We start from the raw sequence: 70,794 nt of genomic DNA, 5'->3' as shown, positions 1-70,794 counted from the left end.
TGAAAAAAGAAATTATGTATTGTGTCGTAAAGTTATGATTATTGTCGATGATGAAGAATAAACATCCAAGCTCGTTTGTTATTGTACAATCCAAAGATCCGATATCATAGTGAATATAATTGTTTGAATGCGTAATTATGAACATTGTACAAGTAGGAAACGTCTCCACCTCCGGTACTGTATTGTTCTTTTTTTTTTTTTTTTTTTTTTTTTAATAATATGTTAAACACGATGTGCAACCACTACCGTCGCCTGTTCTCTCGTGTATACTTTAGCATCGTTTATCTGTGTCGAACTGAGACAGCACTCGACCGAATGCAATTCATGTACACCACACCCCTTGCAATAAATGTTGCAACAAAGTATACCTATAGCTGCCCAACCAAGACGCAAAGAACAAAAACAACAATTCTTTGTATTTTCACATCGCAAAAAAAAAAAAAATTAAAAAAAAAAAAAAGAACCAGGACGACGCCAGCAACTCGACCCTTACGGAGCACCACCACCTACCCAAAAGCAGCTCGGCAACTTTGACTCCGCAAGCGAGCCAAGACGAGGAGGATTGCGACTCGAGCGAGGAATTAATGGCCCAACAACAACAGGCCGAGTCTAGCGTTTTTCGGCTGCAGTTCCTCGGGTCTGTCGAGGTCGAGGAGGAGACCGGCCGCAAACGGCGCAAACGGCTCAAAAAGCACATGGTCGAGGAAGCTGTCACCAAGATCAAGGTGCCTATACCCCCCCAATAACCGTCTGATCCACCAGAGAAGATTTTATCTCACGCGTGTGGGGGGGAAACTACGTCACGTTTCGTTGTTGTGGGGACGTTTACCTAAACTAAAAGCCCAAAAAAAGTTTATGTATATGCGTGCGATCGTACTTACGTGGAATTTTCTTTTTTTTTTTTTTTTTTTTTTTCTTCAATTTTTAAAAAGTACATACAATCATATTGTTTCTTTTCCTCCCCCATTGCTATCCTCCGAATCCTCTACCCGAAATGCGATACAAAGCTCAGCCGCATATATATAGTGTATGTACATTGTACTACCCAATCGCTACACACGTAACGCCTAAGCCTCTGTATTATTATTATTATTAACATTTAATTTAATTACAATTATGATAACCAAAGGACAGAGAAAGAAAAATATAGATGATAATTTTTGCATTGCTAATGTTAACCAATTGCATTTTTCATCTTTTCCATGCTGCTTTCGCGAGTAGGCTCTGGTAAGTTGTTGTTTCATCTTGGTTTTTTTTTTTTTTTTTTTTTTTTTTTTTTGTTTCGTTTGTTTGTTGTTTTGTTTTATTTTATTTATTTTTGTTTGTATGCTTCACTAAATGCGTGTGCTTCAAGGGGACGATGTAGCTCATTTTGTCGATATAACACTAGGCTAATCATGACAACAATAATAATAATAATAATGTTGATTCCCTTGACCAAGCGCTTGACTGTATACTTAACTGTTGCAGTAAAATTTGCTATAGTGTTTTTTTTTTTTTTTTTTTTTTTTTTTTCCATCAACTAATCAAAGTAGGACGATAAATCCGACAAATCGAAATTCCACAGGCACCGGAAGGCGAGTCCCAGCCAAGTACGGAGGTGGACCTGTTCATCTCGACGGAAAAGATAATGGTCCTGAACACGGATCTCAAGGAAATCATGATGGACCACGCGCTGCGTACGATATCGTACATCGCGGACATTGGCGAGCTGGTGGTGCTGATGGCCCGAAGGCGCTTCGTGCCCCACGAGATGGACGAGGCGCCCAAGAACCGCACGCCCAAGATGATCTGCCACGTGTTTGAAAGCGAGGAGGCCCAGTTCATAGCCCAGAGCATCGGCCAGGCCTTCCAGGTCGCCTACATGGAGTTCCTCAAGGCGAACGGCATCGAGGACCACAGCTTCGTCAAGGAGATGGATTACCAGGAGGTGCTCAACTCCCAGGAGATATTTGGCGACGAGTTGCAGATGTTCGCGAAAAAGGAGATGCAGAAGGAGGTGGTCGTGCCCAAGGCCAAGGGGGAGATACTCGGGGTAGTGATAGTCGAGTCGGGCTGGGGTTCGATGCTGCCGACAGTCGTCATAGCCAATTTGGCGCCGGCCGGCGCGGCGGCCCGGTGCGGACAGCTCAACATTGGCGATCAGATAATCGCCATAAACGGCGTCTCGCTGGTCGGGCTGCCGCTGTCGACCTGCCAGACCTACATAAAAAACTCCAAGAACCAAACTGTCGTCAAGCTCACGGTCGTGCCCTGCGCCCCTGTCGTCGAGGTAAAGATCAAACGGCCCGACACCAAGTACCAGCTTGGCTTTAGCGTGCAGAACGGGGTCATTTGTAGCCTGTTGCGCGGTGGTATTGCCGAGCGAGGTGGTGTGCGCGTTGGTCACCGCATCATCGAGATCAATAACCAGAGCGTCGTTGCCGTGCCCCACGAGAAGATCGTCAACCTGTTGGCTACCTCCGTCGGGGAGGTTCGTTATATCATCGTTGTAGCCATACGTACAACGGAACTGTATGGTTCATTTCTGGATTGTTGTTTTTTTTTTTGCAGATCCTTATGAAGACGATGCCCACGTCGATGTTTAGGCTGCTGACGGGCCAGGAGTCACCGGTGTACATATAAGCCTGCGTTGAACAGACAATGCACACGTCGTCCTCGCTATACCTTGAGCCCCAAATTCTCCAGCTTTTCGGAGCCCTCCGCTGCTAATACGTGCAATTTCTTCTATATATACCATTACTGCTACTCCTACTTCTAACTCCCAGAGCCGATAAGTCAGCCGACAAACAGCTGTACTCTTCAGCTACACTATATATGCATATATATATATATATTATCATTGTCATTAATAATATTCTTTCATCGCGCGCGTGTGTGTGAAGCTCCGAGGTGCTGGGATATAACGTATATACTTGTATGATGTTTTTACGTCGTTGTCGTCGTACTCGGATTTTTGGTCAATTTTTTTTTTTTCTACTTTTCTTTCCTACTCTCTAAACAGATTAGCACCATACCTACTGAGAAATTCTTTTGTAAGTTTAGAAGTGGGTTATTTTCGATTGGCTCGGGGGAATGGGTAATTTTTCCTTTTGAGCACAACAAATATTGAATATTTATATAATACTACACGGACTGGTGAGATGGCGGATGTATGAATGAATGAAAAAAAAAAAAAAAAAAAAAAAAAAAAAAAAGCCGAAAGATTATATCACACTGCGAAAGTATCCCATCGCAGGTAACGCACGCACATTGAAGAATGTTCGTCGATGAGGTGCACGGGACGTGGAGTCGTACAGGAGAAAATGACAAAAGTTGCACACAGGATTATAAATAGCACAAAAGCTTTTCAAGTATATTGTCTAAGGCGAGGCTGAAAAACTGTACATTACTATTATATGATCTTATAATTAAAATATAGGAAAAATGACGTGCAGGTTGAGGGGGGGGGGGAGATACAGCAATCAGCAATGCGTTGTGACTGTCAAGGAAATGAGCAAAAAAATGTTGCTTTAGAATTTTTCGCACCATAGGTAATACGTATAAATTTATATTTAATATATTAATCTCTCGACGTTGTTCTTCATCGTTTTGAATATGCTTTTCATTCAAGAAAAAGTGTGTTTTCCAAAACGAATGTCGAGAAGTCATAGTAATAAAAATAAAAATAATAATTATTATTATAATAAAACGATACATCAATACGAGGAAGAAAAAAAAAGAAAAATTTGTACCGATTGAATTTTGCTTGGCTCACGCTACCGCGTTCCTTTTATTCATTTGTATTATTGACTTTACAATATACATATACATACTTGTGAATTGCGTACACATATGTACACATATGATATATAAATATACTAACACGTTTGAGCATTTGATGCAATTAATATACGTTGAAATCCGAGTGTACAGTATTTGAAAGTCTACAGTGAAAATTGACAAGATGTTCATTAACATAATCGTTTTTTTATCTCCTTTTTTTATAGCAGTTAAAGTTTGCAAATTCGCTTAGTACAGTATTTATTATCGAATACAGGATTTGTACTGGTGATAAATTTTACACTCGTTTAAAACAAAATCGTAACGTGAGTTATAAAAATGAAATATTTTTACACATCAATTATACAAGGAATGTACATGTCGTCTGTTTTCATTGCATACCCGGCTTTCGAAGTGTAAATTGTTAAAAGGGCTTATTAAAGTTTTGTAGAGAGAGGGAAAATTTTTTTCTTAACTTGACAGCATTTAGGAGAATTACAGTACCTACGGTGAGCCATTGATACTCAGTGGTTTCTCCAAACTTTTTCGTATGCATTATTGTAATGATGTTTCAACGCGTTTTATTTATTAATTATCCAAATTTTTATTTAACCCTCGCTTTGATTAAAAAAATAAAAAAAAATTCAAAAGACACTATTAAATAAGGTAAAAAGGAAAACAAGTATTAATAAACAAAAAAAGATAAAACGAGTGAGAGAGTAACAATAAGTGAGAAAAAAAAAAAAAAGTCAAGCATGAGAGTGTGAATGACGGCAGGAGCTCGTAGGTCACGAAACATAATACATCGATGCCAAGGTTCATTCTCACCGATGACAGTCACTAATAATTTATTAAAAGCATAATAACTCGTAATAGCGAATAGATATTTAGTTTAAAAGACAGCGGATGGTCCATGAACTTTGGCATGGACAGGATTGTCATTCGTGATTCACGCATTTAGTTGTAAATGTAAAACAGTGTGTGTTTAGTGGGATCAATCGAGATCTGGACATATAGTTAGGGAAAAACATGATTTGACGTTAAAGATGAAGAAACGGGAAAAAAAGTCTTATCTAGTCATTAATCGCTAAGATTTAAACAAATAGGGGTTATTATTATTAATAATATGAATGAATGAAAGCTTGAAATTCAAAAGACGTGCAATGCAGAATTCTCGTGATGGCCATATTATATTAGCAAAAGTTATATTATACCTCCACGCGACTGATTTTTATCTCATAAAAAACAAAACGTATTGTTTTTTTACAAAGAAAATTCCTACACCGGGTATTTTACTTGATTTGGTAAAGTATATTTTTAATTAATTTTATCATGTTACACAGTCGACGCATCAATAAATTTTATTTAACTCACTAGTCATGGACACTGATTGAATTAATGCAAATTTTGATACGTTATACAATAAAAATATATATATATATCTACACGAATACATTAAGTTATTATACGATTTGCATTTTTACGAGTATAAACAATGATAATTCATAGTTGTTATATAGGAAGTTGATACGAAAGTTCCCCAAATGTTTTGTTCATTGATAGTGTCTTACGAAAAATTAGCTTGTATAATATCTCTCAGTCGCCTTAATCGAAAGCAAAGATTAAAAGACTATCTTGAACGCGAAGGAGGTGCATTTTTAATCGGAGCATAATAAATTTCGGTATGGCTCTCCCTTGTGTTGTATAAATATATAATATCTGCATGAAAAAATGTCGTACTAACTGGAGCAAAAAAGAAAAAAGAAAAAAAAAAAAAAAAAAAAAAAAAAGAATGAGGTACCAAGAGCCAATGAATAAAACTGTGTTAAATCTTGCATAATGTGAAAAAAATAAATAAATAAAATGAAATCGTCTCACAAGAGTTACAGCTTGCATTTAAGCGTATATTTTATTCTGACTCGGCTGTAATTGACAATGGTTTTAATTGAGAGAAAAAAAATACAATTTTACGAATGCTCGGTAATCGAAAAAATTATAATTTCCCGTAATTTTCAGTATCAAGCGTGTTGAGCATCTAAAAAATTGAATAGTTTTTCACTCTGCATTTTTACCAAAAAAATATTGTACTATAAATATATCATTATGCGTTTAGTTACTTGTGTAGGTAATAATTCTTCGATGAATTATCCAAAGAGCTATTTTGGTCTCTCGCTGCGGAACAACCTATCAAATGACAAATTGTATGCTTACAAATTCAGGATAATTTGTGTAATTAATACAGTGTTGGTCGAGTAATTGATTTTTTCGATATACAAATAAATAAATAAATAATGTATGATTAATGCTACATGAAGAATTATATTTATTTCCTGGGATATTGTTAAACGCATTAAAGTGACGTATGCATGATAAAAACAATAATAACAGTTATGACAGGAAATACATAGCTACAACAGAGCCTAGATATAAAAGTTGCTTTTTGTTTATGAAGGCTGTGGCACTTGTTAATTTTTTACTACAAGTCCGCTTGAAAAGTGGTATTTTTAAAACGTAATTTTGAACATTAGATCTGGAAAAAAAAGGAACTTGTCTTTATTATTTATTATCATTATTTAGTTGTTGAAATAAAGGAAAAACAAATGAAACTATTAAAAAACACTAACGGGAATAAAAAGCTACGTTTGAAGCTTTTTGACTGCAAAGAAACACAGTTATTGCGAACAAATAAAATTTTAAAAAATTGAGACTGCGTAAAGTGAATCGTTTAATATAGCGCTTTTTTGAGTCATTTTAAATGAATAGAAAAAAAAAAAAAAAAAAAAAAAAGAAGAAGAAAAAGAAAAAGAGAAAAAAAAACAATTAAAGATAAGACGTAAACATATTGAGACACAAAAATAGAGTTAAAAAATTGCCGAACAAAAAAAAAAGATGCCAGTACGTAATGTTGAATACGTTTAGTATAAGCTTTTCGAGCTTTTTTCATCGATTTCATTAAATTTTAAAACGAGCTCAAGTACACGCGGCACGTTATACTTTTATTTTAAATAAGAATGTTCATACGCATAACAGCGTACAAAAAATAATTTCTTTCGACAGACTATGTATAATTACTGTGTAGTATGATTTAAAACAATTATTAAAAAGAAAAAAAAACCAAAAAGCAAATGATGCAAAAGTTTTCCATCAATTCGGACGCCCACTCTTATGAAATAACATTGGGCATATACATATTAAATGTGTTGTATGTGTGTACACATGTACACTTGTATGCAAAAAAGTATCGATGGTATTGATATACTTGATACACACATGCAGATAAAAAAAAAAAATAGAGCTTGTGTTGGTAGCTTTGAACTGTCATGACATATATACATAAACAGAAGCCCCAGCAGGCTGCGAGAACGAAATATCATGACTATCCTTATCAATGTTTGTGAATGTATTATAAGTTATGGTTAAATAAGTAAGCGAGCTATTGAATGTGTATATGGTAATACTAGTCCACACAAAGACAACAATAAACTGTAATTTTGAACTTAAGTATAATTTTTTTTTTTTTTCAACAACCTGTTCTTTTTAAAATACTGGTGTTTCTCATTAACACGAGTGACTTTCAAAGGACCTTTATTGATTTTTACCGTAAGTATTATTTGTTATACTATCCTCTTTTTCATTAAAACAAAAAAGGAATAAGGATATTGAAAAGTAAAAATGATATATTTGTAATGTTTCATGAGATTTTTTTATTTTACTTTATAAAAGTACTCACTCCTCAAACAATCATCTTCCTCACTTAATTAATTCGTTATATAATAAACGAGCAATCTTAGTCTTATCTACAAAAAAAGAAATACCTTACTGCTTTACTCAAAATTAAAACTAGGATATCAGTTCATCCTCTTTTCAACTTATTTCTATATTTAAGATATTGGTTTTTTTTAATGGACGACTGGCAGAAAAATTCCTACTGAGATAGTATTAATATCGTTTGCCGAGAAAACAATCATAAATCAAATTATCATAAATACAAGGAATCGATTAAAATTTAATCTGAAAATATTTTATTGCAGATTTAGAAGTTTTACCACCAAGTAATAATGCAAAAAATAATCTGCCAGTTATACGCAGCATAAGAACATTTCAAGTTCTTATGTTTTTCGTTTACGTTATTTTGCGTCTTTCTTCAGCAAGTTTTTGGAAAAGCATTCTTTATATTTATTTTTATCATAGTTCAATCATCACTAGAACATATTATTTAGGGATAACTTGAATGCAATAGTGACAAATTTTTTAATAGTTTATATTTCAAAGTTGGATATGTGTTGAACAATAAAGTGAGAATTATCATAGCAATAATTCTAATATAGACGTAAAAAAAGGCGACAATAATACTCAACAAATGCTGGGTGAGAATGCATAACTTTATGTACTTGTATCAAAGTTGTTTGCAAAAAATTAATATTTCATACGTTTACTTTCTTCAGAGTAAAAAACAACATGCAAAGGGAAACGGAAAATTATCCAGCATACACGTGAATGTTTCTATCTATACTTTTCGATTTCCCATTGTAGCAACCAAACGAAATACCGAGAAAAAAAAATATGTCGATAAGTAAGAAGGCTTTTCAATGAAAGATGCCGAGTCTGAGAGGAGAAAGACGCTTTTTTCCCCCAATCTGCCGTACTCATCATAGTCGTTCCTCAATATCGGCATGCTCGCCGCCAATATAACAATGCTTGCGTTGAGATCAATTTTCCATGGCATATCTACGCGTCCATTCTTTGGCATTACGAATCGCCTCGCTTTCGTTAATTTTCCAAAGCTCCGCAACGTCATTTGCTAAAGGATCATCTGGATTTGGAGCACTTAGTAGTGCCTGTATCGACAATAAAACGGTTCTTATCTGCAATGCTGGACTCCATTTATCTTTTAGAATATCTAAACAAATTCTACCCAGTCTAAAGAACCAATGATATTTTAGTTTGCCTTTCTTCTCTAACACTTACTATGATTAATTGTTACAAAGTTTCACATTACCTGTCAATATTTGGATGATAAATTTTTGTAATAAATCTAACTTTTGGTGCGGACATTGGATAATCCTCGGGTAAAAACAGTTCAAGTTTGAAGAGACCTCCTTCAAAAGGGGAATCTTCAGGACCTGTTACAATCACGTGAAAGTACCTGGCATTGGTATCATCGGGCACAGCACTGATTCCTGGAACTGGTTCTTGCATGAGCCTTTGTGTTTCTTTAATAATCCTACGTGGTAATGCAGCCATATCTTTGTTTTTTATTCCCTGTAATCCAATACAAAAAATGTGAAAGTTAATATCTGGCAGAAAAAGTTACACAAACAAGATTATAATCAACAATTGATTTGAACTTTTATTTAGCACTATGATCTTACTTGTGAGGTAATAAAAATAACATAGATAAATTAGTTTTGGATGTATAAAAATTACAAATACAAAAAAGAACCTGACAAATGAACGAGTGGTGAATTAAGGTTATGTGAGTCAGCTAAAGAAGTACTGTGCCACAATAAGACTTTTAATTGAGTTAATAAGCCAGAATAGATAATAAAAAAAAAAGCCGTACACAACAGTGAAAAGTTATATTTGTCAACAACAGCTCGATAATGGAGAGAGATATCGTCTTCTCCAAAATTATTAAATCGTAGCAACGATTTTCAATGGTAATGGTAACAAGAAAGAAAGACGTGCTTTTTTAAAATACAATAATTGGATTAATGGTGAGGCTAATAACTGAAGGAACGAGCTTAAAGAAGAAAGAAAAAAAAGTTATAATAATAAAATTGAATGGTAATATATACGTGAAGAATTACAATGTGTCAGGCTAGCAGCAGTAGGTAGCAGAAGCAATGACGAATTTTAGAGAGACGCGAAGAGTTAGAGGAAAGCAGAAGATTGAGGTACAATTTACTAGAAACTATATTAAGAAAAAGAAAGGTAAGCAAAAAACAAAATATTAATGGACCAAGAAGATCAAAGATGGTACAGTGTATAAAATTTCAGGTACTGTATGGACCCAAACCGGGTCAAATAAAATTGGTAATTAAAATTTGGAGGCTACCATGAGTTGCTATAAAAAAAGTTGAAAAGTGAGGGTGTCGAATAGGAGGTAAACTAAAAAACAAGTTTAAACGTATGACAATTAACATATTGGTATATGCCTATACTGTACCTGATACAAATAAGATGGAAGAAATTGTAGGCTGTGCGACGAGCCTGGCTACTGCAAATTACTTATTTAACTTTTTTCCCTTCTCTGTAATAAATCTATTTTTGCAACAATGCAAAGGATGTACCTATAGTACTCTCTCAAAAGGACGTCGTACTGTCGGTGTCTCTCCCAGAGAGTGGTTTTCTGATATTCTAGTCTATGGTTTTCTCTCTTTCTCGTTTCGTTACCCTACTCACACACACACAATACCACAATTACACACACACAGCAGCAGCGGCAGAGCAGGCTCTTTTATTATTTTTTTTTTTTTTTTAAGTAAGTATTTAGGCTTCTCTGTCAGTTGGAGTCGTCGAAGAACTCCAACTCCTTATCTGCCCCGCCTCCTCTTTTCTCTTTCCTTTTTTTTTTTTTTTTTTATGAATGCTGTCCTTTTCTATGCTAATCCGTGTAGGTACTATGCATTTGTAATGTTCGTAAAAGCAGCATCAACAATGATAAAAAATAAAAGTTGAGCCGCCCAAACTGAAACTACAGAGGCAGTAGTTTTCCTCCCAAAGCTTCTACAGTTAAGGTAGGTACCGACTGTGACTCGGTGGGACCGTTTACGCAAATTTGAACTTTCTGTACGTCCGACCGACCGTTAGTTAAATTAAAAAAATGTTTAATTCTATAATTAATGTTGACTCTTCGTAAATAACGAATATTATCAACCACATCGGATGATAATTTACTAAAATTCCATTAAAAAACTAATAATGTAGTAAAGAAAATACAAAATAATAATAATAATAATAATAATAATAATAATAATGATAGAGAATACAATTATTTATTGCCAAAGTAAGTTTTTGCTAAAATTGTAATGCATTATTTATTCTAAGAAAATTATTTATGAGTACTACTTGTAAAGTAGTTTTTAATAAAAATTTTTCCAGCGAAAGCAATGAATTATAATTGATATGAAAAATCAATTTAGAAAAAAAATTAAAAGTATTCGAAAAAGTGTTTAATTTTAAATACTTTGCAATAAAATTAAATATTATCTTATCTGCTACAAAAAGAAAATTTCTTAGTATTATACCGTGAATAATAATGGTAAAAAAATTGTTCGGCTAAAAAAAAGTTATTTTATTCGGGAAAAATAATTATTTTTTGAGCGTTGAAAAACCCTTAAAATATAATTGTGCGTCATTCTTAAGTACACGACGAATTACATTTCATTTATTGGGAAGGATAATTTTATTGGTAATGGAAGTAATATTATTTTTATGTTTTCTGTCACAATTGAATGTTTTAATATTAAAATTTTAATAGTAGTATAAATTTTATTAAATAATTTGTTTTAAAAATAAATGATATAAATATTATTATCCTAAACAGTAAATGTCCTTGATTTTACGTATATCACACTTTTGATACGATATTAAATATAACGCGTATACATTAATATTGCCATACTACTTATCTTAAGAGCACAATGCAACATATAACTGAGAGAAAAAAATTTTTTAGAATCAAGAAAATATTTACTAAAATAGTATTAAGTCCTTTGAAACAAAATAATAATTTTTCTACATTAAAAATATATTTCTTTATTTTAAACATCTTCTCAAAGTGAGAATATGTAATGTAATCTTATTGTAACTTGGAGCTATTTAAATATTAAAATCTTTTTTTGATTCTAAGAAATTTTCTTTCAGTGTAAATTATAAGGCTGTTGCCTGTTCAAACTATATTTTACATTGAATAATGGTTGTTTAGTTCAAAACTAAAGCAACACAGGTTTATACGTATATAGTTACTAAATACTCGTTGAACATTTATGCATACAATATTTACATGTTTAATTCATAGAAAAATTAATAAATTATAAATAGGCCTCGTAAACTGTATTTTGTTGACAATTAAATAATTTTTGATCATCTTTCAGTGCATGCGATGGTACTTTATTTTATTTTTATTGAGACAATATTTTTACTTTTTTCTTTGATAAACGATAAGCGTAGTACATACCAGTACCACCTACACAACATAGAGTGCAAAAGGTGTATCCCGAAGCCCTTGGTTTGTTACTCGTACTTTGATTACATAATGAGCAGTTGTAACGTTCCTTGAGTTTTGCACTCGCGTTGATATCGTTTTTTTTGCTGTTGCACTTTTGGTCACCGTAACTGACTTTCATGTTGTTGCTTTTTTTTTTTTTTTTTTTTTTTTTCCCAAGCGTCAAGTACGAGCTTATTTCAAATGTGCTTGTTTAGCTGTTGGCAGAAAAATAAATTTTCGTCTTGTAATATGTATATTAATAATTAAATTAATATTAATATTACTATTCTAGTTACGTTTTATTGGAACATTCAAAAATAAATGCTTAGCCTTGAAAGCTATTAAAAATTAAAGTTTTTAAACCAATTATTTACTACCTGCTATTCTATTAAAAAAAAAAAAAAAAAATCAGTCAAACCAAGATAAAACAATTTCGATTAGTTAGTTCGGTATATAGTCACGACGAGCTGGAGCAATTACTATTAATTGTATTTTGTGCAATTATATTCCGATGTTTATGAACTTTGCTTAACATTTACATGCATTGCAATAAAAAAAAAAAGTTACATTTGTTGTTTGATGTGAATTAAAATGTATAGAAATTACCGAAATAAAAAGTGAGTTCCACATAACTATATGTACGAAAGTATGATTAAAGTATAAATATCATTATACTTTGTACTATATTTTACAAAGGGACTAGTTTCCCGTAAATGTAATAAAATAAAGAAATAAATGAAAATATAGGTATTCATGTAGATATTCAAGTATTGGTAACAATTAAAAAACAAAAGAGTGGGTGAATTACCTTGTTGCTGCTGCATAAACTGTTTGCTTCTTCAACTGAACCTCCTCTGGCCGCAAACGGGACGGGCTTTGAAGTAAACGGTCTCACGATCTTTCAAAGTGTATAAGATCAAAACAGCAGCGTCATGTGTTTAGCGGCGATAAAGCGGTCGACTCCTTGCGAGTAGAAAAAAAAGCTCATATATACACGTATTATCTGTACGCATCTCTAAAGTTATTTTTTTTTTTTTTTTTTTTTTTTTCTTTCGTGGGGATAATTGCGTTATTTGGAATCGATCCGTCCTCGAGTGTATGCGCTCAACGATATCAACACGAAACGACGAAACGATTAAGGATTGACTTGTTGGAAAAATTTATTATTTTTTCCTCCACTCATTTGTGGAACATATACCATTTTTTCGAACTAAAAATCATGTAAAATGTTGTACTAGCAAGTGTTTAATTATTGCCAAACTTTTTTTTTTACAGAAATACATTAATGATTAGAGTGAATCTTCGGGTATGTTTTTTTCCTTTGTATTTTCTTACTACAAAAATACACTAGTTTATTAAAAACATTTTATTTCATATACTCCATAACACCTGTTTCTTTATGCTCACTGTGTTAAAATGTTGACATTGGAAGGCATAACTTTTTTTTCACTTGCAAATACTACGAACAGTAACTTTATCACAATTAAAAAAATTTGGGAAAAGGAATTTGTTAAACAAGAAGGTTTTAAACGAAATTGGATTTTTTTTTCCACTGGAACGGTCCTACTTTTTTTCATCACAGAATTTTTATATATTATGTAACTTTAAAAAAAAAATAACTTGAGAATTTCAAGGTGATTATTGTTCTCGCAATTAAATAGTGTCTCTAAAAACGCAGATAAAGAAGTTGCACGATAAAAGTGGCACGTGCAGTAAACGGCGTGTGTTTCTTTACACTTGATAATTGACATCTTTTAGATCTTTCTTTCTTTTTTTTTTCTAGGCTTGCTTATTGCACACGTGAATTATAACGGCTTTTTGGCAAAAAATTTGTATACACATTGTTTCTTGCCTAATTTTGTACTTGAAGGGACTCGTAGAAACAAATTATAATATTCTCGTGTCAAACGAGAAAATTGGACTTTTTTTTATCTTTGGAGGTTGGCGCCTAACGTTGTTGTTGCCAAGGAAACAAAATAATTTATTTTACCCTATCTCAAATGGTTAAAAAAAAAAAGTTGGTCTCATTATGAAAATTGTAATCTACTTATGCGTAATTTCTTTGAATCACAGACAAGTTAAATAGGTCATTAGTTACAGCATATTTATTTTCAAGTATTAGAAATATTACTTACAGTACTTTTTTGTGTAATGAAGTCAATTTTTTATTTTTTATTTTTTATTATTATATTTTCTCAGTACCATATTTTTAAGGCTATCAATTCTCACCTTATTTACCTGACTTTCATAGATACTTTGCAGAAGATGATATGCAGAGATATTTAATTACCCAGTAAACCGACGTTTGTGAAAAAACGTCCCAAAAGACGTAATAAGACAATTTATCACTGAGAGAAAAGAAATAATAAAAATTATTGAGCAATTCCAGCAAAAATTACGACTCTCCATAGTAAATCGAATGCAAGCTGTCAGAAAAAAGGAAAAAAATTATTCTTTTTAACAGTAAAGATTATTGTTTTAACAGTTAAAATTATGGTTCGAAAAGTAAAAAAAAAAAAATTTCGATGCAGGAAAGTAAAATTTATTGACCGATCCTTTTAAGGTTTACTTAAGGTTTTATCAGCTTGCATCCGATTTACTGTGCGTAACGAGTAACTATTGCTGGAATTTCTCTATAATGTTCATTATTTTTTTTTTTCTCTCGGTGTGGAAAAACAACTTTTTTTTTTTTTTTTTCTTCCCAACAGAATCAATGAATCAATTCAACATAATTGCAACGGGGCGTGTTTATTATGTTCACCACACGGTATGTACACTAGACGCGTTTGTCACCCGCGCGACTCTCGACAATAGACGTGTAAAGTGCAAGAATCTTGTTCATCTCGGTGGATATGCACTTGGAGCAGTAGCCCGTGGTGGACGTGGACCGGCTGTCGAGTCGTTGCCGTTCATCGTCTCCGAGCTGCGAATGATTACGGAACATTGCGACAATTGTTTCGATTGGGGGTTGGACGGGAAATTTTTTTTTTTTTTTTTTTATTGGTCGACCGAGAAATTTTCGGCGGGTGCAACGTTAATCATCACCCAAACATATGAGAAAATGAGACTTTCCACGTGACGCGCGAAGCAAACTTCAATGATCATGTGTTCCACAATATGTTGTAGTTTTTTTTTTTTTTTTTTTTTTGTTTGTTAAAATCGTATATGTGTACCATTGCTTGTAATCCACAAGTGCTCTTTGAGAATAATTTATTGAGCTTCTAGGTTTCAATGTTTTTTCAAACAAGAACAATAAAAAATATTTATTTGAGCAAAGACTTTTACTCATAGGTATTTATGATAGAGTGTGGACTAAAAAAAAAAAAAAAAAAAAAAAAAAGTACACGTAAATATTCTCTGTTTCCTTTTCCTGTTGTTACAAAATCTTTTCTTTTTTTTTTTTTTTTTTTTTTTTTTTTTTTTTTGTTATACTATGATACCGAAGATAAATTGTATTGAGTCATAAATATCTCCACAGTCGCTTTATTTTTCACGTATTCCCAAAAACGTATCGAACGAAGATTAATACAATCGCGATTGTCAATGAAGCTCGTTAATTCTTAGAAATAGGTATCCACTTGCTGCGACAATAGTTCCGATAGGCGGCCATCGAAAAAAAATCTCTTTTGGATGTCAGTTGCAACTGAGACGAGAAAAAAAAAAAAAAAATGAAAAATCATCGCCATGCGCCTAACAAAGGTAAAAAAAGCCAAAACCCTAAACCAACTATCTCTGCGTCAAGCGCGTGTATCTGACGGGGCAGAGTTGAGATAACCGCGCCAAGTGCGTGTAGGATATATCTTAATAGTTATTGGCTCAATGTTTTGCGATAAACGTGACAATTAGAATAGAATCAACGCAAAGTTCAACCACCCGTGTGAAAATCCTTCAACGAGACGATACGGCTAATGGCGCTTGCTTTTTCTTTGTCAACGGCAAAACAACCGCCGAACGGAATTTTACTTTGTCCTCCAACGACATTTTGTACCGATAACAATATGAATGGCAATTATAAGGACAATGTTACAGCAACAGCGAAAACGACCGTTAAACTGTTGGTTATTACATAATGTGTTTTATGAATCCCATGATGAATAATGCCCGTGTCAAAATAAACTATTGATGTGCCATCAACAGCAGCAGAAAAGTTAGCCATTGGGACATAAAAAAATAGAACATATAATAGTTAAGGGATTTAGAAAAATTGAAACAAAAAACAAAATAAAGGAGTCATGCAATGCGTCGCTATAAAAATCTGAGAAAACAAATATGACAAGCACATATTATCAACAGCATTTTTTAATTTAGTACTAATATATTTAACGAATCTTTAAAAAAAAGTGCAACCATATATTCCTCAAAATCGAAAGCTAAAAGTACCATTATAAAATTGTGTACACTTTTTTTCTTTGAAAACCAATGTAATTTCTTACGAGAGATAACGCAAAATTTAGACTCCCAGTGCGACGTGCGTATATATATATATATATATATATATATATATATATATTCACGCAGGAATACCCGCCCGATGTTGTTTCAACTTGTTAATTCTAGACTTTCCTCGACTATTTCTGTCGAATAGTAATAAGCGCTTGTAATGAGTTTCTTGCAATTCACCGAAAAAAAATGTTAATGAGCCGAGGCGTCAGTATAGACCCACACTATACACGTATATCGTTATAAGTTTCGAGGTCGTAAAACATTAAGTGTTTTTGTATCTATAACGTCATCGAGTTCAAAGAAAAAATACAAATTAATCTGAGGAATTTTAACATTTTTTAGCTGACGAAATTAGAAGATTTTACAGCGTAAAAGCTAAAATTTGTTTTGGGTATAAGCTACTACGTTTCTTCCAAAGTATTCATCTACGGGTCGTTTGTGTCTCTGTGATGAGGCCTCGAAAATACCTCAATTTGTGGTTTACCTTTTTTTTTTTTCTACTGTCATTTTCAACGTGACTATTGAAGCAATACAATGGTTTTGTTGGTGTACCGTATAAAATATACGTCGAGGACTTGCACAGGTAAATCAACAATACGTTCTAAACTATACTGACATTTTTGCTGTTGCACTTATTTGAAAAAGATTTCGGTTACTATTTTCGAAGTTATAATCTCTTGTAACCGCGTAAGCAATAGTGTGATTTGAACAGTTGCTAGATATTACCGTAGAGTGATTTTTGCCATGTTTAAACCTACGCGTCAATTTCATTGGCAAATCTTTGAATGAAAAAAAAAAAAGTTGCTCATAAAAACTTTTTTTTTCTTAACGTAAAGGAAATTGGTGTTTGCTAACAACATTTAACCAATCAAAGCAGTGAAGATCAAAAACATTGGATTACAGTTTTATCAAAGCATCATTTGTTGTACGAAACAGCTGAGGCTTTCTCATTTTCCAAGGCAAAAAACTTTTTTCACGTTCAATTAAATAAATTGTATAGCAAAATGCAGAAAAAAAAAAATTACATCTTTAAATTTGTAAAAAATCGTTACATAAGCGTTAAATTATATTAGTTGATCGAAACACTTTTTAGTGACAATAGCCAATTTGAATGGTCAAATAAGTATACCTAAAAAGCATATAAATTTTCACAGCATTGTGACTTTCACTGAGCGTTAGAACCAGCTCACATTAATATATTCTTGTCACAAGATTTTTTTATCTTAATGAGTACGAATTCCAAGACACATCGATACGTTTTTTCAATACATCGAAACATATATATATATATATATATATATATATAACGTGTCAGTTAGAGTGTTAACGAGCACTTGTTGGTACATTATTTTGATGTGATTCTAAGAACCACAAAGACAAATTACCTTCAATTTTTTTTTTTTTTAACGTAAATGCATAATTGATTGTCAAACAGCTAAAAGTTCCTTATTTGATGATACAATAGGGAGGAAACTTTCAAAGTCAGATCGAAACAAAATCAAGCTACGACCAATAAGTTGATGGCAAAAAAAGCTGGCGAATGAATTTGAGTTTCTACAGAACATGGGACACATAAAAAAATATTTTAATCAAGTTTCAACTCTCACCTCTTACTCTGTATAGACAACGTATTACTTCAGCCTAAACTGATCCCAAGTGAGTGCAACGCGTGATTTAAGTACTGGGGGGGCTGCGCAGACTCACTGCGTTCTTTGGATCACCTGAAAAGTTTTCTCCAAATTTTTGTTCCAACGCTGCCGTCGGTGCTTAATTGCCTCAAAAAAATAAAGACTTTTTTTTCTGGGCGCATCAAAGATGTATTTATTTTGAAAAAATAAAAAAAAATTTCTTCGTCATTTCTTCGATTTATGGTCAAGTGGAACGTTGCATCAGTTTAGTTCTAGCGTACGTGCTTATCACCGAGAAAACTATTTTCAGATTAGGAATACGTATTGGGAGACGTTAACATATTCCGGAGTCGTCATTGCAACCGTAGCCACTCAGCTGACATCACCACGTACGAAAGACCGAAAATCGTCCAAAACTCCAGACAACAAGGTCGGTATTTTACCTTTTTTTTCTCCTATTTCATATTTTTACGTATAAAAAATCTTTAACTTCGATGATGCTCTATCAGTTTTTACGATCAAAAATACTAATAAATCTTAACTTACTGTGTGAGATTTTTCTTTATGACAAAAAAATAAAAAACTAGGCACTTTTGGCTTAAATTTGGATATTTTTCCTTTTTTAAATGAGATAATAGATCATTCATTTATTCGATCGAAAATTCATCGGCAAATAAAAACACGTGAAATACAAAAAAAAAAATTACTTCCGATGTACTTTTGATTGCTTCTTGGACATACAGAACGACGGATTTTTATTTATTTTTTTTTTTTCATAATGTAATATGCGTGAGTACCATGTGATATGGCCAGTAGGTGTGTGTACAAGGGATCAAGTTTTTAGATAAAACGATAAACTTATATTTGATGGTTTCGATCACAGAAAATTCAACCTTTTTTTATTATCATTAGATAAAAAAATTATTCTATTGGAACACAACTTTTTTTTTTTTCCTTTTCTAATCACAGGATAAATGAAAAGACATTTTTCTTCCCAACTATAACATTACGGTACGTCTGGAATAGTACAAATTATAATAACAAAAAAACGAACGAATAATACATCTTACGTGATAATCCTCGATTAAATATTATTTAATAAAAAGTAATGATAAGAATTATTATACTCATTTCACCTTGACCCTCGACGTTTTTCGTGTACAGTTCTTGACTTTTGCAATCATTGTAAAATCAATACTCTGAATAAAATTTGTGAAACTTATTGGTTTCTTTAGCCAACAGCCACACGACTTGTTCGACAAAATGAAAAACACCAACAAAAGCAGAAAAACCAGTGGAAGTAGCCAGGTGGAAAGCAAAAAAGGCGATGGTGAAATCGGTGCGAAGAGGAAACCGAAAGACAACTGTACCTGTTCACTTTGTGAAAACAATTCGACCGGCAAGCTCTGCGTTATATGCTGCAGAAACACAAGCAACCCACCGACCATCAGGGGAAACATCGTTTGCACTTCGTGCAGAGTGTCCGGCAGCCACGGTATCGCGTTAGCTTACCACAGTTCGATCAAAAAAAAGATAACGTAACACCACAGTTGGAATCATTTTTTTTTTTTTTTTTTTCAAACCCAGCATCTACGAATCCGTATACACGATAGTTTAGATTAATGGCAACTCTCGACTATGGCACGTGTACAGTTTCACCTCCAGACAACTTCTAATGAATCGCCAGTAATGCACCCTGCCATTGGGTATTAATTTTTTTGTTGGTATGCCCTTGATTATCGAGTGCAGCTGATGACAGAGTTGTAGTTCGTAAATATAGTGCGCAAAAGTCATGATATATAATAATAATAATAATTTGTCTTATACACTTAGAGAAAGACACTGTGTTTAGAATTAAATCGTGTATACATTTCTTCAAATTAAGATATAAGTTGCAATTACATGGAATGAGGTACTTATTATCCTCGTAAATTTTTATAAACAATCGGAGGACACTTGGATTGTTCAGTAGCTCTTTTTGCATGTTTAAACAGTTTATTCTTATATTTGTAATTTTATGATGTATATTTGTAGTTGGATAATACGTTTTCATACTTGTGAATAAATTGTAATTTATCACAAAGAAGAATCCATGTAAATGGTTGCAAAATCACGATTTTTCATGGATAAAATTTTAATGTGCCTCTACAATGGAAAATTCAATACTTTAAATGTACATTGCACATAAAAAATATTATAATTTCACAAATAAATTTTTCCTTATGGCTGGATTATCCCTCGCCATTTAATGAATCACTAAAATTATGGAAAAATTATGTAATATGCATATGCGTTTATGAAACAACTTTTAGTATTAAATGTCAACTAGTTAAAATGAAAACTGATATTTTTGAAGAATTTACGTGTAAAATACTATTAATTAACTTGTGAATGTAATGAAGTATATTTTAGTTTGCATAGTTGACTTGTAACAAACTACTAATATCTACTGTAATGCTTGTTTGATTCCTCATTGTAATTATAATGTAATTTTATATTTTTACAATAAAATTATGATCACAGCAACATGTGTCTTAAACATAATTTAAAAAAAAAACAATACTATTATTTTAACTTAGTTATCGACAATAGATAGACAACACTGCTATTGTAATTGCACCTTCAACCGCGTGGCTCCGGTGCCTTTCCCGCAAGTGGCGAAAAAAGTAGTTGGTTAGTATATATAGCCGAATTAGCTTTTCAGTCGTCAGAGTTGTGTGCACACTGGCTCTGACCTACCCATGTGTTAGGCTTGGCTTGAGCTGCTACTAATGTCGAAAAAAAAAAACGTAGTGGCTCGCTGAGATAAGTGGTAATTGGGAGTCAGACCCCTGGCGTGTTCATACTTTTTTTTTTTTTTTATAATTTTTAAAAAATCCAAAATACTGTTTCAGTATGGCATTTTTGCAAATTCTTCTATTTTATTTATATAATTAAGTCCTTCAATTTTTAAAAAATGTTTAATATGTTCTTAAAAAAATATAGTACATGTATTCTTCAAATTTTTTTCAAATATTTTCAATGTATTTTTTCATTATTTACACTTTATTCTTTTCAAATACCTCGCTCTTTTTCATCACGGAAGAACGGAAGTCCAGAATATTATTACTTCGTAATTGATTCGTAATAATATATTATGTATACACATTTATTCATAAAATTTCCAAGAAAATTTTCCATTATTTTTCCGTGACTACCCACGTCCCCTCACTATCCTTAAGGACCCTTCGCTACTCCCCACTCCAGATTCGGAACCTCTGCAGCAGCTTTAGCCCCTCCCCCGCAAAATTAGGAAAAATCCCATAGATTCGTCTTTGCTTAATTGGATCAAATTTTCTGTTATTTCTTATACGCAACTTGAGCGAGATAAAACACCTCTATTCCTGATTCTGATAAAAAAACAACATTGATAAACTGTTGTAATACTTTGTTAACTTACTATAAAATTTTTTTTTTAACGAAGCCCCCCTACTAGTAAAAATACTCTAAATCACGGAGTTACGATGATACCGTGAAAGCAGTAATTTTCACACTTTTTTTTCTCTCGATACATGATAGTTGTTCGTAATGTGAGAGGGCAGGGACTATTTCTTTTCAATTTTATTATTTCACGTGACATTCTAATTTAACTCCCGAAGTTACGGTATAACTTACACAAGGGCACCAACTAACAAAAACTAATAAAATTAATGATGATCTCATTTCGATTAACCCTCGCAAAACAATATATCCCTCGTAAAAAAACAAAAAAAAAAAAAAAACAAAAAAAAAAACTATTCCCGCAAATAACTCACTCGATTGAGAAGCAAAGTCGCTTGAATTACCGCCTCGTTCACCCACTCCACGAAACAACGCACACCAGCGACAATGGCGGGTTTTCAATGCCATATTTTCCGAGCTGTATACACATGTACGTGTATATACGCTCCTAAAAAAGTGATGCGTCACTACTTTGAAACGTGACTTGATTGGCCGTCGATGTTTGGCCTCGTTGGTAAGTTGATACATATGTCGTGCTTTTTGCCACGTATAGGTATACTACAGCGTTCTATTAGCGGTTACCGGTCACCTACAATACTATTATTAATTAGTTATCGACAATGGATAGACAACACTGCTATTGTGATTCCGTCTCCAACCGCGTGGCTCCGGTGCCTTTCCCGCAAGTGGCGAAAAAAGTAGTTGGTTAGTATATATAGCCGAATTAGCTTTTCAGTAGTCAGAGTTGTGTGCACACTGGCTCTGACCTACCCATGTGTAAAGCTTGGCTTGAGCTGCTACTGATGTCGAAAAAAAAAAACGTAGTGGCTCGCTGAGATAAGTGGTAATTGGGAGTCAGACCCCTGGCGTGTTCATACTTTTTTTTTTTTTTTTTTTTTAATGTCATCAAATGTTTATATGTTATTCCAAGGTGGTGTGTCATATTTTTAATATAAATAATGTTGAATGCGCGAATTAATAATTTTACATTAACCATTAACGGTTATTATTGATTTAAAGTGATATTATTGCTATTTTATTCAAGTATTTTAAGCAACCATAGTTGTAAGTTGAATAAAAAAAAATCTTAGGTATTTAATTAACATTGATGACATAAATGGAAAAATAATATGAAACAAATTGTAGATGATTTATACAGTATTTTAAACCGCAACAACTTGTTTTTTGTCCCATGACCTTTTATATTCAACGTATTAAATGTATTATCATTTTTTATGAAACAACATGTCGAGGTCTTCTTATGAACACAATACGAAAAGAAATTTGGAAATGTATATCACCTCAATTTTTTTTTAGTACAAGAGAATACCAGGCAATGATGAAAAAAGTCAAAAATTATCGAGCTATATATTTTACAAGACTTAACTAAGAGCCCTAAAGTTTATACGTCACGTTTATAACATATCCACAAATTTCTCCCCCTGTACAAGGGCCTGATATTGTAGTTTTTCTATTTATCTAGAAAACATAAAAATTTATTTTCTATATTATACTTAAATTTATACTCTTTGGGGCTTTTATATTATTTTCTGTTAAAAAATTTCAAAAAAAAATTATTTATTATTATTATTCATCAATCTTGAAGATTATTCCGTCATTGAAATAGATACTTACCTCGCAACGTACAATACTTATTTTTTTAGGATATTGATTGTAAAAATTATCATTTTTTTTACTCATAACTACTGCTTATCCAATTTTCAGAAAAATCATTTTTAGAAATATCAATAACATATATATGCTTAAAACCAATTACATAAAATCAATGAAATTTCCGTCAATGTAGTTGTAAAGGTAATTTTCGTTACATACACGTATATAGCATCTTCATGTGTGTCATTTTATATAATGCGTATTTTATGAGTTCTGGTACAATTTTTTAAATAGTTTTTCAATGAAAAATGAAAAAAATTTTTCAAAAATAATAGAAATCATAAATCTTATGTGGAGGTGACAAGTCTACAGTTTTACGAATCTATTTTTTACCAAGATTTAAAAATCTAAAATATTTCAGAAATTTTTAGTTTTGTCAACGCATCCTGAGTAAAAAATTACCGTTTTTTTTTTTTTTTTTTTTCACAATCAATTGCTTACTTAATTCTAGATATTGACTTTACTTTCAATTCGTAAAACATGTTCGAAAAAAGTGTCGACCATCAAGTTCTTTGAGGATTAAATTAAAAGCAGTTTGTTGAAATATATAGTAGGTACTTGAAATATCTTTATGGTGTACCCTATAAAATTCTTATCTTCTAATCTAGATGAACCTATACATGGAACTTAACTGTTTCAGCTAATTAGAGTTGTGTATCATGACCAGTAGGTAATTTAAAGCTTCATGACCTTTATTTTGTTTGGCACTCTTTTTTCACTCATGGTGTACATCTTAAAAACTCCTAAGTATAGTAGTTAATTATTACCAAAATTATCATATAGGGACTAGAAGAAGGCCGTGTCAAAAGCAAATGTTGGTGTAACACAGTTACACGAAAATTTATTTAAAAATGGGACATGGTGTGAAAAAAAAAATGTGAAAATTAATGTAAGGATGATGATTTGCCTAACATACGTATATATACTATATATATGATACTTATATGCCTTACACGCCTATATATTATATTGTGGTCTGATGTATAATATGGCAACAAAACTTTTAGCGAGGCTGTGATAAAAAAAATATTTCACTAGGTACTACTAAGTACAGTGTGAATAATTGCACCAAGTGTCGTATTTTTTATTAGGTGCGAAATAAGTTTATGAGAAAAAGATACAATCATCACCTCATCTTTGATGCAAATAAAAAGATACGTGCCGGGGGAAGGTTGTACGCATTTTACGTACTCGGCCGGAGGAGGGAGGAAATTGTAAATGCACATAAGTGCAAGGCGCAAGTCGGAAGTCGGAAGCCGTCAAGCCGACGAATCCGTGTGTGCTCTCTCTTGTGGGGAAAAATAACCATCACCGCCATATACCTATAAGCATACATTTTCCTATATAGGTATAGGTACTCTGCGTGTGTGACTCCGAAATTACTTTACTGTGATAGTGATGCTGTGATCTGTGTTGTGTATACTGTTGCGTTTTGTGTTGTGGCTTTTCTGGCTTGTCATGCAGGCTTGTGTTGTGTGTGTTATACTTTCACTGCGCACACACCAAGGATAGATAACAAGTAAAAAAGTAAACGCAGGGCTGAAGAAGGAAGATGATACTCAAACCATGATGAGTTCCATTATTTGCATCTAATCGGGCTGCAAGGCTGTATAAGATCCATAAGAGCAAGAAAATGGGCAGCGGCACGTCTTAAACAAATCTAATATCTTACTTGAGTAGTAAAAGTGCGAATGGTGTTTTTTTTTTATGTGTTTTACTTGCACAGCAATGTTTGTCATTGCGTCGTGGTCGTTTGAACTATGCTCGTGACGACGGCGGTCCAGCTACTGTTGACTGCAAGTTAGCGTTCACTGAAAAAAAAAAAAAAAAAAAAAAAAAAAAGCATAAGTAATATCACACAAAAGGAGCGGAGAATGTTGATTGCGCTCCGCTACCGCGGCTTTACACAGTCCGAGAAGGCTGCCTTCGGGGGAGGCACAGCCCGACCGCATCATCATCATCATCATCCCCAGGAGGCTGGTCCGTCATTGAACAAACACGTACTGTCCCTATACCCTCCGTGCGTAAACATATATGAATGAACGATCAGTACAGTCAACAAATAACAACAGCATACCCTGCACATATCAAAGAGGTCCAGCGTATAATGTCCAGTAGTCATCAGGGCAGTGCTACTGCTAATAATACTACTGCTGGCACCATTACAGCCAACGGACCATCCGGAGTCGCAGCTATGGCTGCTACCGCCTCCAAGATGCCGCTCTCGGTCGTCAATGCTGCTGTTGCTGGTGCATCGTCGTCGCCGGCTACCCAGCAGACCAACAATTTTGACCCGTTGAACAAGAGCACCTCCAACACTCTCAAGGTTGGCTTTGTCCTGTTCTCTTTTTGTTATTGTTCTTTGTATCTGCTGCTCTTTTTGTGTTTACCATCCGGCTTTAGTGCTCTAATTTTATCTTTCAATTGTACTCGTCTTAACATTGCTGGATTTGTTTATGATTGTCACTTGAAACGGAACTCTATCTAGGCGATAGTGCCAATTTCATTAGCTGCATCGGTTATCAAGCACTTGGAGTTTATTTATAAACCTTTTTTTTTTCAGAATATAAACCACTGGAATTGTTTTTTTTTTTTTCCTTTACTTTGACAAATAATATTTCCTCGTCTTATTTTAACGATAATTGTTGGATTTTTCAGAGAAATCCGAAAATGGAGTTGTGCAAAACAGATTTGTTGAAGTTACTTGGTTACTTGGAAGGTGAATTGCAAGCTCGTGACGTGGTTATAGCAGCATTAAAGGTCAGTAAAATCTGCCATTCAATAACAATCGATCGAAATAAATGTGTTCTCAATGCTGATTTTTACTGGTAGTCGGAAAAAATGAAGCACCTTCTCAATTCAAAATATCGTCACGGGACCACAGATCCCCATTCAGCTCTTGCTAGAGATGTAGCCATTTTGGGTGGTGCTAATGGATCACCAGGAAGTCAAACTGATCAACTGACGTCAGCCCTGGAAACTTTGATAGCACGCCAGAGACAAATGAAAAATCATATGGCTAGAGTGCTAAAAAATGCTGAAGTTAGACATCACATGGTCTGTATGAAATTTTGCAATTGGAATTGATGAATTAAATTGTAATTTTTAATTTTTTATGATTTTTTAATCAGGTTATCAAAGAGCTGGAAGAAGAAAAGCAAAAAAACGAAAACACCCCAACTCAGGGTGATGATACAACGTATGATCATGAGAAGGAAAAAATGCGATTGAAAAAAGTTTTGGAGATGGAAAAGCAAGAAAAAAAGCGCCTTGAAGCCGAAGCTAAAAAAATAAGTGACACCTTAGAGGAAGAAAAAACCCGTCACAGACAAATCGTTCTTATACTCCTAGCAGAGCGGAAGAAAATAATTTTAAAATACATAGAGGAACGCAAACGGTCTGAGGATCTTGCTCAGATTCTGAGCGAAGAAAAGGTTCGTTTGTCGTTGATTTGTAGGGAATACTCAAATAATGAAATACATAACTGCTCACTATATTTTTCCTGCAGGTGCGCGCAGATACAATGGCGGAAGGACTTGAGGAGGAGAGTAAAAAGGCCTTGCACATGGAAGCTGAAATGGAAAAGCAGCAGGCTCATTTTGATATAGAAAGATCGCAGTTCCGCCAAAGTACAGCAAACAAGGACAAAAAACTCATGGAGCAACAAGCAGAGATTGAAAAACTTCGGTCAGAGCTCGAGGTACTCAAAGAACAGCAGGCTAGAGGAGGCATGAGGACTATTGGAGTGACTCCTCCTCCACCACCGGCTAAGCCCGCCAATCTCGCAGCTATGCCTACACTCAGAGGCGCTTCTCCGCAAGGTAATGATCATAAACTGGTTAAAATACAGAAATTTGGCTGGCAATAACAATTTTCATTTGTATATTATAGTTAAAGGAGCAGTTTTGGGAGCTGGAACTCCAATGGTTAGCAGCAAAGTAGTGCAACCAACTGCTACCGTGTCTAGTGTACCAGTTAGTGGACCAAGTAAGTTTCAGTACAAGGAAAAGAAGATAGAGTAGATCCTTTTTTTTTTGAAAAATTGTTAAACCATTGGGTGATTATCATTATTTCAGCTACTGGTATAGCCAGATCTGTGACTCCAGGACAAGCGTTGCGTGGCGCTGTATTTGGTTCGAGTGTCTCGTCCAGCCTTGGCGACTCGGCTATAGTCACACCTCCAACAATAGAGTCTGCTACTGCTGCCCAGGTAACTTATCCACATTTTTCTAATCACACGACGCTAATATAAGCAGGAATGGCAGCGTTTATCTTCGTTTCTTTATTTTGCTTTGTTTAAAAATTAATATGGTGATTCTAAATCACCGCATAGTCTAGCTTGCTTTTGAATGAACTAGGTAAATTAAAATTTAACGACTATAAGTTGCAAAATTTCGAAGTATTCATATTTTCTTATGCTGAAATAAAGGTATTTAGAATATTTAATCAGTTATAAGTTTTAAGTTAAAAAATGTTCTCGATGAGGCTATAGTTTACAAGAAATAGAGTATTTGATGTATAACATTTATACCCTACTTTTTATTATTAAATTCTACGTTTGAGGTAAATATGAACCATCGTTTTATAAAAACTAAGTTTTTTTTAAAATTTGATTGATATTGTTTATACAACTTTACATTCAAATTATTAAATTGTAAAAATGTATAATTTGGGTTCCTTTCTAAAACATTACATAACAAAAATCGTAACTAGATTTTAGTTACTTCTAATCTACTAGTTTTATAAACCAAATAATTTTTTTTTTTTTTCAATATAAACATAGTTTAAGTGTGACTGACGTTCTACAAAATTCTTTAGATCAAATTAAGTTAAGAAAAAACTTTAGTAAATTATGTATCTTGAATTAGTCAGAAATTAAGGCTGCAACAGTTGAAATGTATTTTTAATTTCAAAATTCGTAAATTTATATTTATATTATTATTAACTTAGTAGTTCAAACAATGAAAGTATAAATGGAAGATTCAAATAGTCTAAGGAAGCCTTGCTTGGCTCGTAAAAATTAGAACCTTCTAAGACTAGCATCTCTGTGCCAATTATATTCACAAAATGTATACTACAGCTGCATGATTAATTTAATTTAATTAGTTTAATTGCTTGACTATCTTTGCACTATCACTGACAGTCGAACAAATGCAATGTTAAACATCGACATTTTTCAACACCCAAAGTTTTCCCTCCCTTTGGACATGTTAATTTGAAATATAATTATCCTTAAGAAAACTATATGATTTTTTTTTTATGTTACATCACGCACCATTTTGGTTTTCCTTATTTCTTGTACAAACGACACAGCGCCAAGCTTAACATTTTGATTTGTACATATTATTTTGATTTATTAAACTTGAATTCACACAATTGATTTACGTGCTTTATTTATGTACAACTTGTCACCCTTCTATATATACTTATCCTCTGGTATCTATGTAAAAGCACTCGTCAGAATGCCTTGGATGTTATTTTGCGTTTTGTTTGCTCGCACAAATGAAAAATTTACACAAAGGTGCACACGTTTTTACTTTAAAGAAACACACGCTCCGTACAAATGAGTCAAGAATCACTATGGCATTGGACTATATTTATTTATTTAAACAGCAATCGTAACACTGTAAAAACACACACACTCTTTTTGCTCTGCATCGCAATTTTACGTAGTACTTGAAAACATTAACGATGGTTTAGTGGTAAACCGGTTGTTGTACACCCACTTGCAGGAGGTAGGTATTAATATTTCTGCACACTTGCTTGTCGGCCGAGCTTTACGATTTTTTTTTTTTTTTATCGCTTTGGTGATCCTAAGGATGTGAAAACATGAAAAAAAAAAAAAAAAAAAAAAAAAGTAAGCCGAGCTCCAAAAGGGGAGGCTCTGAGACACAGCGGTTGTTGTGTGTTATCGCAGGCGCTGCAGCACAAGCGGCCACTGGTGCTGCCCACACCGAGCATTCCAAGCCAACAACCACCACCAGCACCAGCAACGTCAACGACGACAACAGCTGCGGTCAAATTATCGGCCCGGGGTGTACCGCCACCTGTGCCACCCAACAAGCCCATCGTTCCGCCCAAGAAGGAGGTGACCACTGCAGCTGCCGCGGCTGCATTTCTCCGCCGAAGCGAGCAGCCGAGCCCCAACCAGTCGCCAGTGGCCAAGTTGCAGCAGCAAAACAGTCTCGGAGCAGTTCAGCCGACGGTAGCATCAGTGGCCCCAGCTTCTCCACTACAGTTGCTACAGTCGGCCAGCTCAGCTGCAGCTTGCAACCAGCCAACCGATCACGAGGTAAGTGTCTCCGCGTTTATCCTGGAGATCGGTGTTTCCCTTGTTTTCTTACCGATTCGTTTTGTTCGTCACAGGTGAAGCCGCGCTGACTCCAGAGGCCGACGAGCTCTGCTGTCCAAACCTGAGTCCTCGGCGCCGTTGCTACGACCCCCGTCATCCCGTCACGATGATTTTGCTCAAGAGTTTCAGCTCTTACCGGGTGGTAGTGAGATTACGAAACCATAATAAAGCTGTCCTGTAGTGGCAAATCGAAGTCGAGGCATTAACCGCTTGCGTTTGTAGTAAGTGTGAGGTAATTATTTCAAAATGAAGAGTTTGTAGTGAAACCCCTTTCCACCCCCTGAGAAAAACGAAAACGGATCGATACTAGATCACTTTTTTCCCCCGCGTAGGACAGTAGGTGTTAATTTTAATAAAACAAGAAGAAAAACGTGAATAAAATGTCGCTCCGTGTACAGGGCAATGAGGAATAAGGGAGCAAGCAATCGAGCGAACACAGCATCACCAACATTAGTGTACTGTAGAGTTGAAAAAAAACAAACATGTAATAATAGAAAATTGACAGTCATTCAGTGCAAAAAGAGGAAATTAAACATTGTCTACATTAGTCCAGTTCTTTGTAAAATGTTGAGTCGAAGTTTTTTGGACTGTACTCGTCAGAATTGTCATTATTTTTTTATTGTTTCCTGATTATTGATTTAACTGCTTGCAATAACATACAGTGCTTTGGCGAATTTTTCCATGATCATTCGCAACTTTTTGATGTCGAACTTCTTACCGGAAGTATTTCTTATCTTCTGTGAAGGTAAGAAAAGTTTTTGTTTTTTTTTTTTCCTAACAAATTATGAAGTTCGATCGACTTTGCTGTAGCAACAAGAAGACAAAAAGTTATACATCACAAGGAGGGGAAAAAAAGGAGATAAAATTAGTAATAAGGAAACAATGACAAAATGAACACACTGTAAGCAATAAATTCACTATCAAAAAATAGAGTAATAATGATATTAACAAAAAAAAAAAAGTAAACAATAATAATGATAATATAATAGCGATGAAAACAGTAAGAATACTCACAATGCCGAGCTGAAGTATACCTACGCAAATTTAAATAAAAATATAAAGTATAGTTCTAAATATGATCGACATAAGTGTAATACAAACGCGACAAAATTTGAGATTACAGTTGCAGTAGAAATAAACTACTTGAGCACGTGATGTGAAATAAAAATAATCGCTGCTTCTAGTCTGGTTGGGAATCGATGATCGAAGGCTCAACCATTATCACTGTACGGGGGTGTATGTATAATTACGGGCAGCTGTTCCATCAAGTGCAGCTAGAAAAATTCGAAAGCTGGTACAATACTTATATTACCGATTTGTTTAGCGTTTGCGAGCGTTTATGGTATTTTTCTAAGCGCAAAACGCGTGTTATTCATGTATAGTATATAAATATATTTTCCTCGATATATATATTATATATATATATATACACATGTTGTGTTATGTAGGTATATCATTTATTCATCATGACTCGACATGACTCCGTTTTTATTTGCGTATATACATACGTATTTTATACACGTGACTGCGAATCTCATGATTCCCAGTTACTAATACACCGACTGATCGATTACCTACTCTCTATATGCCCTCTTCCTCTCTGTTTACTACTGGTTTGATAATACAAAAAATTGCGTTCTTCCGTTGAAGGCGAAAAATTTTCGACATGTTTATACTTACAATGCGTAAGTTTCAAATTACTCCCCTCAAATGCAAAAATTTTTCACACAGTGTATATTGACATTTACAAAAGCATAATCAAGTTAGCCGTATAAAAACCACAATAATGAAACTACTATGGCCAGCTATTTATACATATAGATGATTTTACATTAGATGAAGTGGCAGATCTTCGTTAACTCATTCATTTCGAAGATTTTGATTCTTATGTACATGTACAACCGAGGGTGTGTTAATTTTACAGCGAGTGTACAAGCAATGGATGAGTCCAGTGCGAGGAAATGACTGATGAAAGTCACCAAGTCGGTGATTTACTCTACTCAAATGTCACAATGATCTCCAATTCGTTTAATTTAATTATTACGTCTGACTCGTACATAAGTAAATAAATACAACTTACCATCATCATTTTGTTTTTTTTTTGTACTCGATAATTTTTAATGTTCTTATTGTGATTTGATTAGGTATGAATTTTTAAGATTTGACAATATTTTCGAATGAGACAGTGCGACGTATTTGTCGTTAACTTTATCAATACTTAAAATTCGAAAATTAATTGTACCATCGGAAATCGGTGTATGGTAAAATGTACAGTCTTCCAAACTTGTATGACAAAAATTAAAATTGTAATGATTTTAAAAACATTTAATTTTATCTTCGTGATTCCTACAAATTTAAGATTTATTTTATTGTGTTAATGATTTTATTGTATAATTTATCGATTGTGATTGTGCGTTCAACGTATTGTTTAAAAAAATTTGTAAATAATTATCAACTTATGTCGCAGTACGATTTATCTGTAAAAAATCATAATCATATAAATGTTAAATAAAAAAATTGAATTAAATAAAATGAAAATTTAAAAACAAGGTCTTCCATTTATTTCAATAGATCGCATTTATCGCTCTTCCAGTGCACAATTTTTTCGCTGGAACAACGCGAAAGTTCAAGAACGAAACGACAAATATCAAGTGTAGATAAGTAATTTTATTTTTGTTTTGCAGATATTCATAAAATAATCGGCAATGGTGTAAAATACATTTTAACTAGATGATGGCGAATGTAAAAAAGTGATTCAAGTCGAGCTGAAAACAGGAACGGCCATAAATATTAAATAATGCCTATGAATTTATTATATAAATGGAAATAAATGCCCAAGAAAGCTTTAAATTATTTATCCGAAGTATTACTGCCGTCCTCGGATTCACGTGTTTTCTTGTTTTTCAAATCATCGAATCTCTTGATCAGAGCATCTACTTCGACTTCGCCGTGCACCTTGTTATCTCTTGTTCTGACATTTACAGTGCCACCAGCCTTTTCCTTCTCTCCAACCACTAAAACCACAAAAAAAAACAAAAAACGATCAAATACCGCAATTATCACTATTCTTTTCAGACATGAGATTGCCAAATCATCAACCCACCAAGAATAAAGTTGAATTGCTCGAGCTGGGAGTTTCGGATTTTCTTGTTCAAAGTCTCACCGTGATCGGTGTTTACTTCGCTTCTGAAACCTGCTTCGTACAACTTATCTTTCACTTGTACGGCGTACTCATCGATTGACGGGCCCACGGGTATAACCATGGCTTGACGAGGCGACAACCAGAACGGCCACTTGCCGGCGTAAGATTCTGTTAGAATGGCAATCATGCGTTCGACGGAACCTAAGATTGCACGGTGAATTATTACAGGGCGTATTTTCTCGTTAGCCTCGCTGAGAAGAGTACAGGAAAAATTAATTCAACCAGTCCTTTAACATTGTCTCCCTACAGTAAACATGACAGATAATACGTACTTGACGTAGTTCAAATCGAAACGTATGGGTAATTGGAAATCTAGTTGGATGGTTGCGCACTGATGTGACCTCTTCAAAGCGTCCATGATGGTAATATCGATCTTGGGTCCATAAAAGGCACCGTCACCGGGGTTGAGGGTCCAGGGCTTGCCAAAAGCGTCAAGACTATCAGAGAGTGCCTTCTCGGCATCATTCCAGACTTCGAGCTCGCCCAAGTATTTCTCAGGCCGCGTGGACAAGCACAGGTTGAACGTAAAGCCGAAAACGGAGTAGACGTGGTCAAGGAACTCAAGGGCCCCCAGTATTTCGTCCTTGATTTGTTCGTGCGTGCAGAAAATATGCGCGTCATCCTGCTGGAAGCGGCGTACCCTCGTGAGACCAGTCAAAGCGCCTGACAACTCATTACGGTGAAGCACTCCGAAATCTGCCATACGCAACGGCAATTCGCGCCACGACCTTCATCCAAAGTGTTATTGTTACTGTTTGTTTGAATTACAGTGCCAATGTAATGTAGGGTGTCTCATTGGGGACTTACCTAATTCGCACATCGAAAACCATGCAATGACCAGGGCAGTTCATTGGTTTCAGGGCGAAAGTTTCTTTTTCCACGTCAAACGAGAACATGTTATCGGAATAATGGTCCCAATGGCCCGAAGCTTTCCACAGCTTGTTGTTGTATATGTTTGGCGTGATGACCTCCTGAGTAGTATAATAATTTTAGTTACCAAATAATTATTTTATCCGTGAAAACACCCGAGTGAACAACAAACCTGGAATCCCCTCTTTCTGTACTCGTCGCGTATGAATTGTACCAAAGTGTTGTAAATGTATGCCCCATTGGGCTGAAAGAAACACGAGCCAGGCGAGTGCTCATGGAAAAAGAAAAGCTCCTGTTCGCGGCCGATTTTCCGATGATCTCGTTTCGCCGCCTCCTCCTGTAACTTTTCCCACTCCTTCAGCTGTTTCTGATCCGGAAAACTAATGCCGTAGAGCCGCTGCAATCTCTCCGCATCCGCTTTACCCTCCCAGTAAGCTGACGAGTTCTTTGTTATCTTTGCTGCCTTGATCTTCCCAGTGTGGCGCACGTGCGGTCCCCGGCACAGATCGATCAGTGGGCCACACCTATTATTTTTCACAATGAAATAATTGTTTTTGACCAAAAAGTCCCAGGGTATACAGAATACGATTTTATGTCTTACATACCTGTACACAGTCGTGGTTGGAGTTGTAACTTTCTCATTCAAAATTCTAACTTTGAACTCATTGTACTTGAACATCTCCAAGAGATCTTCCTTCTTCATTTCCAGCCTTTCAAAGTTTTGCTTTTCTTTGACAATGTTTTTATACAGAGATTCTAGGTACGGAAAATTGTCACTCGAGATACCCTCGTTCTCTTCTATGAACATATCATAGTAAAAACCTTCTTCTATGGGTGGACCATAGCACAAGCAACCACCATAGACTCTTTCCATGGCTTCGCCAAGAACATGAGCGCTAGAGTGCCAGAAAACTGCCTGAGCTTCTTTATCATCGAATTTGAGTAGTTGCAGTTTGCAATCGGATTCCAATGGCCTATCCAAATCCCACAGTTCGCCATTGACTTTTGCTATGATTGTATTGTCAGCCAACCCTTGGCTAATACCACACGCAACTTTGTAAGGGGTAGTACGCCAAGACTCTGCCGGTATTTCTTTGCCATCTGGAAGTGTTACAGTTATCTCTTTGGATTCCTTAGCTTCAAGTTCAGCCAAGTACTTGGCTTTGAGCTTGTCGAACAATTCTATCCTTTCCTAAAAATCATTTATACAAAATTTTTTGTCATATTCCAATGAATTGTTGTTTTGTTTAAAACTAAGTCCGATTTTACCTGAATGTACGATGGTGGTGGATTCAGCTCCTTCACAGTGAACTTATCTGGTTTCTCTTGCTTTTGCTTCATTTTTTTCTAACAAAAAAAAAAAAATATCGAGTTCAGGTAAAAAATTTATCATTTTTATTAAATTTTGACTAATTACGACACAACTGTCACATTTACATCAGATATGCAATACGTCAATATACGTTATCTCCAATAGCCTTTAAGTAAGCATAAAAAAATAAGTGAAAAAAAAACACGACTCGAGTAGAACGAAGTGAAACAATAAACAAGTGTTTAGAAATAAACAGCAGTTATGTGTAATCACAAGAAATAAAGATCAACCATGACGATGATTGACGGATTACACCACAAAATAATCGAGTCCAGTGAGTATATTTACACCTATTGGATATTCAGGGCAGGAATGTTTAGTTTATGGAAAAAACCAACAGAAATTAATTTTTTTTTTATACTTATGTTAGTAAAGTGCTGTGTTGCTGGAAATGCAACGCGAAGAGGTTAATGAATGAACGTATACGCGTGGTAACTCAAAAAACGGATCTTCTAATGGTACAAGTAATGTAAGTAGGGAAAAAAATGGGAAGAACACGAACTGAATGGCCTTAAAAAAAGACGAAACGCACCAAAGCGTACAGCGACTTCCACCTTATGCCAAGTTTACTCGGGAGCTTTAGGACTCGTGGACAACTCGGTAGTAGCAGGCTCGCGAGTAGCATTGGCTCGCTTCATGAGCTATTTCCTTTCTCTCTTTCAACACTTTTTTTGAAATAGGTTTTTCCCCATAAGCTCGATGGGTATTATAACTTATAACACCGCAATTGTACACACTATATGAACACAACGGGGGACCGGTAAAAACGTTATTACATATGTGCTACTCCCGAAAATCGCGAGCTAGAGATGATGCAATTTTTTTTTCAGCCTCGATAACTCCAGAAATAAGTATCTAACACACAAGAATACTTGGACTAACCTCTTGCAAATACCACTAAGTAGATATTTAAATATGTTATCTGAGTAGAATGACTTAAAAATATATAAGTGCAGCTGCAGGTTTTGTGAGTAAGTTGTCTGCTCTCCCTCTCGAGAGTTGACTTCCTTTTGGAGCATAGTAAAGCATAGATATATATAAACAAAAGTGTCACGTGATTTTACCTTTTCATGTATATAGTATGTAAATTATTCAAACTGGAGTGTGATGCGCTATTTTTATTGTTTTATCAAGGGTAAAGTTGAATACAGTGCAACAAGTATGTATTAAAAATACAAACATTTTATTGCTAACATATTTTACAACTCCTGCCTTTTGAACAACATTTGATTTTTGTGTCATATACACTTCATACATCCCGAAAAATGGCAGGTAGATATAATATATTTATATTAAAAAAACAAAAATATTTACACATACAAAATATAACTTTTTTTTTTTTTTCATGATTCAACGAGAGGAAAATTAAACTGAAACGGCGCTTTCGCAGCAACGTCCGAGCCAATGGAAACTTTCCCACCAAATTGTTCGCTTAAGCACTTTAATGATCCCTCGTCCGTAGAACTCCGAGCTTTTCTCAAAAACACCGACTTCTTCTCCAGCTTGCTGTTATTAGTTGGTGCCACGAATTTCAGCGTAGCCGAGACCTTGGCGAATTTCTTCTCATCTTCTGCCATTTTCATCCTGTAATCGCCAAACGTGTTCCTCATTACCTGCCGTTTTTTGATGAACGACGCGTTGTTGCTTTTTAATACGTTCAAGCTCTTGCTCATGTTGAAAACTTGCTTGTCCTGGAGCTTTTTGTCCGCCAGGGCGGCTTCCAACTGCTGGACGCACCAGCACAACTCGAGCTCGAACTGATCTTCTGCTTCTTGATCGAGGCCACTCGCGGTTTGCGGTTTTTGTTCGTTTGAGTTACTGGACGGCGAGCTTTTGCTTTCGGGGCTTGATTTTTTCACCCGCGCTGGAGCAACTGGAGGAGGCGCTTTGTTTTTCGGCTGAAAATTATTAATTATTCTTACCAAGTATTGTCAACTCTGCGTTTTAACCTACAAACTTTGAAAGCAACATTTTTTGTTTAAATAACCATCAATATAATAGCTTTTTAACATTACCATTCTTCTTTTCGACGACATAGTGAAGTGATTGTTAACGAGTGAACAATCTTATTTCTTTACAAAAATAATGAACCGCTCCATGCGCACTGTTTTACTGTTTACTTTTTCTTATTCCCAACTTTGAACTCCGAATTTTATAAAGACGACTTTTCTGAGCAAATTCTGTGTTATCTTCCGATATGACGGTAAGGTTGGTAACAATATTATCGGTAGGATGTCATTTTCTATATTACCGTGTAATGGTAAGGATGGTAGGGTAGACATCGCATTTCTCAACATATGGCATTCGAATTGAGGGAAAATAAAAAAAAAAATAAAAAAATTACCTATTAATGAAGAATGTCAATGATTTTTATTACGTGCACTTTTTGTCTGCATAGAAATATCATACAAATCCGAAAACTCTTTTGAGAGTTCGGTAAATATTTTTTCTCCCTCCGAAAACGTGAATACGTCGCATATGATGCGTCGTACGTATGTTCAACATAAATTGTTATTGGAGGCGCTTTTACAATTTACACATATATATATTTCTTTTTCGTTCAAAACTGCTTGCCTTTTTTTTATATTTATATATAAATACATAGTTCAAGAATCATCGTAGACGCATCATATTTTTTATTTACAAAATCTCACACATTTGTTCACTGCTCTCTGGCTTTGGTATTTTTTTTTTGTTTGTTCTAAGTACGTACTTGGATTTTCTCTACAACCCATCGCTTCGAACAGTTTATTTTATTTTACTTTATTTTATTTTACTATCGAATTTAAAATTCACGTTTCAAAATCCACATATAACAATTTTATTTTTTAGTTTAAAATACTTTCATCGCGATATTACCTTTAATTACACTGAAACGCTCTTGTATACACTCTTATACTTACTATACGCCGGGCGAAAAATGCAATCGCCTCAATTAAAATATTTACATACATTATTTATCTTCATATGTACAAAAATGTATCCACAGTCGTGTGACAACGAATATATCCCGTGCTTACAAAACAAATGACGAACAATCAACAAGTAAATGTAATATCCATGATTTTACATTTTAAAAAAACCGACACACTTTTTTCCTTTTTTTTTCACACGAGAACTTCAACGGCACTATTTATAACAAATCACCGAAGAACCAAACTTTTTTTTTCCGTGTGCATCGTGACGACTTATCCAACGCAATTAAATAATCTTTCGTACAATATTCAATAAATAATAGCGATCGAAGGAGAAAAAAAATCTTCACAAAAAATCAACCATCGATGTTGTTGTTTTTTTTTTGTTTTTGTTTTTGTTTAGTTTTTCAGAAAAACAAAGAAAAAAAAGAACGTCACTTAACAATTTTTTACACAAGTCCCTATTAAAAAAAACAAAAAACTCATTCGCCGATACCCATCACATAACATAAGTACATCAGCACCGAAAACGTAAAAAATATCCAACGAAAAAAAAAAAAAAAAAAAAGAAAAAAAAAAGAAACACCGCAAAAACCAATGTTCTATACAGGCATCATTACGGACTGCCTTGGTCGTGTTGCAACGAGTCGCTGTCGCTCTCGAGGTAAGTCACGTAGCTGTCCGTGCTGTCGGGATGCTGGCCCATGTCAGGCCCGTGTCCCTGATGCGGACCTGGCGGCCCGAGATGGCCCCCGGCCGGCCCACCTCCGTCGCCCATTGGCCCACCCATCATACCCGGAGGCCCCAATTGGCCCTGTGGCAACGGTCCGCCGTGCATGTCGTAGCCGTGCATCTGAAATCACAACCCACGTATTTCGTTGAAAAAAAAGATTATAAATGCACCCTTTGAAGGTGTATATGTAATGACGTGCAAGACTGACCTGCGACACGAGGTGGTGGAAGGTCGGCGTGTTCGGGTCGAGCCTTTCGAGATCGGTGTGCAGAGCAAAGTCCGAGAGGGCCTTCCAGGGTGGCTGGTACGCTTGCACCTCGAGGGGCGTCATGCCGATGGGGCTCTCGTGTCTCACGGGGCTGCTCGCCACCATGGGTATCCCGTGCATTCCGGGGAAGCCGAGCTTACGACCGTCCTGGGAAAAATAAACCAAAGAAACCGCATTTAATACCAATAACTCCAACGAGCGTTACATCTCAAATAAATAACGATTTTTTGGACATTTTACAATGATTTTTTGTGTTAGGACGACGCTATACTACTTGTATGAAAAATGGCAAACACAAGCAATAAAATCTATGAGTTTTGTACAAGAAATTTTATCCGCAAGTTAAATGTAGAAAAAAAAAGGTTATGTGCCATTAAACGAAAAAAGCACCACAGATAAAAATGGCCCATGAAAAAAGGTACGTATGAGTTTATAAGTTCTACAAATTTTGTTTGTGACATATTGTCCAAAAACGTAATATAAAGAAAATTAGATACGACAGAATAAATTTTTTTGACCTTTTTGAAACGATTCTTACCACTTGGAGTATTAAGACGGGACTATGAAAAAAAAAAAAAAAAAAACTTACTGAACGGTTTCATTTTAATGAGCTCTACAACTTTTGTGCCAAACAAAAAATTTTATTTACTTTTCCTGAGGGAAAAATAACGATTTTTTCGCTGTTCAGAGTAAAATGCATGATACAAATAGCTGTGATTTATTACAAAAGCGAACGTGTCGAATAGAATTAACTGTGAAAAAATGTTTTTTGTTCTTTCTTGAAGCGCCGGGGGTAAAGACGCTGGCAACATTATTTGATTGCGCCGTAACCCCATCCTCACACTGCATAAACATATATAGGTTCAAAATTAGTTGAAAACAGAAGAGGATTGCTTAGAGAAAGACACGTATTTGGCTAAAAAAAACGAAGCAAATTGCGACGCACCTTCTCCTGCTGGAGCTGCTGCTTCATGGCGATGGTCCGTTTCTTGTCCTTGCAGCGTTTGTTCTGAAACCAGACCCGTATCACCCGCGGGCTCAGGCCGGTCATCTCGACGAGCTGTTCCTTCATGAGGGCGTCGGGCCTCGGGTTGGCCGCGTAGCAGGTGCGCAACGTGTGGAGCTGCTTTTCGTTGAGGACGGTACGGACGCGCGTCGGTTTGCCGTCGGAGCCGCCGCCCTTGTGGCCCGAGCCGCCGCCCCGACCGCCGCCACCGACCGTCTTGTGCGAGCCGCTCTCCGACCCCGAGTCTGCAATCGTTTCGACGTTTCATTCATTTCCTTTCTTTCTTTTTTTTTTTTTTTTTTTCTATTTCAAACCAAATAACTCCGTGGTTGTTACAAATGCCTCAAATTGTCACAATCACCTGATGATTGTTTAAAAAGTACGTTATTTTCACCACGCAATTTATTCTACGTGGAAGCTCACTTTTTTTTTCACTTTTCATGAGGAACTTTGTTTGAGATTGTGCTAAGTGTCATTATTGGAACGGTGATAACGTTGGGACACTTTAGCTGTAAAACCGCGTTATGATCATTCAATATATTATAAGCCAAAGTTTACCGTGCTACTTTTCTCCCTATGGGAATTTTGTAAATTTTCAATTTTATCATCCACGTTGTTTGTGCTTTTAAATTAAACAATGACATTTCCCAATTACTATTATTGGTGCACCTTTCAACGATGAAATTTCGAAACGAAAATGTATATTTTTTTGTTTTTTGCGTGATTGATGAGTAGCGTGATAAAGCCATTTTATACAACATTCGATTGGTTCTTTCAACATTTTATATGTAAATATTACAAGCTGTACACATATACACTAATAATTGTGATGTATGATAAAGGACAAAACTTAAAAAATATTCAGTAAAACGATAAATAATAATTGCTTGGTACATAGTAACTTTTTAAACTTTCGGAACTCACTGAAGTGTAATTTATGAAAAAAAGTCGGTGAAACAATATTTTAAAAATATGAACACGAAAAAAAGGGTCAAGAATTCTCTCGAGTCGTATTTTTTTTTTTAAATTGAAAATTAAGCCAATAAAATTTACCCAACACGTTTCGAGGTATGTTTTTTTTTTTGTTTTTTGTTTCCGCTTTTTGCATAAAGACGTTGGATATTTTTTCTCTCCCATCGCTTGAAACAAAACTTTGCGCCTCTTGGTTGATCTTTCCCATAGAAAGAGAAAAAACGACACCACAAAAGTAACCCAAAACCAAAGTACCAGAGGAAAAAAAAAAAAAAAATTTGAAAAAATCACCGTGTCTCACTTGTACACACACAGATCGCCCACACTCCTCCCATATATATATATATATGTATCAAGAGCGAGGAGAGATGAGCATCCACGACGGCTATTTGGTTAGGACCGGAGTAAAAATATACATATGTACAGGGGGCCCCTGGGATTTCATTTACCCGCCGCGCGTCGAACAACTAAACTGCCTCATGGTCAACTTACGACCCAACTTGCATATATATATATACATATACATTATACCACGTCTACGTATATATAAACGAGTAGTGTATCATTTATCTCTCCCTCTCTATTGTTGCACATAATATGTACACGAAGGGGGTAAAAACATCGCGAAACTGTTTCTAGTGCCATTGTCTCGCCAACAGCGCTCAAACAAACCGATGGACCTTTTTTTTTTCCACACGGCCGAGGCGCCCAACTTTGGAAAAAATCCATCTTCCAAACGCTACGCGCGTCCTAATCGAAAGGCCCCAAACGATGAATTATTAATTGGACCAAAAATAACGACACACGCACACACACGAGAGAGGCAAAGTAACACCACCGCTTGTGTTATATTTATGTGGGTAAGTATATGCAAAACCCCGCGGGAGGAAACGTATATATAAAAAAAAAAAAGGAGAATCCTCATCGGGACGAAAAAGCCTGGATGTATGTAGAGTAGCCCGTATACGTATATATATATATATATAGAGACGAGGGCAGGTGAGATCAGAAAATAAGAGGAGGAAGAAGCGCGTATGCTTGTTTAACTACGGCATACTCCGTCGTTGGGGGGGTCGGGGGGGAGAAGTCCAAAGTGGACATGCCGGCTTACGCCGAAGATCGGCGCGCTTTGAAGTGACCGCTCTCTACACACGTATACGTATACACAGTCTCTCTCTCTTTCGATCCTTTATTGCACTCCCGATTTCCGATTAAAATTTGTCGTCGAGAGAGATCCTCCGGCTTTAATTCCTACACCCCCCTCCCCCCCCACCTTCCTTCGTCCTGTTTTTTTTTTTTTTCGTTTTTCTCTTTTTTCTTCAAAGTGTATCCTTCTCGCGATTCACCGAAAAAAATCAGTCCTCGCTTTCAAACTTGAAATCAAGCCCCCCCTCCCCCCATGTGTGTATGTGTGTCTGTGCGCGGGTAATGTTTGAAGATACGAGGGAAAAATCAATACTCCCCGGTGATAATATACATACTCGGCTTTCGTAATCTCGAGTCTATACAGTGTAAATTTGCTCTTTGATAAAAAGTAAATAAAAGGACGATGGACATACAGATATGGAAGCACCTGATAAACGCGTATACACATATATTGTGTGTGTGTGTGGGGTGTCGGTGACAAGTGATCAAAGGTATGTATATAGGCGATGGCAATCTGATTCTCTCTGCTATACGCGTATACATTTACACGGACATCGCGCGCTTTGATAACGAGCCGAACATGCATGTATATAGTTCGGGATATCTCTATGCGTGCGTGTGTATACACACTTGAGTCGAGATGGTTATCGCGGTATCCCACGGTTGTTGTACTCATGTGTGTGTGTATTAATTTTTTTTTTTTTTAATTTTAATGCTATATATATATACACTGGTGTGACTGGACAGAGGAAGCACTTTTTTCTTTGAGACTATAGAATAACTACTAATTTTAAGTCATTTACCCTTTATTGGTTCACGTTCGGTCGAAGTTAGTTATAAATATACACCGAAATGATGAAAAATATAATTCTTAAAATCAAGAAAATAATTGTTAGGATCACAAAGTAACAATTTCCTACGTCAAGAGTATCGTTTTGTTTGAAACGAACATTTTGTTTAAAGTAAAATTATTATTTGCTTGAAACTATTCTAGGACAACAAAAGGAATTTTCGTTTCCGTGTAGCGCTACCTACTCACACGCAAATCTATGATGATAAATCAACGTTTAATTTTGAAGTAAGAGAAGAACAAAAAAATTCCGCAGCTTTCGTACATGAAAAATAACAAAAGTACCAAGTGTTTGATACACGCGTAAACGTATTACAAATTTTGAACTGAAAAGTGATCTGAAAAAGTTTGGGCATTAGATTATATACTCTTATACAAATGAAGCAACAACGGTTATTTTATATGGCACTGAATTAAAAAAACATCACCTACGAGTAAACAATCTCTTGAATCAATAAAACATTCATAAAAAAAAAAAAGAGACTATTCTCTCAGTATACAACAGTTACGTTCTTGGCTCTAAAAAGTGCAGCCTCTTAATTTTTATAGTTCAGAATCTGGTATTTTTTCAACAAATTTATCGATACACACACTTGGAAGCAAATATCGATGGCCAACCGATTTGGGCATTACGGATGGCGGATACACTTGTCCGCGTGACGAAAGTACACATATAAAACAGGGGAGCGAAAAAGAGTACCTACTCTTATAAATACACCGGTAGGGAAAAAAAAAAAAAAAAAAAAAAAAAGCATACGGGGATGGACGGACGTGGAGAAAGGGAAGAAAAAGGAGGGAAGAAGCTGGTGCGTGACTGCAGTGTGTGCCACAGTAGTTGGCAGGAGCGTGTTACATTTGACACCTCGCTGCCACTGCGGCCGAGGCGCGCGCGCGCGCGCGATCGCGAAAAGGAAGGAAAAAAAAAAAAAAAAAAAAAAAAGAAATAAAGGACCGAGGATAACCGGATCGAGAGAGAGAGAGATCCGTCTCTCGATTATATATACGTTCGCGCGCGTATATGTGTAACCATGAAATTCCGGTCCTCCCTCCTCCGTATGTATATGTATACTCCACACCGCACGTATATTATATTATATACCACTCGTGCATATATACTGCCGCCGTCGTTTTTATCGTCCTTTTTTATGCTTTTATGTCTTTCGGATGACTCCTGATTAGAGAGAGAAGCTTCCACGTACATATACGGTCGGAGTGACGAATTGATTTTAAATGAATATATATATATATATATATATATATATATATATATATATATATTACGTATTTTATAGTTACTTTGCCTTTTTTTTTTTTTTTTTCAAAACTTGAGATAAATTTTAGTTTGGTTATAGAAAACATGATGTGTCTTCTCCTCCGCGTAGATGATCGTATCGTGACTGATCTTTGAATTTTTCATGCAAATCCCGGTGTTTTTACGTAACGCGAGGCGCAATACACAAGCGCGAGAGTACACACACACGGTAGCTGATTAAAACGACGACGAGTCGGTTGATTTCTTCATCCTCGTGTAGCATTGACATTTTTCTGAATAAATCATTGCTGGTGTATAGGAGCCGGGGAGCGCGGGGGGGGGGAGAGTCAGCGAATGGGAGGAGGATAATGGGAGGGAAAGAAAAAAAAAAAAAAAAAAAAAAATTCCAGACGCGCTAATTACTCGTAAACTTGGACTTTGGGCTACCGAGCGTGGCTCGGCCAACAGCGCCTCGTTTGAGCGAGGAATTAGCGGGAGGCTTTTTTTTTTTTTTTTTTTTTTTTTCAAAGCGCGAGCTCGTTTGTGTTTTGTCGCCGATCTATTTTTTTGATGGTTTTCGCGGGTGCAAGGGCTGGAAAGGATGGGGAATCAAGGGCTTCGGGAAAAGATTCAAGTTTTGGTTTAGAGGCTCATTTTTTAGCTGATACACTTGACTAAGGTTCGGATATCAACGATACTATCAACGGATACTAACGATTACATTTTTACGCAAAAATAAATTATGTGAAACTGAACAAATTGTTTTTACAGATGAAACACGGTGTTTTTTAATATATTATACGCGGATTAAACTACAACTGTACCGTTTGGATCTGGTAACAAGTGATAGGAAAGAAAAATTTAACGTTTACAAAATAATTTGAACACCCTTAGTATAAAAGTTCCGATTAAGTGCTTACAATAGAAGAAAAGTTTTTAAAAAATGGTATAAATAAACAACAAAATGTACAAAAATCACCAATTTTCAAAACTTTGACACGTACTTTTTTTCAATTCAAAGTTTTATTCGTAATTCTTTGGGGTAAACAAAAAATTTTTTTGACTTTTGATACATTCTACAAGCAACTAAACACTATAAAGAGTTTTTAATAATTTTTACCGTACCTTGTAAATCATTTTTAAACGAAGCTACGCATTTTTTGACTATAACGAGATGCCGACATAACTACCTCAATTATAGTCACTCAAAGATTTTTGTAAAAAAGCCCATTTATAGACAGAGTTCACAAATGCGTTAGAAACTTAAAAAAAAAGCACGAAAAAAAAAAAACAATTTGATTTTCATACTTAAATCTGGACGAGTTAAAAAAAATCGACTCATTAATCTGCAAATATAGGTGAAAACAAAATCAAAATCCCTAAATGTAACCCATGGGTCACGTTTTCTGCCGCTCAAAAACATATTTTGTTTGTACCTTTATGTTAAAAAAAAAAAAAAAACAAATTGCACTACTGATACAAAAGAAAAAAAAATGTCATCAAATGGAAAAACACAGGTAAGTAATAAATTATTTCACCAAGCGCGATCGGGTGAAGAAAAAAAATAGAAAAAAAGGACAAAATGTTACACGGTGCAGGTATGATGTTAAACAACCCATGCCGATAAACATTCATCCACATGTAGAACCAAAGGGTCAAAGCGACGATTGATGAAATATTAAGGGGCAAATTTATATACGCTGCGATGAGGGCGCAAGAACAAAGGGGCAGAGAGGAGGAGCAAAGTGGACAGTGTCCACGCGGGGTTAGCGCGTATGTGCAAGGGTGGCTGGATCAAACATATTAACGGTGCGGCGCGTGGCGGGACTTTGCGCGTCAGGTGTCGATAATTGGCGCCGATTAAAGCCCCGCGCTTAAGCTCCAGATTAAACATCGAGCTTTGCCGTGGACCGAGAGCCCGATGGGGTCACGGAGTATATTATAGCCCCGGATATTTTTTTTTTTTTTTTTTTTGCAGGGCGTAAGTGTATAAATATGTCCGCGTGTGTACATCATAGTGTGGGATATTAGAAAAATTTGCTGTTTGATCTAACATTTGGGATCAAGGTGTAGAATTTCGGTAGCCAAGACGATTGTTTGAAAATCATATATACATGCGATTGACACTAAAATTACCGATCCTTCTTTAAATTAAACTTCCGATGAACATTTTTACGCTGCAATCGATTAATTGGATAATCTTGATTTTATCCGATTTAGGTATTAGGTTATAGTGTAAAAATGAAGTATAAATTACTCGAGTCAGTCAGTGACTGTTCAATAATACGCGTATCATTGAAATGCATCGGACCACCCTGGCTTGCATAGAGTATACAAATTTAATCCTCCGAAAAACAAGAAGAACTTATCTGGTCGATCTCTTACTAAAAAAAATTGAACGGAAATATTTCTTTACAAAAAAAAAAAAAAACAAAAAACATAGACAACGTTATTGGAGATGATCCACCACGTAATAGTAGAGATATTAATAAAAACAAAATTTTCGTCTTCCAACAAAGAGTCAACTGAGAAATTGAAAAAATTTTCTTTTATTTTTTACGAAGGAATTCTCAACAAAGAACCTCAAAAGATTGTTTTTTATTCCAAAATTTCGATTCATTCGTTACGACGCTAGTCAAACGATCGCCAAGTCTCCTAACCTCGTTTTCGTGGCTTTGTTAAATGTACCAAGTCTATTAATACGAAGAAAAAAAATCATCATGATTGAGAGATATTTCTTTCTTTATTCTTTCACTACACGCTCTGAAAAAAAATTATTGAAGCTAACAAAGTACTTGCACCCTGAGTCTTTATGAAAATCTAAACCGTATTTTTCTTTCAGTTCAAGTTTCACTTCAATTTTACATCAAACTAAAACCATTCACAAATCACCAAAATTTAACTAAGTCATTGTTTGACAGTAGTACCAGAGAATGAGCTGAATTTTAACACAACTATTTCTCGAAACTCGTAATTTTTGTTTGAGGTTATATTATGATCTACCCATAGTTACAGATGGCGCACCGCGCCAACCATATCATGTATGTCACGAGATTGGACCTCCTTGAAAAACCCTTGATATAAAATATAAGGGACAAACCTGAGAGCGATCCGTCGTTCGGGTGTCCGAGGTGGTGATTGTTGTTGGTGAGATTGGCGTTGTTGTTGTTCTCGTTCCCAGGCAGGGGTCCGGTCCCGATGGGGCCCGCGGCGCCGCCGCACAATTTCTCGCCCTCGAGCGCGTCGTGGTCGTGCCGGCAGAACAACCCGTCGGACCTCAACGCGAACTCGTCCCCGGGCACCAGTTGCCGCGCGCACGCCGAGCACCGGAAACAATCCAGGTGGTAGATCTTCGTCTTGGCTCGCATCACGAAGTCGTTCTTGTTGAACGACATCCGGCACTTGTCGCACTTTGTCCCGAACAACCTGTTTTTTTTGGACAAACAAACGCACCCACGTTTAATTTGGGAATCCCCGGTTCATCCGCGCGTGATTATTTCCACAAAAACCTCGAGTTTTTTTTCGCCCGGAGAAGAAAAAAAAAAAAAATCATCTCCGCCCCTCTCTCCCCGGGTACGTGCCAGTAACGATTGAAAAATGTTTCTTTTTCTTAGTCACTCGTTTCTTTATCTCTCGTTGCGTACACGGCCAAGCCTTTCAAATAAAACGCCAGCCCCGGTGATTGGCAGCCATCGAATTCTCGTCCCTCCGTCGCGAACTCGGCTGACAGCTTTACTTTTCAATGTATACATACGCATAGTGGCGACGGAAAAATAAATACATTGAGAGAGTATATGTGTACGTACAGTCGCGTGCCTATTTTATGTGATGGTGTATTTGTTATCTTTGCTCTCTCTCTCTTTCCACGGGAGTTTGCTTTATTTTCGAGATTTAGTTTGCGGTGCACTATTGCTTCGAACACGCGAGCGTCGTTTCTTCGATGGATATGAAAATATATATTTTTTTTTTTTTCTCTCTATTTATAATTTTTTTCCAAGTCTAGCTGGATACTTTGGAGCCAGAATCTGTAGCGAATGTTATACTCAATAGATTGTTGTAGAAGAGCATGAAAAATGCGGTCGTGTAGTAAAATCGTGTCAATATTTAAAAAAAAAATAGGGGACCATTTTTAATTTTTATCGTAAAAATGGACAATACGATGGTAATGGCCACATTACGTGCGAGACGATACACAACTAGCTGTACTGCCAATGTTAAATTTGCAACAACAAAAAAATTGTTTTCGCTACACTCTTTCAAATATACAATGTCATTGAAGTTTGGAGTGTATACTTGAGTTCTATGACAATAGTTGTTAAAACGAGACTCTAAAAAAAAAGTTAAAATAAAACCCTTGTACTTGAAAAGCATAGATTTCGAAACTGTCTACTGAAAAACAAAAATGTTTTTACTCAGTTTAATACAATTGACAATTAAAAGTTGGAAAGTACATTGAAACGTCAACTTAATGATTGATACTTCAAGACACTCAACACATTTAATAATAAAAATTTCGAAAAAAAATTTATGAATAAAGGAAAAGTGGTTGTTTTAAAATATTTCTCGTAACCTTTTTTTTTCGCTCTTTTAATACATTCGAAACGTTAAACTTGCAAGCACAAAAATCACAGCTACGTATACTTTTCAATGCACTACTATGTCTCGAAAAAAATCGGCCATTATTATGAAATTTTCCCTTTTTTTTTTTCACCACTTATTGATCAAATATTCAAGACAGAATACACACTTGTTGTACAAGCACAAAAATAATTTTTTTGTCACGTAAAAACGTACTTGAAAAATATGAAACAGTCTCGCGCCCACACGCCTAAACAACAAATATGTTGACTTGACGCACAAGTACGAGATAAAGCTCTTTGCCGTTTAACGACGAGGCGATTAACTTTTTTTTTTTTTTTTTTCCAAACACAATCCACAACGCGTAACAAACCAATTTGTTAATAAAGAAAAAAAAAAAAAAAAAAAAGTAACAACCAACCTGACGTAATCGTCCTTGCAGTAGGTCTTGCCGTCGCGTACGAAGCAGGTGCAGCTCTCGTCCAGGAACTGCTGGCAAGCCGCGCACTTGAGACAAGCCGCGTGCCACTCGAGATCCGGCGCTACCCTCAGGATCCACTGGTCGTGTATCCTGCCGCCGCAACCGACGCACAGCGAGCTACGGCTCTCTGGAAGAACATTTCCCCATTTGTACGTCGAGTTGTCCGTATACCTTTTTTTGATAAATTACATCTATTATGGAGAGGGGGTAACGAGCACCTATTATACCTAGGTGTCAAGTACACGTGTATTATACGTGTATATATTACTATCGGCCGGTTTATCAGAGCTCGCGCCCACAGCGGCGCCTTTGTCTCTCTCTACCTCCTCAATTATCTCTGCGGCGACCGCTTACCTGCATATTATATATACGTGTGTGCGTATAACGTATATATTATACATACGCGATTTTTCTTTATCGCCGAGCGTGTGTACGCGTGTCTCCTCGTCTTTATTATCGTGTACCGCTTTAGATTATTTTCTTCGGCCTTGTTTCGCTCTCTTGTCTCGTTTCTTTCTTTTTTTTCTTTTTTTCTTTTCCTCCTGCACTTAATTCGCTCTTTGTTCTGGCGCACCCCTTTTTCTTTTCCTTTTTTTTTTTTTTTTTCGCTGCTTGGTTTTTTCAACCTTGAAGCTCGAGATTTTTCATTTATTTGAAAAGTTGCACAATGGATTATCGGTCCTCGATCGCGTGCATCGACAAGTGCAATTATAGGGTTGGAGAAATGGAGGGTTGAAAAATAAAATTTAAAAAGAAATAAAAAAAAAGGGTAAGTACTGATCGAAAAAGAGGTGGGATAGTCGGGCTGTGGTGGGGGTAGCCGAGGGAGGCGGTGCTGGCGTTTGAAGTGGGAGAGAGCTCGCGGCCACGCCCATCGGTGATGTATAGTTGTGCGCGCGAATCCGATCCTCTCTTTCTCTCCCCTCTTTTTTTTTCAATTTTTACAAGTCTGTACGTGAATTTGATGTGAATCGAGGGTTTTTTTTCACGAAAAAGTGTGCTACTGCATTTTAATTGTTCAACGTTTCACTCGGGCACGGGTGATTTTTCCATTTTTTTGTATAAGTATAATTTTTTTCTTCAAGTGTAATCATATATTTGCGCTAAATGCACTTTTTTAATTATTACTTACAGTATAGTGTTCATTACAAGTTGACATTTGAAAGGAACAAAAATATAGTCAAAGTGTTCGAGTAGTTAATTTTAAATACTTTACTTTACAATAAACTTCAATATGTAAAATGTATTGTGCTTATTAGCCAGAAAAATTTTTTCTCAATAGATTAGGAACAATGAATAACGAAAAATTTTTTTTAGCAAAAAGGACGTACTTTATTTTGGAGTAAAAAATTGTTTAAATAGTTTTTAACGGTTCATAAAATAATTGTACCCAAGTCTAGAAACACTAAAATAGAAACATCATAATAAAATTCCAACGGTTTTATAAAAACTGTGAAAATTTTTAATTTTTAACTTTCATATGAAAGCAACAACTTCTTTATATTTCATGGTTATAAAACTGATGAATAGCAACAATGCTGTAAAAATGGAATGTATGAATAAAAAAAGTAATTTCAAAGTAATAAAACCTATTTGATTTTAAATAATAAAATAATAAGTAAGTATTTTAAAATAAACTAGAATAATAAGAGATTTATCCGTAACGTTGTGATTAAAAGGGTCTGCGATAATACCCATTCATATACATGTAAACACGTATACACTGCAGGAACGAGGTAAAGAACACGTGTTGTACGTCGTTGTCAACCCAATAAATGCAATTAATGTAGACAATTTGAGACTATAAATATGGATGATGTCGAAAGAGCCAATTTAATAGGTCGATGTGTGTATATGCGCGGGTATGTATGTAATATGTAGAAAGACGCGGCCAACACGATAAACCAATCGAGAAAATCTTTGACAAAGATATTTCTTTTTCTCTCCAGTTGTTTGCTTATTTTTTTCATTTACACTGACTAATTAATGTTTTTTCAAACAACTCTATAATACGTACAAGAAAATTTATTGATCAGTCTATAAATTACGTCTAAAAAGTTGTTAACTTGGGTAATCGTATGGGTTTTTTTTTCTTTTATCTCATTTTTTATTATAAAATTAAAAAATCAATGATACTTTTAATCACTAGTTATTGTTATTAGAAAAATTCCGATTTGCACCAAATGAAATTAGGTGCGTTTGATAATTTTCAGTAATTTTTACACTAATCATATAATTCTAATCAGTGCAATAAATAAGCTTTGATAGAAGCATTGTTTGTTTACCAGAAATAAAATAGGATGAAAAGAAAAAAAAAGGATTCCCTGTCAACGTAGACAAACTGCGTATTATTTGTTTCCCTTTTGAAATACTTGTGACATTTAAAAATTTCAACCCCAAGTTATTAATTTTGAAGAAACACACATCGCAAACATACATAACTTATTTGATCAAAGAAAATTTTGTGAAAAAAAAAAAACCTCTTTTACACAAACGAATAAATTTTCCAACAAAAGAAAAAAAAAAAAAAAAAAAGGCCAACCAAAACCCTCGCTCGTTTGAATAACAGCGTCTACCAGTACTAAAGGGCCCAAAATTATCTAAAAAAACAGTCCCGATCGACCAGCCAAAAAACGAAAAAAATCGCACACGCAGCTCGATGACAGTGTTTAGAACCCAAGGGGTTACCCATCAGCCAAAAACAAAAAAAAAAAAAAAAAACCCCAAAGGAAGCAATAAGAAACTCCTGTGCAAATAAAAAAAAAACAAAAAATATTCAGACTCAGTGTATACACGCACACAAAAATACAAACAGCACACGCGGATGTGTACACTCACACTCATGCAAAACACACACACACACACACACCGAGGAAGGAAAGGCGCAAAAGTCCAAGTGGTTAGTCGCGGCTGTGTCGACCGACTCTTCTTCTTCTTCTTCTTGTTGCTCCGCTTGGAAGGTTATACAGCCGCGTGTAGTGTGTTGGCCGCTTTCCTCCTCCTCGTGTGATCCGCTGCCGAGAGAGGCCCGATAAGGCCGAGGCCCTCTTACACACACATGTAGAGTACCAGCATCCATGGAACTCTTTCGGGATTCAATACACCGGCCTTTGTTCGAAGCCGCGCGCGAGCGCACTTTTGCCCTCCTTGCACATTTTATACCTTATATACCTTCGCGTCTACGTATACCGAGTTCAAATAATATACACGCGTGTGCTTGTATTATTTTATTTTTTCAAACTCCCCGCACGTAACCTCCATGTCCTCGGTCCCTGTCGTCTGGGTGTCAGCCAGAAAAATGATGACCCGGTCGTATAATGGTGTTACTGTCCCTATACATATATGTATATGTATGTATACATTTCTGACGCCAAAAAAGGCCCATCGCAGCAGCCGGTCAATCGGCAAAGGAAGGAAGGAAGGAAGAACACGACCGGTCAGCCGAAGAAACGACTCTCGCTGCAGCGGAGGCGAAAAAAAAAGACCAACGCGAGAGGAAGGATCGGCGCCGGGCCGCGTGTCCTCGGCGTCTCTTTTTTTTTTTTTTCTCTCTTTCTTCTTCTTTTCGCTTCTCCCCTATGATACACGGAGCTTCAGAGACACCGACTCGCGCGTTATTCCGTCAACACCTTCGCTAATTACACTCGGGCTCGATGATACATATCGGGAAATCGCCCCCCCCCCATCCTCTACCGATTTTCCATAAACTTTGCAGAGCTTGTACCCTCTCTCTCTCTCTCTCTTTGGTGAGCCCACCTCGTTGGTTGTGCGAGAGATTTATTATATAGGTGTCGGTCGCACCGTGTCCGAAAAAGAGAGGGGGAGCTTTATCAGCGCCAGCCGGCATTCCTCCGCGTCCACTCGGCGCCCCGGCGTCGCCTCTGAAGAGAGCAGGTTCCCAATTCGGGAACGCTTCTTCCTCCTTTTTTCGGCTTAATTCTCGCCTCGGGCCTACTCCTGCGTTTGTTTTCTCCACCGGATTATAATATACATCTTTTTTTTTCTCCCCCCGCCCCCCCACCATCGGGGTACTTGATCGTATTACGAACGAGAACCACCGTGCATCATGTGTGCCTTGAGAACAAAAAACTACCCTTTGAAAAATGTGTAGCCGTAACGCACTTTCCATAGTGTTTCTTTTTTTTTTTTAGAGACCGCAAGAGCCAAGAGGATCGATTTTGCCAATTTAAAACGAATGCCCAAAGTGCACGAATGTATAATAAGGATCCTTCGATGTATCAGCGAGGGTACCGTATATATATATGTGTGTGTGTGTGTGTATAATTAGATTATAATCGCGCCGACAGTCTTGCCGAATAATTCATCGCGGCCATGGGTCATTGGCACAAGCCTTGCATCGATTCAAGTATATATTTATATATATGTGTGTGCAAAGGGGAGTCCTTCCCCCCGTGACCCCCCTTTTTTTATAAATATACGCGAAACATGAGATTAAACATCATATAGTTTTGTGCGTTATTGTGTTATTTATATAAAATACCTCCAACGGTGTTTATTGTGTATACGTATATATATACATTAGTTATGTGTGGACACGTAAGTAAACGAGCCCTCGGAAGCGAAAGTCTGGAAAACCCAAGCAGGTCATCGATAGTTGAGATCTATATATATATATATATAATATACATGTGGCGGCAGAGAGAAAAAAAAGAGAGAGAGAGAGAGAGAGGCGCCGCACCCCCGTAAACGGATGCCGGACGTTTCTTTATCCCTCCCGTGTGGAGTGTAAGGTTTAGGGCCTGGCGCCAGAACCTATATATACACACTCATAATATACAACACGAGTGGGTCCCTCCGTTGTACACGCGCACGCACACACGTATATATTTATATAACATAAGCCGTGCCAGCCGATCGATATCCTCTGTGCAGCGTGTCTCCTGTCATCGTAAAACTGAGGAAACCCAGAGCTCTCGTTTTATATAGGTACCCATACCGCCTCTGTCGCAGCTATATACATATATATGTATTTCCCTCCTCATCGTGTATACACGTATACCTATATACTTGTGGGCTCTCAAATTACCATACGATACGTGTCTCCTCTCCAGATATAGTTTCTTCGTTTGGATACAATAGAGATGTACACACGCGATCCTAGCTATTTAAACCAAATTACGATAGGTGTTTATAGGGTGGCGGATTACAATAACGCCACAAGTGCAGGAGTCATGGGTCAAAAAAAAAAAAAAAAAAGCCATTGCAGCGTGTATACATACACGTACGCCGGATGATTAAAGAAAAACAAAGGAGGTCGCCCCCGATCTCCTCCCCGCGTGCACTTGCAAAAGCTACTACTGTCACCCCCCCCCCCCCCCCACCCGAGAAGCTATAAGGAGATCCTGAAAAAAGGCGCCCTCGCGGAGACGCATGAGCTGGAGAGGAGAGGAGAAGGAGGGAGAAAAAAAAGTACTTTTTCACTTGTCCCATTTCACCCCATCCCCTCCCCCATGTGTGTAGGGTAATGCTGCGTGCCATACCACACAGTACGTATAAGAAATAGGGGGGGGGGATGGGGGGCTAATTCGATTGGCCGCGCGCGTCCGTCGCTCCGCAAACACTCATGATAATTCAATCATGCCGTGGAAAGCAGTGAGTACAGCCTAGAATAGCGTAGCATAGCGGTGGTAGAGCTGTCTTACCCACTATATACCCCGTGCTATATGTCCTTATCTCCCCCCAACCCTCGTATACTGCTGTACTCCAGCATGCCAGCAAGTGGGCGCGTGTGCGTATATAAACTTGAGGGTGAACCGTGTACGTGCTACTGTCGTCTATACGGTATATATGTATGTATGGTGTTGTGTTCTTTCGAGTGCCGTGGCGTATAATACATTGAAACAGCAACTAGCTACTAGCCTTCGCCCCCTCCTCCCGGCAACCCCTGCTGGGTCACCAAAAACGCAACGTGCCAGAAAGAGCGTGGAGGGAGGGGGGGGGTCATCATAGTCGGCTCATAAAATCCGCAGATGAGAACATCTGCACTCTAATCGGCTGATGATTCCCATACCCCTGTATTATACTTATGGCTTTCGTGCCCATGGGGTGCTGATTCCACTCCCTTATATTATGTATACGTGTTTTAGTCTTGTTTTTTTTTTTTTTGTTTTTATTCGCCTGCCGCGTGTGTCTCGATTCTTGTTTTCTCGCCTCCGGGCAACTAGACTCACTTATCGTCTTCTCGTCTGTAAAAGTATGCGCAAAGATTACCCGTGACTTTGTTGAAAGGTGATTTTTTTACAATAAGGTTGAGGTCTTTATTTATGGTTTTCGGGTCAAATGAAAAATAAGCTACTCATACATAATTCATCGGAAAATTGAAGGAAAAAAGAAACTCACTCTGTGACATCGGGTCCCCGGGTTCGTCTTGTATCTTGACGGGCGATATCTTGAGCGACCTGGGCGGTCCTTGTAGCCCAAGCGGCCCGATTCCACCGCCACCGGGGCCTGGTGTCCTTTGCATCGCCACCGCTAGCTCGGCCGGCCTGAGAGCGCCGCCGGCTCCGTCGCCGCCGCCGTCCCCGCCGCCGACGCACCAAGACTTGCGCGTAATTTTGAGGGCTGCTTCGGCACCCTCGCCAAACAAACAGCCACCTTCGAACCTTATCCCTCTACCCCCTCCTCCCTCGACTCACCAAACGTAACACCCTTTCCCCGTCTATTTTACGCGTGAAAGTGAATCGCTCTGTTTCTTATAACACACCCAACAGTAATTATTATTACTATCATCGACTGACTCCTTGTTTTTTTTTTGTTTTTTATCTCTGACGCACCCACGAATCAACACTATGGTACCAAGGGGTAAGATAAATTTGGGAGTTATCGGCCCATCAACCGCACTGTATCCCCCTGCACTAATTTGCCTTGGAGAAGCCTGATACGGGTGTATAGTGCCCGGGTCGCATCACCGGGCAGCGACGGTATCCAGCTCGTGCAAAACCACACCACCACCAACAACAACAAAAACAACGACAACGACGAGGACGACGATGCTACCCGCACGGGAACTAACGAGCCACTGCCGATGGGTCTTTCAAAGCCCAGGCGTCATATGCCGTGAGCGAGCCTATGGTTCCCCCCACTCCCAGCCCCCACTCCACTGCCATAGCTGCGCGGCGCTCCTTTTACCCCCCACTCCTTCTTTCCTCGAAACCAGTTGAGCGACACCGCCTCCCGAGGCTGCTACTGGTGCGTCCGCCTCCTTTGGCCCGATTGGCCAGCGCCCGAGGCTCCCCTACAAAATGGCAGCGCCACTCGTAGACGACGACGATCGATTTCCCACCTCCGTTCGTTCCCCTCGTCATCTGGGGTGCGTGTGCACCTCCTCTTTCGCGCGAGAGAGGGTTCATTGTACACGCACATATTTTCCACTTGGCATGGAAGCTCCGACCCGAGAGCTTTTTGTTCCAAGTTCACTCCTTTTGTTTTTTTTTTTCCCTCCTAAAAGTTATAAATATGGTTATTGTGTGAGCTTTCGAGGTCATTGACCGCAAGCTCCCCCCCCACCCCTCGTGTATGCAGTGTGCACATTGAAACCCCCCCCCCCCCCCCGAAGAAAATATAATGTGATAGCGCGATCGAAAGCTCGTAACATTAGGAGAAAGAAGGAAAGACCGACAAAGCGTCACCTACTTGTTACTTTCTCCCTCTTGTGCGTGAAGGACCCGAAAAATCGTCGCCAGCTCTTTTCTCTGGAGTGTCGGCATCGCTCTCTTTATAATATGTATACATATACCTACGTGTATCGATACACGAGAGCCCAAGCAGATGCTCACTTTTCGACAGCGACGGTGGCGGCTCTCTCTCTTTCTGGTAACCGAGAGCCCGCACTCGAGTGGAGGCTGAAGGATGGCACTCGACGTATACAAAAAGGACCGTATACACGTATAAGGTTTTTTTTTTTTTCTGACTCTGTACCTTCCGCGTGGGAATCGAGACAATTTTTTTTTTTTTTTTTTTTTTTTCACCGTCACAGATGCATTGTTGGATAATTTGTAGGATTACGCGCGCCGCCTGGAAGAAGAAGGGAAAAAAAAGAGCAGCCAAGAATGGGACGCTCGAGCGCGCGTAATCCGCCTAATTTGGGTGTCCCTCCGAGGACCCAAAGCTCCCCTTTTTTTGTTCTGCCTTCCCTACGTGCGCGCGCGCGTTACGCAAAAATGCGCATCTCCTACTCAGCGTGTGGTATTTTAAATCTGGGCCATTAGTGTGCAGGTAGTACGCGTCTCCGTGAAGGAGGAAAATCGGTTTCATACGTCGGCTGTTGGTCGCAGAAAGTCCCGAAGATCATATAAAAAAGAGCGTTTGGTCTAGGAAAAAAAAAAAAAAAAAGGTAATACATTGTAGACTCGACGGATGAGGGTTGGGATTCCCGTTTGTGGAATTTTCGGTGTTTTTTTTCCTCCCCCCAACCCCCGATCCTGATGGAATAAAACTATAACGTCAATACCCCGCCGTAAGCGAAACTTTACCGATTATATAATAATTACGATTCATGTATATTCACTGTAAATCCAAGTTTGTTGAAGTATGCGTTTAAAGCGCAAATTTCAATCCACTCGAGAGTGCCATTTTTTTGTAATTTTAAATTAAAACGTTTAAAAAGCGTATAGTTTGAACACACTTTGTGGATGTAAATGATAAATAAACGCTTATATAAAAAGTAAAATCACGCACATAAAAGTGAGTAAAAATTACACTCTTTGATTTGCATTACAGTTGAAATTTCTTTTTTTTTTTTATGAAACGCACAGTGGTGTTGATAAACTTTTTAAGAAAAATCAAATTGACGCTTCGTTAACTGTTTTGCCAAACCTATTGGACTAAACAATTTTTTTGACATTAGAGGGGTGTAGAGAGTAAAACGTTTCTGTCCCAGATTTTGCACTCTTTGTAAACGTGTCAAATCTGTGGTAAACTATTTTTTTTTTTTTTCACTCCCTAGCTTTCCTATATTGATTTTTCCCGTTTTTAAAAATGTCCAGTTTAGTACAACTGGGGAAATACTTGGTGCACCATAGATTTTGTTCTTTTTAAATATACCTCGTCAACGCAACTGCGATGTATTTTATAAAAAAAAAAAACATACGTGTACTTTGACGCCTCGCTTTAGATTTACAGTGCAACGCACGCAACATTTTGTACCTGTAATGATATTTACACGTATATATATACATTCAACGTTTGGTTGTTTTCAACGAGTGCATATAACCTTGAGTTAAAATTCAGTTGACCAATTGTCGGTTTGTATAATATATAAACATCCCAGATGGTGGTCATCGCACCTGTACCGTAAAAAAAAAAAAAAAAAAAAAAAAAAAAATGTAGAATCCCTCTCAGTTTGAGAGTCGCAAAGCGCCGTGTGTTCCAAAGGGCGCACCAAAGGTCCATATAATAATAGACGGAGGATGATGAGATCATCGGGGGAGCTTATAATATAAACACAAATATAGCAGCCAGGTATATATACACTTGGGTATGCAACGAAACGGACGGTCAGTCGGTCGTAAATCCATTGTATACCTATATACCAGCGGCAAATATATACATATATACCACCGAAGGCGCGCGTTATTTCTTCATCGCAAAACCAATTTAAACATTGTATACACGCCCACGGATTTTTTTCCGACTAAGCGCATTTTTGTCATATTATATATATACACACAGCGCCAAAAGAGGACCAAGTCTTCACGAGAAACGGATGTTTAATTAGTCATTGGTATGTATAGGTTTATATTATGGGGTGGGGGGGCTATATATTTATACAACGTAGTTTTGAGTGATTTACCAGGACCGATGACGAATACTGCAAGAAAGGATGTACATACACCTAAATGTCGAAAGCGAGTGTCTACTTCTTTTTTTCTTCGTTTTTGAACGACTTGGAACACAAGTGATTCATCAAGTATAAGGTTTGAAAAATCTCATACATATATACCATACCAGTATACAATTGGAAGCAACGTTTTTTTTTTTCTTCTTCTGTTTTCATTCGACAAAGCTCCAATTTTAACTTTTCGAGGTTCACCTCTGTATAATCCTTGTTCCATAAATAATCGGGGTACGCATATATACGCGTACTTTCCCAATTCGGATCGCATCGAGACTCGAGGGTATATAATATAATGTACCCTAATCTTGTTTCAATCAATTTTTACGATATGCATTCCTGGTCTGGTACACGTAAGTATATGCATACGCACCACCTGAAAGCAGAAGCAGGAGAAGTTAAAGCAGATGAGCGGCTTCCGTGCCGATCTTGTCGAGCGTGGGTTTCCGTTCGCATGGCTGCGGGAGGTTTCATATGTACATATATATATATATATATATATATATATATATATATATATATATATATATATATATATATATATAATACAATCACCGGGTAATAATTTACAAGCGGACCAAGACAAAGAATCCGAGGAATGCAAAAGCATAAGAGATGGAAAAGAAGAAAAGAGGTCCTTTATGTAGTCGGGCGATAACGCAGGGAGGTACATGCATAGTTTGCAGCTTATACATATATATTTAGACAGAGGGCGAGTGGGATTAAAAGGTAGGTATAAATATATATATGTATATATACGTCCCCAATGTATATATAAGGGGGTAAAAGAGAGAGAGAGAGAGAGAATAGGGAGTTTATCAGAGGGGACAGACAGGCAGAAACGGAGTAGCCGACAGATAGACTAATTCGATAGGTGCCCGGGTGACGAGGCGCCGAGAGAGCCAAGACGACGACGACCGACGCGTAGGAAGCGTTTCGACATTTTTCGGATGCCTGAGCCGTGTTTTTCGGGGTATACGCCACGACCATTGGCTATTATCGAGATTCCCCATACATATATATATATATATATATATGTATACCTACCTGTGTTTGTGTATATATATACAGGTATAATGTACACTTTTTGGGGGGTACACGTCGTTATACTTCTTTCCTCTTCCTCCCGTGTATAATCCGTAATGCGGTGGATATATGTATATGTATAATAATACCTACACTCGGGGGACACTCGACCGAGCGGGTTTTACGACACTGCGCGTCCGAAATCATTTTTTGTTTATCGCTCTCGCCAATAAATCTTCAAAACGTCCCCTCGCGCACAAGTCTCGGACACACACACACACACATAATTTTGCTCCGTCACCCGAGAGGGTATATATATACATATATGTATACTCATCGTTGTTATACAGTGTATATGATTATTATTTATTTTTTTGTTTCATCCATCATAAACACCAATGACGGATAATGTGGGCTTACTTCGTTTCTTCGGTACACACGCCTATACATACATGTACATTTGTGGGCATAAAGCACGTGCATATATAATACACAACACATATAGTTATTACATATACCTATCATATATATGCCTTGATACAACTAACTTATATGTATACACGTATGTATGAACAAAACGAGTATATTAGAGAGAGAAAAGAGTGGGAGGACCAATATTATACGTGTGTGCGTGTACTGTATATACATGGCATTCGGGGCGCTCGTACTATATATACCGGTGCCGTTATCTCGGCACCATCTAGCCGGGCTAAAAGCTTCTACCCATCAACCCCCTCCTAGTATGTTATATATACGCTCTCTCTCCCTCCGTTGCTCTGATGCTGATGCTGCCCGCCGCGCGTTCCCTCTCTCTCTCTCTCTCCCTTTTCCTTACATTCGTTCTCTTTTCCTCATCTCCCTTTATACGTGTGTGTGTATATGCGCGCAGTTTCTTTCTTTTATCTTTTGCTCTTTCTGTGCGCTCACTTCTGCCATAATCTTTCACTCCTTCGGTCATTTCTCCCCTCTCCCACCCCCCCCCTTCGCTTCGGCAATATTTCTATTAACCAACCCTTATCGCCGACATCCCTCCCTCTTTCTCCATACCCAATGGACTTTATTTCTTTTTATTTTCCTCTTCCATCGTATTTTTAGACATACTTGTTCGTATATATTATACACTTGCACACAATGGTCATTTGTTTGTTTTACATTTTTGTTTTTTTCCCTCCATATCTATACATATACGTGTAGTTTTGCTCACATGTATATATGTATATGGGTTTACGTATATGATATATTGTACGCGGTAACCGGAGATACCATGCGTATACGTAACATATATGTCCACGGATCAATAAATTCCCTCCGCGCGGGTCCTCCTCCTTCCCTCTCGCTTCGTGCGAGTACACGCGTCGATGTTATCATTTAAACTAAAGATCCAACTGTGTTACTATTACCAACCCCACCCTCCCCCCCACTTAAAGCGTGTAACAATTTTAACATTTTCTCACACGCACCTATTGGTGAGAGTAATTCATGATCTACGCACGAAAAAACACGATTTTTATACCGTGTGATGGAGCACATGAAATTGTGTGATAATTATACTCACCCGCGTACATGTAAAAAAAAGGTGTTACAGCGAAAAGTGGATTGAAGTAACACAATATTGGATTTGTAGTGTTTCACGTTTCGTTTGTACATTTTTTTTTCCAACAGATGAATTGGTAAAAAAAAAACGGTTACAATTAGCGTTGTTTTTCATTGCTCCGTGTTCAATCGGTGGGTCTTGCGAAAATCTTAGACTTTTTTATACGTACCATCAATCGTATGACCATGTTTGGCCATGCAACCCTTTCACGCGAATATACTTATTGGCTGTCTATACAATGAAAAAAAAATAAAAAACCGCTACGTCCACTGTATACCACCCGTGAAAGTAGACGATTAATTTTGAGCTCAAGAAACAATTGATTTTTCATAAAGGCCAATTGTTAACCGTTATCACGTATGTGTAGCGTGGAAAGAGGCACACATGCATATATATATGTTGTACGCAGTCAGAAGAGAGTGTGCCAGACAAAAGCCATATTACATGTATATACAGTAGGAGGTATATGATGCGCGCGCGCAACAAACGCGAAGAACAGCCACACGTACAATGTATATATAGGTAGAGGCCAAAGCGACCCGCCCATATTATATCTGCAGAAGCCGCGGGAGTCAAGCCACGCCACGTATATATATGTATAATAACCGTCGTGCTTGCTAAAGGGTGTATTGTCTACACACATATTTTTATATTTGTGGGAGCTGGAAGGAAAAACAATTTTTTTTTTTTTAAACAAGTTTTCCTGTACAAGTACTGTAGATGGTTTATTGAGGCGTTTAAACTATCATCAAATATATTGCTTTTCAATTTACTCAGTTGAATATTCTATGATCCATCCGTTGTTTGTATAGATTGATCAACGATTACTTAAGAACTGATACTCGTTAATTTTTTTTTTTTTAATGACAATTCACTGATTTCTGGAGATCTAATGTTGTATCTATCGGTGAATTCAAAGTTCTCCTATACTAGCCAGAAACAGTACTTGATAAACATGCCAAAGTATGGCTATCCTCTAGGTTTGGTATTTTTGAACTTAAAATCGCTATGCCTCCGTAAATGATGCAGGTATCGCGAAAAGGACGACATCCGCGATCGTTAAAATATAGAAAATTTTTTTTTTTTAATTGTGAGAGTTTGACTGCTTAAAATGATTAAATATTCGTGACTTATATTTCGATATCCTACTCATTAGCTCTTTATACCACATAGAGCCCGAGAAAGGTAGTGGCTAGGCTCTAAATTTTTGATTTTTCAAACTATAAATAATCAGAATCTTAAAATTGCTATACCTCCGTAAATAATGCAGATATAGCGAAAAAAACTATATTTGGTGGTCATGAAAATAAAAAAAAATTTTGTTAAACCTATGCGACTTTTGGGAATTGAAATGATTACATATTCGTTCCTAGTACTTCAATATCTCACATACATTTTGACTTTCAGCTGACTTTTCTTACTTTTCCTTACTCTAGAACAAAAAATGTATAAAATCATGACGTATACAAGAGTCAAAATTTAATTAGGTTCATAAGATGGTGCAATTTTGCCTGAAGAAATTATTAGAAACCCGTAATATTAGTTTTATGCACGACATGAAAAGGCAAAGTTTCTTGTACTTACGAAACTCGAGTACGTCGCACAAATAGTATTGCAGCTCGTGTTTCCATCAGGCTAGGTAATTAAATATTGTCCATTGATAATTGTAAAATTATTACTTGTGGATAAATGTTGCATTGACATTTGACTTGGAGCTCCAATGACGACAGAAACTACGTCAAAATGCATGAGTATTTAAACTTGAGAGAGGAAAATAACAACAGCCCTTACAATGATACATTTATTGTAGTAATGAAACACACCTTTTGATGGTTGCAAGAACTAAACCGTATACATAACTATGTAGCCTTAAAACATCTTAAAAACATTGCATTTCAAAATATTGGTTGTATGAAAAAAAGTAAGACTTGTAAACAACGTAAGTTAAAAAAAGTCAGCCCAATATGCCGATATCCATGACGCATGATCCATTTGTTAGATATATCCTTTAATTGATTTTATGTAATCCTTCCGCTGATGATATGTTTGAACTTTTTACGTTAGTAGCAAAGCCTCAAATAACGACAAATTGTGAGCGTAGCACAAGTGTCTCTCGAGGTCAGAGTATGTGGTACAAATTTGACGGCACAAACGGCATCGGAAGCAATGATAAATGGCCATGTGTGAAGAACGATGTATGCATAGACTAAAGGACTGCGAACATAGGGAACAGCGATAAAAATGATAAACGAGTTTGTGATGCCTGAGTTTGTCCGAATCCGGAAAAGTCTGTTCACATTCGTCACAAGGAAAGTGATGATGGCTTCTCATGTGATTTTCAAGAAAAGTACTTTGGACGAATGTTTGGAGGCACATAGAGCAGCGATAGTTGTGTTCGGAGCCAATGTGTTTTATGAGGCTGCTTTTGTGGGCAAAAGATTGCGGACACTCGTCGCAGTAAAATATGTTGTGTTGGATGTTTGTGTGGCGCATAAGACCTTTATTTTGGTTGGAAGCTTGTGGACATGTTGTGCATCTGTAGGGTTTAGGTTCCCTAGTATGCATTTTCATGTGATTTTTGAGGTGGTGCTGTTGTCGAAAGGAATGCAGACATGTCGAACATTGAAAGGGTTTTTCGTTCGTGTGTCTCAGAGTGTGTTTTGTAAGGTTATGTTTACAGCGAAATGATTGTGAGCAAATCGGGCACTGAAAGGGTTTTTCGCCAGTGTGGATACGTGCATGTTTTGTAAGTTGATGTTTGTAGCGAAAAAATTGTGAGCAAATTGTACACTGAAATGGTTTCTCGCTCGTGTGGATGCGTGTGTGAGCGGTAAGATTTGATTTGTGACTAAATGCTAGTGAACATATCGAGCACTTGAATGGCTTTTCGCCAGTGTGGATGCGAGTGTGAACAGTAAGATCAGATTTTTTCCAAAATGTTAGTGAACATATCGAACACTTGAATGGCTTTTTGCCAGTGTGGATGCGAGTGTGAACAATAAGATCAGATTTTTTCCAAAATGCTAGTGAACATATCGAGCACTTGAATGGCTTTTCGCCTGTGTGTACTCGCGTGTGACCTGCAAGATGATGTTTGTAGCGAAATGATTGTGAACATATCGAGCATTTGAATGGCTTTTCGCCAGTGTGGATGCGAGTGTGAGCAGTAAGATTTGATTTATGACTAAATGCTAGTGAACATATCGAGCATTTAAATGGCTTTTCTCCAGTATGGGTACGCATGTGGATTACAAGATTGTTTTTTTGTCCAAATGTTTGTGAACACACCGGACACTGAATCGACTTTTCCTTTCGCTTTTCGTTCTCATGAGTCTGCATGTGTGATATTAATTGACTTAAAACCATAAAACTCTCTTGGCATATATTGCAACGATGGGATTCTCTAGAGGAACTTGAAGATGTAGCCATATTATTTCGTAAATGATGTGACTCTGAAATCTTATGCCAACTGTGATTTTGTTGAATCTTGCGGCTGGTGCTGGTGTTTCGAAGATGTTGGTACTATGACACGATGAACTTTCAAAAACAACTAAAACAAACACAAATATTTTCCTAAGTGATTGTTCCGATGAGGTAAAGAGTACACAACAATTCCTTGTATATTTTATTCACTCTCAAGTATGACATAAATCCTTGACAAAAAGTAAAAAATTTCACGGTTTAGGAGACTGTTTGAATTGTTAATAATGAATCTAATTGATAATGTAACTATTGATTAGAAATGAAAATGTTACGCTTAGATTTATAGTGTACAGATTAGGCATGCATAATTTAATTTAACTTTGAAACTTTTCTTTTCGTAGAAAATGTTCCAGAATTCATAAATTACCTAAAATTGAGAAACCCCATTTTCAAAATGTTTAGACTACTACGTCTATCAAAAAATTAGTAGCTCAGTTTTTTATACAATTATATAATTATATATTAAATTTTATATTTTTCTATAATAGCTTACGTTGTAATACTCCCTTTAATATAAAAACCACACTAAAGAAAGTGTCATGATATTAACTGTTATGTAAACGTATAGATGTTACCAAACAATCTTAACTATAACTTTAATCGGAAGCTTCACGGTAATTTTTTTAAGCAGAAAAATTTTTTAAACTACGTTTTATTTGCTTAAAAACTAGGGTATTTTTTCGCTGCAGATTCTCTAATTTTGAAATGGTTTGAAAATGGAAATTACACTTTCCAACTACTGAGAGTAAATAAATACAAAAACTATAATATCAAATAAAAAAGTGTTGTTCCGGGGAATGACGTAATTCTCAATTTATTTGTGAATAACGAAAAAATACAACTTTTTTTTGTAGTTATTGTAAAGAAGTAGCCTTTTTTGTTTTAAATTAAAAACTAACCTTCTTGTTTCTAGATGTCGTATTGTCCGCGTACTTTTGGCATGAGATCTCTGGACCATTAATTAATTCTTTATTTATTTTTTTCTTGTTTATGTAAATTGAGTAGATTAACCTTCACAAATAAAAGTAAAGTCGTTGTGTAAATGTCTTAACTATTTGTTTAATACTACATAGTAAAAACTTTGTAAGAATATTCTTAAAAGTAAGCTCCTTCAACTAAAATGAAAAACCGTTAGATAGCCTACAAGGCAAATGCACTTAATGTATTAAAAAAAAATGTTCCCTAAATCAGTTTCGCATATTTTTTATAATGATACAGATACTGTAAATGATACAATAATTAATATTTAATTCGTGGGTAGCGATGTACAGCATTTGATTGTTGCATTAGTAATAGAAATAAAAAAAGAATACTTGTGCTGTTTCGTCAAGACTTCTGTTACTGGAGATATAAATTTTTTTTGAATCTTAGTTTATATCATCTATCCGAAATTAAATGTTGTACAGTCATGCATCGACTACCCAACAAGAAATCAATGAAATTATAAACATAGGGTATTGAACATCCATTAAAGTATCTATAAAAAATTACAATTTTGTAGACCTAGAGTGTATGAGAAAAAGGTCATTTATGTTTTAAATTTTTTGTCAATGGGCACGCAGTCTCATTACGTATTTTCTATGAAAAAGTGTGTACTTGAGTATACTTATGTTCAGTATTAATAGTGATATTTAAGGGTTTTCATTGCACAGTTTTCCAAAATCTTTTGGATGCGAGTATCAACTAAAGTCCATCATTGGGTGCAGTTAATCATCACTGATTTATTCAACCCTCATAATTTTAAATCTGCATCGTAACTAAAAAAAAAATCCCAAACTTTATTAATCCGATCCACGACTTTAATGACTTGTCTTTCTGGTAATTAAATAATCCAATCGCTTCTATTAACTCAGTCAACTATCAAGTTTTTAATTTGAATGATTTTGTAACAGTTTAACTATCGAGGAAGACTTCCGGTATAATTATCTACCAAATTACAGAAAATTAGAAAGTTTTTAATTGATATTTTTAATCAGGAACATATCAAGGAAGTCCTAAGAAAGACCGTACACACAGCGTTAAAAAAAAGCGTTTGTGCCTACTTTTTTTCCACTTCGTAATTATCAATGATAAAATAAGAAGCTGGTGGAATTAAACTGACAAGTTTGTGATAAAATATATTCATCATGTATAAAATGAATAATACAACTTAAACGCTGAATGATCTGAGATGGTTATGTTGATAAAAAATAAACATTTAGGAACTGTATGAATTGTGATTTATTTATAATACTTATTTAATTTACAAAAAGAAACAGTAATTATTTGCTATAATAATATACATCAAAGTAAACAACAAACGAGTCTTACTCTCTTCAAAACTATTGATCACTCGCAGCAATACGTTGCTTTGTTGTACAAATGGCATTATTTAATGTATATAGCTTTATACACGGCTCTATAACTACAGCGAGTTCGGAAAAAAGTCTTGATACACTTTTTTTGATCCAGCCCCTATTCGCCGAAAACTCATAAAGCGAGAAAAGGAACTTCGTAAAAAAAAAAAAAGCACAAAGACAAGTAGAATAGATAAGTTTATACAGCAAAACAATACTAATGCAGACTTCCATGCATCGAGTTCGCTCCAACTTGGTCGTAACACTCCAAGTAACACCAAAAGTATTTTTTCAGTGTCATTAAAAAAAAAGAATTCTCCTAAAAAATTTCCATCAAGCAACTTTATTCGCGCCTACAACATACAGATATTTAAAAGGTATTTACAATACATAATCTCCCGGTAGTAAAATCACAAGGTCTTCTTGCTTATACTTTCACAGGATTTTACCAAACTTCGGTACGTTACACAGATTGTTTAACAGTTTGTGCTTTCTGCAAGTCAATTAGACTGTTCATTAATGATCATGAAATGAATCTTAATTGTAATAAATATTGTAACAATATTTTACTCGGAGCTCTTACAACAACAGGAAATACATAAAAGTGAGCCTTTGAATTTAGGTGAGTAATAAGAAATATAGGTGCTACGATATGTATACACATACATATTTATTGTAGTGATTAAATAAATTTAATAATTACTGTGAAAAGTAACCTATACACATGCATTTGTAGATTATAAATATCTTGAAACTATATACGTTATAACAATGTCAATTCCACTTGATCATATACATTTACAAGTCATAAGGAGTACATATTTACTTGCTTGAAAAAAAAGTAAGACTTGTAATCAACGCAAGTTAAAAATAAACGCCCCAATATGGCGATATCCTACGCGTATGATCCATTTGTTTGATGTATTCTTTAATTGATTTCAAGTAATCCTTCCACTGATTATATGTTTGAACTTTTTACGTTTGTAGCAAAGCCTCAAATAACGACAAATTGTGAGCGTAGCACAAGTGTCTCTCGAGGTCAGAGTATGTGGTGCAAATTTGACGGCACAAACGGCATCGGAAGCAATGATAAACGGCCATGTGTAAAGAACGATGTATGCATAAACTAAAGGACTGCGAACATAGTGAACAGCGATAAAAATGATAAACGAGTTTGTGATGCCTGAGGTTGTCCGAATCCGGAAAAGTCTGTTCACATTCGTCACAAGGAAAGTGATGATGGCTTCTCATGTGATTTTCAAGAAAAGTACTTTGGACGAATGTTTGGAGGCACATAGAGCAGCGATAGTTGTGTTCGGAGCCAATGTGTTTTATGAGGCTGCTTTTGTGGGCAAAAGATTGCGGACACTCGTCGCAGTAAAATATGTTGTGTTGGATGTTTGTGTGGCGCATAAGACCTTTATTTTGGTTGGAAGCTTGTGGACATGTTGTGCATCTGTAGGGTTTAGGTTCCCTAGTATGCATTTTCATGTGATTTTTGAGGTGGTGCTGTTGTCGAAAAGAATGCAGACATGTCGAACATTGAAAGGGTTTTTCGTTCGTGTGTCTCAGAGTGTGTTTTGTAAGGTTATGTTTGTAACAAAATGATAGTGAACATACCGAGCATTTGAATGGTTTATTGCCTGTGTGTACTCGCGTGTGATTTGTAAGATGATGTTTGTTTCGAAAAAATTGCGAGCAAATTGTACACTGAAATGGTTTCTCGCTCGTGTGGATGCGTGTGTGAGCGGTAAGATTTGATTTCTGACTAAATGCTCGTGAACATATCGAGCACTTGAATGGCTTTTCTCTAGTGTGGATGCGTGTGTGAGCAGTAAGATTTGATTTCTGACTAAATCCTAGTGAACATATCGAGCACTCGAATGGCTTTTCGCCTGTGTGTACTCGCGTGTGACCTGCAAGATAATGTTTGTAGCGAAATGATTGTGAACATATCGAGCATTTAAATGGTTTCTCGACTTGGTGAATGCGTGTGTGAGAAGTCAGATTTGATCTATGACTAAATGCTAGTGAACATATCGAGCATTGAAATGGCTTTTCTCTAGTGTGGATGCGTGTGTGTCTTGTAAGATTTGATTGATCACTAAATGCTTGTGAACATATCGAACACTTGAATGGCTTTTCTCTAGTGTGGATGCGTGTGTGTGAAGTAAGATTTGATTTCTGACTAAATCCTAGTGAACATATCGAGCACTCGAATGGCTTTTCGCCTGTGTGTACTCGCGTGTGAACTGCAAGATAATGTTTGTAGCGAAATGATTGTGAACATATCGAGCATTTGAATGGCTTTTCGCCAGTGTGGATGCGAGTGTGAGCAGTAAGATTTGATTTATGACTAAATGCTAGTGAACATATCGAGCACTTGAATGGCTTTTCTCCAGTATGGGTACGCATGTGGATAACAAGATTGTTTTTTCGTCCAAATGTTTGTGAACACACCAGACACTGAATCGACTTCTCGTTTCGCTTTTCGTTCTCATGAGTCTGCATGTGTGATATTAATTGACTTAAAATCATAAAACTCTCTTGGCATATATTGCAACGATGGGATTCTCTAGAGGAACTTGAAGATGTAGCCATATTATTTCGTAAATGATGTGACTCTGAAATCTTATGCCAACTGTGATTTTGTTGAATCTTGCGGCTGGTGCTGGTGTTTCGAAGATGTTGGTACTATGACACGATGAACTTTCAAAAACAACTAAAACAAACACAAATATTTTTGCAAGTGATTGTTTTGATGAGGTAAAGAGTACACAACAATTCCTTGTATATTTTATTCACTTTCAAGTATGAGATATATCCTTGACAAAACGTAAAAAATTTCACGGTTCAGGAGACTGTTTGAATTGTTAATATTGAATCTAATTGATAATGTAACTATTGATTAGAAATGAAAATGATACGCTTAGATTCATAGTGTACAGATTAGTCATGCATAATTTAATATAACTTTAAAACGTTTCTTTTCGTAGAAAATGTTCCGGAAATCATGAATTACCTAAAATTGAGAAACCCCATTTTCAAAATGTTTAGACTCCTACGTCTATCAAAAAATTAGTAGCTTAGTTTTTTATACAATTATATAAATATATATTAAATTTTACATTTTTCTATAATAGCTTACATTGTGATACTCCCTCTAATATAAAATCGCATTGGAAAAAAGTGTCATATTTACTGCTATGTAAACGTGTAGATGTTACCAAACAATTGTAACTATAACTTTAATCGGAAGCTTTACGGTAATTTTTTTAAGCAGAAAAATTTTTTAAACTACATTTT

General features: G+C 36.3%; 7 protein-coding genes and 1 long non-coding RNA gene across 16 annotated transcripts in view; 3 read left to right on the top strand and 5 right to left on the bottom strand.

Annotated features, from left to right (window-relative positions):
• The window catches only part of LOC106644142 (uncharacterized), a 19,849-nt gene extending 12,616 nt beyond the window's left edge, over positions 1-7,233 (top strand). For 2 of the 3 annotated variants that reach the window (XM_089595549.1, XM_089595548.1), the window contains exons 13-14: positions 1,568-2,473; positions 2,554-7,233. In XM_089595549.1, the coding sequence (XP_089451675.1) occupies positions 1,568-2,473; positions 2,554-2,625 (978 nt within the window). In that variant the 3' untranslated portion in view covers positions 2,626-7,233. Of the gene's footprint in view, positions 1-461; positions 726-1,221; positions 1,228-1,567; positions 2,474-2,553 lie in introns of all 3 variants that reach the window. The other variant, XM_089595547.1, reaches the window with a different exon arrangement.
• A 260-nt stretch (positions 7,234-7,493) lies between these two features.
• Positions 7,494-10,219, bottom strand: LOC106644136 (ubiquitin-conjugating enzyme E2 N). Of its 3 annotated transcripts, none has more exons than XM_014359526.2 (3): positions 9,932-10,219; positions 8,762-9,024; positions 7,494-8,682 (listed from the first exon to the last, which is right to left on the bottom strand). In XM_014359526.2, exons 2-3 carry the CDS (start codon positions 9,004-9,006, stop codon positions 8,472-8,474), a joined length of 456 nt encoding a protein of 151 aa, XP_014215012.1. In that variant the 5' UTR covers positions 9,007-9,024; positions 9,932-10,219; the 3' UTR covers positions 7,494-8,471. The 3 variants fall into 3 exon arrangements, with proteins under 3 accessions (XP_014215012.1, XP_014215013.1, XP_089451278.1); XM_014359527.2 differs by lacking the exon at positions 9,932-10,219 and adding an exon at positions 9,573-9,629; XM_089595152.1 differs by lacking the exon at positions 9,932-10,219 and adding an exon at positions 9,326-9,347.
• Positions 10,220-16,944: 6,725 nt separating this feature from the next.
• Positions 16,945-19,632, top strand: LOC149373945 (uncharacterized). Of its 3 annotated transcripts, none has more exons than XR_016293240.1 (3): positions 16,945-17,000; positions 18,356-18,475; positions 19,281-19,632. It is a non-coding gene; the product is annotated as an uncharacterized LOC149373945 (long non-coding RNA). The 3 variants fall into 3 exon arrangements; XR_016293239.1 differs by lacking the exon at positions 16,945-17,000 and adding an exon at positions 18,037-18,073; XR_016293238.1 differs by lacking the exon at positions 16,945-17,000 and having other exon boundaries at positions 17,889-18,475.
• Positions 19,633-24,478: 4,846 nt separating this feature from the next.
• On the top strand, positions 24,479-29,662 carry Naus (cortactin binding protein N-terminal like nausicaa). Its single transcript, XM_014359541.2, has 9 exons — positions 24,479-25,525; positions 25,858-25,959; positions 26,032-26,256; positions 26,331-26,633; positions 26,708-27,020; positions 27,091-27,186; positions 27,276-27,409; positions 29,117-29,491; positions 29,566-29,662. Exons 1-9 carry the CDS (start codon positions 25,238-25,240, stop codon positions 29,578-29,580), a joined length of 1,851 nt encoding a protein of 616 aa, XP_014215027.2. The 5' UTR covers positions 24,479-25,237; the 3' UTR covers positions 29,581-29,662.
• A 2,536-nt stretch (positions 29,663-32,198) lies between these two features.
• Positions 32,199-35,991, bottom strand: ThrRS (threonine--tRNA ligase). 2 transcript variants are annotated; one of them, XM_014359540.2, is made up of 8 exons: positions 35,878-35,991; positions 34,893-34,970; positions 34,229-34,815; positions 33,796-34,147; positions 33,561-33,724; positions 33,026-33,481; positions 32,655-32,944; positions 32,199-32,565 (listed from the first exon to the last, which is right to left on the bottom strand). In XM_014359540.2, the coding sequence occupies exons 2-8, from the start codon at positions 34,962-34,964 to the stop codon at positions 32,402-32,404; spliced, it is 2,085 nt and encodes a 694-aa protein (XP_014215026.1). In that variant the 5' UTR covers positions 34,965-34,970; positions 35,878-35,991; the 3' UTR covers positions 32,199-32,401. The 2 variants fall into 2 exon arrangements, with proteins under 2 accessions (XP_014215026.1, XP_014215025.1); XM_014359539.2 differs by lacking the exon at positions 35,878-35,991 and adding an exon at positions 35,528-35,864.
• Positions 35,992-36,161: 170 nt separating this feature from the next.
• On the bottom strand, positions 36,162-37,207 carry LOC106644141 (UPF0488 protein CG14286). The gene is made up of 2 exons (XM_023391455.2): positions 37,011-37,207; positions 36,162-36,893 (listed from the first exon to the last, which is right to left on the bottom strand). Exons 1-2 carry the CDS (start codon positions 37,029-37,031, stop codon positions 36,339-36,341), a joined length of 576 nt encoding a protein of 191 aa, XP_023247223.2. The 5' UTR covers positions 37,032-37,207; the 3' UTR covers positions 36,162-36,338.
• Positions 37,208-38,503: 1,296 nt separating this feature from the next.
• tup (LIM1_Isl and LIM2_Isl domain-containing protein tup) lies at positions 38,504-55,680 on the bottom strand. 2 transcript variants are annotated; one of them, XM_089595314.1, is made up of 6 exons: positions 55,557-55,680; positions 49,137-49,323; positions 47,238-47,563; positions 39,858-40,162; positions 38,852-39,100; positions 38,504-38,763 (listed from the first exon to the last, which is right to left on the bottom strand). In XM_089595314.1, exons 1-6 carry the CDS (start codon positions 55,678-55,680, stop codon positions 38,527-38,529), a joined length of 1,428 nt encoding a protein of 475 aa, XP_089451440.1. In that variant the 3' UTR covers positions 38,504-38,526. The 2 variants fall into 2 exon arrangements, with proteins under 2 accessions (XP_089451440.1, XP_089451441.1); XM_089595315.1 differs by having other exon boundaries at positions 38,852-39,070.
• A 13,667-nt stretch (positions 55,681-69,347) lies between these two features.
• Positions 69,348-69,999, bottom strand: LOC149373944 (uncharacterized). The gene is made up of 2 exons (XM_089595479.1): positions 69,469-69,999; positions 69,348-69,404 (listed from the first exon to the last, which is right to left on the bottom strand). Exons 1-2 carry the CDS (start codon positions 69,997-69,999, stop codon positions 69,348-69,350), a joined length of 588 nt encoding a protein of 195 aa, XP_089451605.1.
• Between the last annotated feature and the right edge of the window lie 795 nt (positions 70,000-70,794).

The sequence above is a fragment of the Copidosoma floridanum genome, unplaced genomic scaffold (assembly GCF_036245765.1).
Source record: "Copidosoma floridanum isolate Cflo_tuat_1 unplaced genomic scaffold, Cflo_Japanese_pri ptg000025l, whole genome shotgun sequence".
Lineage (NCBI taxonomy): Eukaryota > Metazoa > Arthropoda > Insecta > Hymenoptera > Encyrtidae > Copidosoma > Copidosoma floridanum.
The sequence above is the reverse complement of the archived record's forward strand: the minus strand, read 5'-3'. Positions and strand labels throughout refer to the sequence as shown.

Bases quoted from the DNA above. Each gene is read 5' to 3' on its own strand.
- LOC106644136 (XM_014359526.2), bottom strand. From the start codon at position 9,006: ATGGCTGCATTACCACGTAGGATTATTAAAGAAACACAAAGGCTCATG. The intron at 8,683-8,761 runs GTAATGTGAAAC...TTGGTTCTTTAG, and splicing joins TATCATCCAAATATTGACAG to ACTGGGTAGAATTTGTTTAG.
- Naus (XM_014359541.2), top strand. From the start codon at position 25,238: ATGAACGATCAGTACAGTCAACAAATAACAACAGCATACCCTGCACAT. The intron at 26,257-26,330 runs GTCTGTATGAAA...TTTTTTAATCAG, and splicing joins CTGAAGTTAGACATCACATG to GTTATCAAAGAGCTGGAAGA. The intron at 27,021-27,090 runs GTAATGATCATA...TGTATATTATAG, and splicing joins CAGAGGCGCTTCTCCGCAAG to TTAAAGGAGCAGTTTTGGGA.
- ThrRS (XM_014359539.2), bottom strand. From the start codon at position 35,620: ATGCTACTCGCGAGCCTGCTACTACCGAGTTGTCCACGAGTCCTAAAG. The intron at 32,945-33,025 runs GTACGTATTATC...TACTCTTCTCAG, and splicing joins TTCGATTTGAACTACGTCAA to CGAGGCTAACGAGAAAATAC. The intron at 32,566-32,654 runs GTGGGTTGATGA...TTGTGGTTTTAG, and splicing joins GCAATTCAACTTTATTCTTG to TGGTTGGAGAGAAGGAAAAG.
- LOC106644141 (XM_023391455.2), bottom strand. From the start codon at position 37,031: ATGTCGTCGAAAAGAAGAATG. The intron at 36,894-37,010 runs GTAATGTTAAAA...AATAATTTTCAG, and splicing joins TGTCGTCGAAAAGAAGAATG to CCGAAAAACAAAGCGCCTCC.
- tup (XM_089595314.1), bottom strand. From the start codon at position 55,680: ATGCAAAGGACACCAGGCCCCGGTGGCGGTGGAATCGGGCCGCTTGGG. The intron at 49,324-55,556 runs GTGAGTTTCTTT...ATGTTCTTCCAG, and splicing joins CGGGGACCCGATGTCACAGA to AGAGCCGTAGCTCGCTGTGC. The intron at 40,163-47,237 runs GTTTGTCCCTTA...AAACGATTGCAG, and splicing joins GAACGACGGATCGCTCTCAG to ACTCGGGGTCGGAGAGCGGC.
- LOC149373944 (XM_089595479.1), bottom strand. From the start codon at position 69,999: ATGCAGACTCATGAGAACGAAAAGCGAAACGAGAAGTCGATTCAGTGT. The intron at 69,405-69,468 runs GTCGAGAAACCA...ATTATCTTGCAG, and splicing joins CTCACACACGCATTCACCAA to GTCACACGCGAGTACACACA.